We start from the raw sequence: 60,948 nt of genomic DNA on the forward strand, positions 1-60,948 counted from the left end.
GTCTCCAACAAAGGTTTAATAACCAGAATCCACAGAGAACTCAAACGTATTAGCCAGAAAAGAACAAGTGATCCCGTCTCAGGCTGGGCAAGGGACTTGAAAAGAAACCTCTCTGAGGAAGACTGGCGCACGGCCTATAGACATATGAAAAAATGCTCGTCATCCTTAATCATCAGATAAATCCAAATCAAAACTACTTTGAGATATCATCTAACTCCAGTAAGATTAGCCCATATCACAAAATCCCAAAAACAGAGATGTTGGCATGGATGTGGAGAAAAGGAAACACTTCTACACTGCTGGTGGGAATGCAAACTAATATGTTCCTTTTGGAAAGATGTTTGGAGAACACTTAGAAATCTAAAAATAGACCTGCCATTCGATCCTACAATTTCTCTACTAGGTATATACCCAGAAGAGCAAAAATCACATTGTAACAAAGATATTTGTACCAGAATGTTTATTGCAGCCCAATTCATAATTGCTAAGTCATGGAAAAAGCCCAAGTGCCCATCAATCCACGAATGGATTAATAAATTGTGGTATATGTACACCATGGAATATTATGCAGGCTTAAAGAAAGATGGAGACTTTACCTCTTTCATGTTTACATGGATGGAGCTGGAACATATTCTTCTTCGCAAAGTATCTCAAGAATGGAAGAAAAAGTATCCAATGTACTTAGCCCTACTATGAAACTAATTTATAGCTTCCATATGAAAACTATAACCCAATTATATCCTAAGAATATGGGGAAAGGGGAAAGAGGGGGAGGATGGGTGGAGGGAGGGTGATTGGTGAGACCACACCTATGGTGCATCTTACAAGGGTACATGTGAAACTTACTAAATGTAGAATATAAATGTCTTAACACAATAACTAAGAAAATGCCAGAAAGGCTATGTTAACCAGTGCAATGAAAATATGTCAAATTGTATATAAAACCAGTGTTTGGTGCCCCATGATTGCATAAATGTACACAGCTATGATTTAATAATAATAGTAAAAAGATTGAGACCTCATCTCTAAAAATAGCCAGTGTTGTGGCAACACCTGTAGTCCCAGCTACTTGGGAGGCTGAGGCAAGAGGATCACTTGAACCCAGGAGTTTGAGGTTGCTGTCCGCTAGGCTGAGGACATGGCAGTCTAGCCAGGGTGACAGAGTGAGACTCTGCTCAATAAATTAACTAAATAAATAAATAAACAAATAAGAAAGAAAAGAAAATATCAAGTCTTCCAAAATTCATCCAAAACATAGAATAGGAAATAACTCTTCCCAATTCATCCTATAAAGCTACTATCATGAAATAGCAAAACCAAAGACACCACAAGTACCATAAATACACACACTGATATCCCTTATAGACTAAAGAATTCTCAACAAAATATAAGCAAATTTAATTCAGCAACACATAAAAAAATTACATACCCATGGCCAAGTAGAACTTATTATAGTAACATAGGGCCAGTTAATATCCAAAATTTAATCAGCATAATATATCAGATTAACAGAATAAAGCACAAATCCTGGTGATCATCACAATAAATGCAGAAAAAACAGCCAAACAGTGTTTACCTGGATGAAGCTGAAGCACATTCTTCTTAGTCAAGTATCACCAGAATGAAAAAAAAGTACCCAATACTAATATGAAACCAATATATATATATAAACAACTATGTGCCCACATGAAAAACACAAGTATAGTCTATTGAGGGAAAAAAGGGGAGAGAAGGGAGGGTGACTGGCGGGATCTCACCTAATATGTACAATGTAAGGGTATTCAGCACAGCCCCCAGGTGAAGGGCTCAACTACTACTTGAACTTTACCTTAGAATTGAAAACAACGTAACCTAAACATTTGTACCCTCATATCAATCTGAAATGAAAAAACAAACAACAACAAAAAAACAGCCGACAAAATCCAAAACCTTTCATGATAAAAATGCTTAACAAATTAGACACAGGAGGAAACTTCCTCAACTGGATAAAGATCTTCACAAATTAGACACAGGAAGAAACTTCCACAACCTTAAGAAGCAAGTACAACAAACTCAGAACTAACAAGAATAAATGCTTCCTCCTGAGATCAAGACCAAGACAAGAGTATAGAGTCCAGCCACTTCCATTCAACATTGGACTAGATGTTGTAGCCAGGAAAATTCTAAAAGAAAAATAAAATGGCATCTAGGTTGGAAAGGAAGAATTTAAATTATATTTATTCACAGATAACATGATCATATATATTTTTAAAAAAAATAATCCACAAAGAACCTGCAAGAGCTAATATACTGGTTCAGCCTGAGACAGGCTACAAGATCAATACACAAGAATCAATTGTTTCTACACACGAGCAATGAATAATGCAAAAATGAAATTAAGAAAACAATTCCATTTATAACAATAGCATTAAAAAAGAATAAAAAACTAGCATACATGGAACAAAACAAGTACAAGATTCATAGGCTAAAACATACAAAACAAATTAAAAATCCAAATGAATGGAAAGATTCTCTACGCTCGTGGATCAGGAGACTTAAGATAGCAACTATCCACAAACTGGTCCACCCTCACCACATGACTCAGTAGGAATGGGACATCCAGGGTGGTTCAAATCTCTTTCAAGAACTTCAGAGATCATCTTGGGTGTTGAGTTCAGGTTCCACTGTAGAGAGGGCATGGTTGCTTCCTACCTTGTTGCAAAGCATTTCAAAGCAAGCTTTAAACAGCATCTTCTTAAAGGATGAACTAAATCTCAACATTTGGTTGACCTTTAACAGCGTCCCTTTAGAGACAGAAGAATCTATTCACTGTTTTTTTGCCATACGAGTGATAATGCTTTCATTTATGACAGATATTTATTCCTGGGGACCTATTTTTCAGGCAATTATTTTCTGTTGGGAAAAAAATTACACAGAAAACGGATGTTCCAGTACCAGTCATGGGAAAACAGAAAAAAATATTGTGAATTAAAATGTTATGTTGTTCTGGTTTTACAAAAATGTGTTTATGCTACTTAGCAAGAAACCCATGGGCTCTCTTCGAATTCATTTACTCATTCTTGTATTCATTTCTTCCACAAATAGTTACTGAAAACTGACTATGTTTTAGAAACTAGCATAATTTCTAGTTAGATAGGATGATAGACAGAAACGGAAAGCAAAAAAGATCCTTTTTAATTGTCATAAGGACGTCAAAAGGGTATTGTGTGAGTGATGGCTGAGAGCAGGGCCTAATTTAATTAGTGTGGATGAGAAAGAATTCTCTATTGCTGTGGCAGTTAAGCTGAGACCTAAAAAGTTAAGAAAGACAGCAGGCATGGTGGCAGGTGCCTCTAATTCCAGCCCTGCGGAAGGCTGAGGCTCCAGTTCAGGAGTTTGAGATCAGCCTGAGCAAGAGCAAGACTCCATCGCTACTAAAAATAGAAAAAGTACCAGGCACGGCAGCAGGTGCCTGTAGCCCCAGCTACTCAGGAGGCTGAGACAGGAGATCACTTGAGCCCAGGAGTTTGAAGTTGCTGTGAGCTAGGACACCATGGCTCTCTACCCAGGGTGACAGAGTGAGACTCTGTCTAAAGAAAAAAGAGAGAGAGAGAGAGAGAAAGGAAAGAAAGAAAGAAAGAGAGAGAGAAAGAAAGAAAGAAAAAGAAAGAGCTGAGGATGGCATCTTCTACAGAGAAAAAAGTCAGAGCCTCCTGAAGTGAGTGTGTTGGTAGACGTCTTGACCTGTCTGGACTGCTGTGAGAACATACCATGGATTGGATGCTTGAACAAGACACAGTCTGGAGGCTGGGAGTCCCAGATCCAGGCACCAGCAGATGCAGTGTCCTGGTGGATCATTTCCTCACAGATGGAGTCTATTCACTGTGTCCTTGCTTGGTGGAAGGACCAGCTAGGCTAGATCTCTGGGTTCCCTTTCATATGGGGACTAGCCCCATGGGGACATAAGCATCTCCAAAAGGCCTCACCTCCTAACCCATCACCTTGAGGGTTAGGATTTCAATATATGAATGGGAGGCGGGGGCATCTACATTCGGTCCATTGCAATGGAGAATGATGGGTGGGGAGAATGGTGGATGAGGTAGGACTCTGGTTAATGATGAGGGGAGAGAGAGATAAGGGTAGGAAGAGGGGGAAAGAGAGAGAAACAGGGGGAAGGGGGAGAGAGGGGGGAAAAGAGAGGCAGAGAGGGAGAGAGAGATGAGGTTGAAGGAGCCAGGTAACTTAGAACCTCTTGTCTTAGAGTAAGAAGTCTGAATTTAGATAAAAATCAAAGACGTAGGTACGGAGTCCACAATCCCCTCCCTACACTGAGAAGTTTGGTTTCCTTGTGGAAAGTGAATCATAAGAGAGCAAAGAGGCTCAGCAGGGATGCCTGTTTAGAGACCCTCACATCAGTTCACCAGAACAGAAGTGACGGGGCCTCAGCTTTGGCTGCAGCAGCGAAGATGTAAAGAACTAAACAGATGAAGCCTGACAACTAAGTTCGTGAACCCCACCTAGAAACAAGCGCTGGGAGCCAGAGCTGGAGGTTCTGCCCTCAAGGTGACTGCGCCCTCTGGCGGCCGCGGGCGGGAGCGATGACAGCCACCACCCTGCGTCTTCCTCCCCGGACTGCTAGTCGCCAAATATCCAGTTTCTTTTTTCCTCCTAGTTCTAACCCGCTGACCAACCGGTGATGCACTGTCCACGAGTCAGGGCGTGTGCGCACCTCGGGCTGTCCCAGGAAGCGGACAACCATGTACCGGCTGTAGCCCTGTACCTGGGAGGTTGACGATGTCACGGCCTCAAAATAGCACGAGTCAGCCCGCCAGACCCGGCTTGCCCGCGCGGCCCTGCGGTGGAGCGCGAGGAGGCGCAGGGACAGATCTGGGCGGGAGCTCCAGCTGCCCAAGGTGTTTTGGGAGTGTGTGTGGGAGGGTGGGGGGAGGGCTTGCTTTTCTTTTTCTTTTTTAATATCTATCTATCTATCTAGAGACAGAGTCTCACCCTGTCAAGGGATCCTCCCGCCTAGGCCTCCCAGAGTGCAGATGTTACAGGTGTGAGCCACCGCGCCCGGCCCCTCCTCCCTCCCTCCTTCTCTCCCTCTCTCTCTTCCTTCCCTCTTCTTTTCTTTCTTTCTTTCTTTTTATTTTTTATCAGCAAGCCTTAGATATTCAAAGGGTCATGTTTATGTTTTAAAAATACAATGTAATCATAATAATTTGGGTAATGAGGGAGGGAGGGAGGTCTGTTCTTGTGTTCAGCAAGGCGCACGTGGGAGGTGGGGTGTAAACAGGTGTGGGTGCAGGAGGCAAAGTCTCCAGAGTCTGGTTGGGGGAGCACCGGAGCATCTGGTTTCAAGGACAAGCTGCCATCTAGGGGACTAGATATTTACAACAATTACATTTGAAAAGTCAAACATATTTGAATTGAAGCGGTTGATTTGATTTAATGTTCCCACATATTATGTATACACAGGATTTGTTTAAACATACTACAAATTGTGTCCTGCCCATCTGCTGTGATGTTTACAATGGACCAAAGAGCGGGGAAACAGTGCCATCTAGTGGTAAAATGGAGAGGTATGTTGAAAAGATTTACAGGCTGGTTTATCTTTTCTTCCCCCCCACCCCCACCCCCCTCTTTGTAAAAAATAGCATGAGATCAGGGTAACAATCTGTTTCTTTAACACTAAATATCCATTTTATTTTTAGTTAAAAAAATTTTGACACAAAGTCTCACTCTGTCACGCTGGGTAGAGTGCTGTGGTGTCATAGCTCACAGCAACCTCACGCTCCTCCTGCCTCAGCCTTCTGAGTAGCTAAGACCCACACCCACCACCACACCCAGCTAGTTTTTCTATTTTTAGTTGAGACAGGGTCTCACTCTTGCTCAGGCTGGTCTCCGACTCCTGAGCTCACGGGGTCCTCCTGCCTCGGCCTCTCAGAGTGCTAAGACTACAACCTTTGGGGGGACTTTTTTGTTTGTTTTCTCTGTAGCATAGATACAGTTTACATTGGTTTTTTTGTCCAATTCATTTATTATCTCACTCTTTGTAAGGACAGCCACTGCTTGTCTTAGGGAAGTGTTAACCTGCTTCCCTGTCTCCTTCAGCCTCCCCCGCCCCCAAATACTCCAAATAAATACAGAAACTGAGCACAGTTTTCTAGGCAAGGGCATCTTTAAGACTGGCCCTGTAAGGCACCCACTCCCTCCAGGTAAACTGCTGCTTGTCATCCGCTCCACGTGCATTCACTCTAGTCTACCCAAGCTGATCTGTGGCTCACGTCTGTAATCCCAGGCGTGAGACTCATGACGACTGTCCTTATGCCTGTCTTCACCCCCCCTCATCCCCCCCAAACAAATCTTTTCTAGTGGTTTCCTTTAGCAGTGCTCCTGGGTCCTTGGTGCCACTATCTGATTCTTTTCTGGTATATCAGTCTACATGTCAGTCTTCAAAAACATCACCTTACAGTGTTTTTTGGGCTCAGAAAAAGTGTGATCACAAAAGCAAGAGACTGGACGCTGAAAACAAACCATGGTTACCACAGGCTGGAGTTTTGAAAATAAAACTTTGTTTGGGTTTGATGTTTCCTCACACATGTCCAGCCCCTTCAGCCTGTTACTGAGGAAGCACAGTGGCCCAGAACCTCTTTCAGGGGATAATCTGGTCACCCCTCAGGGAGCCCAGTGGCTCCTGGGAAGGCATTCACCTTGCTTGAGTTTTCTCGAAAATCCAGTCCACAAACTCAACCACGTTGGTATAGACACCTGGCCGCTCCCTTTGAGCACAGCCTTCGCCCCAGCTGGTGATGCCCACCAAGTGCCAGACCTCGTTGTGTTTGCAGGACAGGGGTCCCCCTGAGTCTCCCTGTGGCAAGAGGAGAAAAGGCAAGGAGCACAGGTCAGTTCAGACACTTCCATCTGAGATGCATTTTGCTCAGAACGATTTCCACTAAAATGTTACCCTGGCCCTTTGCTGCACTTTGTAGAAGGTGATTGCTTTTTTTCATTTAGTCAAAAATGACTAATTGATTTCAGATTTCAGAAGAAGTAAAATAAGTACACTGTGTCCTTTGCTGGTTGGCAGAAGGCTGCTTTTTAAAGTGCATTAAACCTTTGAATATATTCAGTGGGTTGAAAAGACCCTTACCTTACAAGCATCCTTCCCACCTTCCTTGTAGCCTGCACAGATCATCTTATTGGTTATTTTATGCCTTCTGTACCTCAGCTGACAGTCCTCATTTGTCATTAAGGGTATCTTGGCTTTCTGGAGAGTGTTTTGTATTTGGTCTAAAAAACAGTTTGTTTTTGGTTAGTGATTAACTATATATTATACACGGGGTGGACATAAAGTTCGTGTGCAATTCACTATGTTAAACTATTTTAAATTGCACATGAACTTTATGACCGCCCTGTATGTATTTATGTACATGCTTAAAATCAAATTCATACCTATATAAAAATCCAGAAAGAAAAAAACATTAGGGTAACTAACATCTCAGACCTTTTACAAGTGTAAAGATGACGTTATGCCCACTAGTGCAGGCACCATTTTGTTAATGTTAATTAAGTTCAAAATTAATTATGGCTCCAAGTGGAATTACTTCTCAGAGAAAGTAACTGGATAACAGGCTAGAACATTTACTGAAAAGTTCTGAGTTCCACATTAAACTTCATTAAGCAAAAGTAGTCTTTAAAGAGATTTAGTCATATTTAAAATTCCCAATCATACACAGTCGTTTCATCTTCACTTGAGTAATTTTCTCTTTCCAGCCCCATTAATACCCTCCCTGCAAGTGGATGTTGTGGTTTCACTGCATTTACCACATGACTTGACAGAGCAGAGAAGGTTCTGTTCTTTTTAGGGTGCAGCATATGTAAAAACGTCATTTTTTACCTCTTAATTTTCTGTACCCCCATCCTGTCACCCAGCAATCCATGTATATTACATGTCGATCTCCTTTTGAAGGTAGGCATATGGGTCTCTGAGAATCTAAATTTGAAAAATCATCGTTCAGTTTTCAGAAGCAAAACGTCTTTTCCAGAAGAAACTCTCTTCTTCCACTTTACACTCTTTGTGCTTTTTAAAAATTTATTATAGATGCTTTCTGCCTTATTGCAGTGTATTTTCTTTTTTTTTTCTTCTTTTCTAGATACAGTTTCACTCTGTCACCCTAGGTAGAGTGCTATAGTGTCATAGCTCACAGCAACCTCAAACTCTTGGGCTCAAGCCAGCCTCCTGCCTCAGCCTCCCAAGTAGCTGGCGCTACAGGAACTGGCCACCACACCTGGCTAGTTTTTCCATTTTCAGTAGAGACAGGGGCTTGCTCTTGCTCAGGCTGGTCTTGAACTCCTGAGCTAAAGGAATCCTCCTGCCTCAGCCTCCCTGAGTGCTGGGATCACAGGCATGAACCTCTGTGCCTGGCCCCTGCAGTCCTTTTCGTTCCTCACGTTCAGCATTACATATCACACAGCCCAGGGCAAGCCAACCCTCCCCACAGACTCCTTCATGCCCACTAAGCAGGGCACTCTGTGAAAGTGTCTCAATTGCTGTGACCTTAAGTTCTTCTGTCCCTAAAAGGGAGATATTAGACTAAATTATCTTTCCATTGCAATAGACTATAAAATTATGTCATTCCTATGCAACTGAAGAAGCCTGAGGAAATCTTATCTCTTCACCCACCTTCTCAGCCTTAACAGATGGAACTAGATCCTCCAGCCCAGCCCCCCTTCATGATGACACTGGGAAGAGACTGGTAGGGTCAGGCCATGAATCAGATGGTGATAAACGTTTTTCTCTAGGTCACCATCACAGGTAACTTTCCAATTACAACTCTACATACCTGTGTAATTCATTGTTGTTTCCAGTTTCAACAAGGCGATATCATACCCACTTTCTGCCATTTTATATTGGTCGTGAATTATTATTTCTTGAACCCCAAAGAAAAGTGTGTCCTCTTTTATTTCAGATTGATTTAAAATGCCACTGTACACCCGCAAAAGTTTGGGTGACTCCAGCCTAAGGAACAAACAACAGAGGGAAGGAAATTTCCTTTACCAAGTAATTCCCAAACATTTTGAGCTGAGTGGTTATTTAACTGGCTATTACTAATATTTTCTGCCAATGGTGAACTTTTAGGTGGAAAAAGTGATTTCATTCTAAGACTTTTTCGGTCACACATTTGCCCTATAAAGAAGATGCTAACAATGTAACCTGGCTTATTGTACCCTCAATGAATCCCCAGCAATAAAAAAAAAAAAAAATCAAAAAAAAGAAGATGCTAAGCTATTATTTATAGTGAGCACAAAAAGTGAGTGAATGCACTTTTCACTCTCTCACATACACACACACTCGAAGGGTACTGGGTCTACTCCCAACCCTGCCACCAACCAGCTGTGTCTGAGAACTCCACCTGGACTTCCTGGTACTCTGTTCTCCCAAATGTAAAAGGTAAAGGGAAGTATTGATCTCAAATGTATCCTCGAGTTATGAATATGCTGCATAAGGTTAAAAAACAAACTAAAACACACCAAACTGTATCTGGAAACAACTCAAAGGATACTAAACTGGCAATGAGGAAGTCTGGCCAACTAAAACCCCTGGGGACATGTACATTCCCCCATTGGAGCCTTTACTTTGGGGGTGGAGGGGACAGACTCTCACTCTGTCACCCTGGGTAGAGTGCCACAGCGTCGTCATAGCTCACAGCAACCTCAAACTCCTGGACTCAAGTGCTCCTCCTGCCTCAGCCTCCTGAGTAGCTGAGACTACAGGTGCCCACCACCATGCCTGGGTAGTTTTTCTGTTTTTGGTAGAGATGGTCTTGCTCTTGCTCAGGCTGGTCTTCCTGCCTCGGCCTCCCAGAGTGAACCACCATGCTCAGCCTACAGCCTTTACTTTTGACCAACATTGAAAGTGATCTATGCAGGTAACTCAATTTGAGGGTACATAATGAACTTTTTCTGTATTTACACAGAGAGAGAGAGATAGAGAGGGAGTCCAGGGGATACTGGACTCAGAGAATGGGAAATTCTCTGTGAGTTTACTTCTGGGCCAACATGCAGAACAAGGCACAGAAGGTGGTATGCTTAGCGCACAATAACCAGAAAGCCTCTCAGGGTGGGAACCCACGAGACTGGGCGGTGGAACAGTATGTAATCACCACTGCACTTGCTCTGATGCTGGGAGACCATGAGTGCCTCTTCCTCCCTCCTCCTCCACTAAAGAAATAAATGAACCACATGCACATGGGAGATGGTGGACTGGTACTGACCCGTACAGACAGTGAGCAGCTGTTAATATCCACTGGTTCCCAATGATGGAGCCCCCGCATAGGTGCCTCTGGGTGGGCAACGTGACATGCAGTGCTACCTGCCACGGCCACTCTCCAGGAGCAGACGCGGTTCCCCCAACAATCCTGGGCTTGATTTTGGTTGTACATGCTACAGCAGAAAGAAGGCAGTGAGTAGCTTCCAACGTCTTCCTTTGTCATTGGTGAGTAAGCTCCTTCCGGAGCCAAAGGAAGAAAACCTCCCTTCAGTCCAAGAGTTTACCATGACCCTGAGCTATGGAGATTTTATGGTCACACTGACAAAGCAAAACCTGTGCCTGGAAATGGCAGTGACTAAGTCACCTTATAATTACATGTGCAGAGAACGCTGCCCTCCTTGGATGGTCCTACCAGGCCTCTGATCCTCTGCTAAAATATAACAGTGATGGTTCTTTTAAAGCAGTGGGTGTCAAGAGCGGTCCCCAGACCTACAAGCATCCCCTGAGAACATGGTAGAAATGCAAATTCTTTTTGTTTTTGTTTGTTTGAGACAAAGTCTCACTTCATGGCTCTGGGTAGAGTGATGTGGTATCACAGCTCACAGCAACCTCAAACTCCTAGGCTTGAGTGATCCACCCGCCTCAGCCTCCTGAGTAGCTGGGATTAGGCACTCACCACCGTGCTCTACTAGTTTTTCTATTTTTAGTAGAGAAAGGCTCTCACTCTGTCATGCTGGTCTTGAACTCCTGAGCTCAAGTGATCCACCTGCCAGGTTCTCCCAGAGCAGCCGTTCTCAACCCGTGGGTCACGACCCACAGGAACTGTATTAAAGGGTTGCAGCATTAGGAAGGTCGAGAACCACTGTCCCACAGTTTTGGGATTACAGGCGTGAGGCGCCTGGCCTTGAAATGCAACTTCTCAAGCCCCATGTCAGAGCCAGGGAGTGAGAAAGTCCCAGGGGAGGCTTGCTTAAATGTGGGGACTCTGCTAGGAAGAAAAGGGGGGCTCCCTCCACTCAGGGGCTGTTTTTACCTAATTTTCCCCTCTCCCTCGACTCAGGCCAAGCTTGGCTCTCAGTCACTCCTGTCCTATCCATGTCAAAACCAGGACACACCTTTTGTTTGTGAGCCTCTTCCACCCTTCAGCCTTGCTGACAATTTGAGGGTCTCTTGGCCAGCCTTGTTGCCTTTCAAGGACTTTGGCTCAGAGTCATGCCTCTGGTTCTTTCTCCTTTTGGCTGCCCTGGACAGGACAACAGTCCCCTCTTCTTTTTTTTTTTTTCAGTCCCCTCTCTTTCTACTCCCAGGTTGGAGCCCAGCCACCATCTGCCACAGGACCCAGACAGTATGGGAATGGGAATGCCTTCTCATTCAAGAGTGGACATTAGAAGGTCCTTTTGAAGATTTTAGCCATGTTCTAGAATTTCTGGGAAATTCTTCTAGTTTTCCAACTGAGAAGTTGGCATGAAGGCAATGCTGAAGGAAATTACTAGATAACCGTTAGCTAAAGTATGTTATAAATAATAAAGTCCTCGTGTGGGTACATGTCAAATCTCTTGTAATTCATTCTCTTATGTTTCTCAGTTTAAAGAAGATGCTGAAATTTTCTGTGTTGAGTAAATTAGTCACATCTGAACTCATAATACATCATGCTACTGGACAGTTAGCAGTAAACAGTCTGAGAACTGTGGTTACATGTAGCTTTATGAAAATCAGTAATAATAAAGTTATATGGTAATTCCGGGAGGTGAATTCACAGCTCCTACTATGGGGTCTGTCCCTTAGAACAATTCTCTTTGCCTACAAAACATTTCTTACTACTATGCTCAGAAAGTGGCCACTGGAATGGAAACATTGCTGATCTGATTTTTATTGTAACTCTTATGTCATTATAGGTCTTTTATAATCTAGACTACAGGGTTCCATCATTCTGGGCTGAACAGGAAGCCCCAGGTAAGCTCAGAACCTGTCCTCTGGGCTCTATTGAAGTCACCAATAACAAAGACTTTTTGTTCCTGGTGATGGTTATACTGGTGTCCGCGAAAGTGAGAGAATTTTATTTGTTGGGCTTATATCTGTTTCAGTTGGGCACCTGATCTTTACCTTCCCCCCATTCCCATCTGAAAATCATACTGCTCCCCCAGACTTCGGCTTAGAAAGGGTCTGAGTTCATCGGTACAGCCCTGTCCCCACTTAACATTCTATGCTTACTGTTGTCCATTCATTAGAGTTGGGTGCCAGGGACAAATAGCTTCGGGTGTTGGTTAATACTTCCTATGGAAGCATCAGTGACCCTACTGGTCAGCCTGAGGCATGTTGTTGGGTAGTGATTAGCACAAAGAGGGCATATCTCCCCCTATGCCTAGTCTGGCTAGAGTAACACAAGCGCAAAAACTGGAATTCTTTCATAACCCTGGTTCGTTCCGCTGATGTAATTTTGTTAACTCAAGTGCCCTTTTGTTTCTTTGCTTAGCAGGAAAGAAAGCTCCTCTGCGAGGAGAACGCTAGAAATAATCAACAGCAAATTTTCTCCCTTGCCTATCCAGAAATGTCTTTGAATACACAAGGGGGCGGGGGAAGGTAGCAGAGGGCCTCAGAGCGAGATGCTTTGCATTTGGGGGCGGACCCTCAGGCAACTCATTTTCAGGTGTTAAAGCTTAATCATCCTCTGGAGTCCTGAAGAGAGAGCCCCAGCCCTCAGCAATTCTTAAGCACGCAGTCATTGTCTAATACTCTCCTCACCTGTCCTGTACCCTCTCAATAAATAGCTACTGCGGAGGTTGGGAGGTTGCTTGGGGCTACCCTGCATTTAAGGTTAGCCCGCCTCTTGCAAGCTGGTACTTCTAATCCGTGTCACGCCTGTTTCCTTGGTACGGGATGGCAATGGGGACAGGGCATTAGGGGTTGTCACACGAGACAATTTTTTTATTTCCACCCTGCCACACTTGTTACAAATAAGTTCTGCCTTAACTTTTGCCAAAATCTCTAAGTTTACAGAACTCTTGAAGGGAATCTAAAAGAATGAAGCCCCTTCAGGGTACTCCAATATTTCTGAAATAGATACATCAATTTTCTTTCTTTCTTTCTTTTTTAATTAGAGACAGGGGTCTCATTCTTGCTCAGGCTGGTCTCAAACTCCTGAGCTCAAGGGATCCTCCCACCTCAGCCCTGCCAAATACAGTTTTTCTTTTCTTTTCTTTTTTATAGGAGAAGGGTATTTATTGAGCCATAGATGAATTGAAAGACAGGAGCTCAACTTGAGCAGGACCTCACATGAACTTAAAAGGGAACCAATATTTTTCTCTGATTTGGGGTCTTTCTATGTCTTGGCCTCTCCAACTTTCTTAGTCTCTCAGTCTCTTTCTTTGGCTTGTTAGACTTATCTCTGCCTACACATCTTGCTCCAACCTCTCCTATCTCCCAGCCTGCTTTCTGTGCTTTCTTGTCCTGCTCTTGGTCACCATGGACACACCTCAACCCAGGGTCAACGAGGAAATCTCCTCATCTCTTGGTACATATTTACCCAGACAAAAATATCATGTCCCCAGCCCATCATTTCAAGCCAGGACACAAGCTGGCAACCTATGAATCAACTACTTTTGGATTTGAAGTCAACCTCTGATCCAATCAGCTGTTATGGGGTAGAGACAAGCAAATACATAGTTTTTCAAACATATGATCTTATTTATGTTTTACTTAAAAATCAGCCAATGAGCAGAAAATGGTAATTTGACAAACCAAGTGTTGTGTGATGTTTTGATTATAAGGAACAATAAGATCCTTGTTGATAACAAGAAGCAGATACAAGAGGGTTGGCTCGGTCTGGTTCTCGCCATGAAATGCCAGTTGTATAGATGGGTCAAATTAAAACACATATCCAATTAGTAGTAGGCAATGTAGAGTTTAGTCAAGCCCCAATATTTACCTTTAAAACATGGTCAGCTTGGGTAATAGGAGCACAAATAGAAAATTTAGATGATTGCTAAATTTGTTAATTTCTTGATTTTTCACCCCTCTGTGGCTATTATGGTCACTCTTAGTTACAACCTATCCAGTACAGGATGCTCCTTTAGATGTCTGTTCTACAAGTAACATTCTACTCACCATTATCCATTTTACATAACCTCAGTGTATACCCAGAGATGCCTCCGCTCCCATGAAGTATTTTCGTTGGGGATCCATCAGAAGAAAGCTTTAAGTAACATTTACCCCTGCAGTTGGAAACAAAATGATATAAACATAATGCACCCCACAAGTTAGACAAAGGCACCTATGGAACGTTGACTGTGCCTTACTTCCCTTCGTGGCAAGACCCTTGAGACGGAGAATAGGTAAAAAATTGGCAGCGGATGGCGTTGGTGCACATTTTCTGGCAGGCTTCATGACCTTTCGCATTGAGGATGTCCAGTTCTTCTCCCAAGAAATCAGTGTCGTGGTAAAATGAAGAATGGCAGAAAACTAGACAGCAGGTCACGAGTCAGCGGAGATGTGGGCTTAGCACTCCTCAGGGTCTGCTGGCCTCATGCAGAGTCAACCCTCTCTACTCACCTGGAACGCTGTGTCTGCAGTGCTGCAGACTGAAACCCGAGAGAGCTTTGCTCTTTTTAAAGCGTGCACTTGGTAATCCACTCTCAGATGTTTTAAGGAGGCAAAGATTTCTAACCAAAAAAAGAGGGGGAAATATAAATATATTGCATCAGACATATCAAAGGGAAAAAACCTTTTTACTGCGCCTAGAGAAGGTAAAGCCAGCTCATGTTGGCACTCAGCAGCGACGATCTTCCCATTTTGAAAGGAATTCACTTCTGGAGTCTCTGAGTCACACCATGATCCATGGGTGTAGACCAGTGATTCTCAACCTTCCTGTTGCCTCCTAATGCCGCAACCCTTTAATACAGTTCCTTGTGTGGTGGTGACCCCCAACCAAAAAATTATTTTCATTGCTACTTCATAACTGTAATTTTGCTACTGTTATGAATTGTACTGTAAATATCTGATATACAGGATGGTCTTAGGCGACCCCTGTGAAAGGGTCATTCGACCCCCAAAGGGGTCACGACCCACAGGTTGAGAACCGCTGGTGTAGACATACTTTCAAAAGTAAACCACTTGGCTTGGTAAAAATTTTCTGAGTTTGCTTTACTGCCAATGTTCCTGGTATTTTCCCTTTGTATTTCCTTCCTGTGAACTCGCCCAGCCTATCTATCTCAAGGAGTCAAGCATTTTCATGCTGCCTACAAATCTCCTGTCCAGAGTTATAAGGGGAAAAGTGAGATTCACTGCAACTCCTACCCAGACAGCACCTTCTGGAAGGGAGTGAATTTTCCTAAGTAGCACAAACTCACATCCTAAAGCAAAGCTGCCTGAAAGAACATCCTAGAATGATGAAAATGTTCTATATCTGTGCCATCCACGTGGGACTGCTGAAGCCTTAAAATGCGGCTAAGTCATCCAAGGACATGAATTTTTAGTTTTATTTAGTTTTAATTAATTTTTAATGTAAATAACTGAGTCTTGGCTGGTAGCAGTCAGGTTGCAAGCACGCTCTGTATTAAAGATCAAATGTATCACCCTTCTTATAGGTACTGGTTGGTAATTATAAAAGGGAATAAGAGAAAAAAAGGGCAGAGATTACACAAAATTGCAAATTAAAAAGGCATCTTTCTAATTTATGAATTTATTATTATTATCTTATTTTATTTTATTTTTTGAGACAGTCTTACTCTGCCACCCTGGGTAGAGTGCTATGGCATCATAGCTCACAGCATCCTCAAACTCCTGGGCTCAAGCTATACTCTTGCCTCAGCCTCCCGAGTAGCTGGGACTACAGGCACCTGCCACCACACCTGGCTAGTTTTTCTATTTTAGTAGAGATGGGGTCTTTCTCTTGCTCAGGCTGGTCTCAAACTCCTGAACTCAAGGGATCCTCCTGCCTTGGCCTCCCAGAGTGCTGGGGCTACAGGCATGAGCCACCACCCACTTCTTTAATTCCTAAACTTAAATTTCCAGCTCCTTCTGCTCATGTTTCAATGATCTTAAACAGGGCATTGGATAGAGTTGCCTCCTAAGGGCCATTCTTATTCTCTTCATTCCATTTAGAACTAGACAACTCTCCCCTACAGAAGGCAGAGACCTCCATAAGCTAAAGAAAAACAGGAGGCTTCAGGAACTCCGGATTTATAGTCTGTCTGTGGAGATAAGTGGGGAGAGGAGCTAGGAATCCTTTGCAACTTTTATCCTATGTAGACATTTGGATTGAATTTTTAGTTACTCAGAATCCTCTTTTTTTTGAGACAGAGTCTCACTTTGTTGCCCTCAGTACAATGCCATTGTGCCATTGTAGCTCACAGCAACCTCAAACACTTGGGCTCAAGTGATCCTCCTGTCTCAACCTCCCAAGTAGCTGGGACTACAGGTACTTGCCACCATGCCCAGCTAGTTTTTCTAGTTGTAGGAGAGACTGGGTCTCACATTGCTCATCTCAAATTCTTGAGCTCAAGGAGTCCTCCCACCTCGGCCTCCCAGCATGCTAAGGTTACATGGAGGGAGCCACTGCTCTGGGCCAGAATCTTTAATGATGGATTTTGATCATCTGTTTTGAAAAGACAACAAATTACCCTTGACCATAACTTCTCACCTTTGGGATTCTTCTGGCCATTCTTGGGAAAAGAAGGTAAAGAACAAACAATTGGGATGATGAGTACAAATGCGGCGACACACAAAAGCGTCTGGAGCCAGCACGCTGCCGATGCTGCTGTCTGCAAACGCCGTGCCAGGGAAGATGTCCCTGATGCAGGCTGGGGACAGAGACACAGTGTCAGCGGAATCACGGAAATTCCCGTCACAGCGTTTATAAACCCCATATGAAAAATCAAACTTTATCCCAAGACCTTTTAAATTTTTTTAACTTAGAAAAAAAGAACAGATTATTTTGAACTCAAAATTTAGATACAAGCTCTTCCTATGTAGGATATGATGAAATCCATCACACAAAGCAGGAAAAAGATATCTGGGTGCTTCCCGAGTGACCACAAGCTGCCATCCTACGTTAGATCTACTCTTGGGGTCACTGGCATGGTATGTATTTAGTAGTTAAACTACCACATTAAGGAAATGATAATTACCCAGAATGGAAAGGGCACAGGACTTCAGCGAAAATCCAGACACCACCTTACTGAGCTTGGTTATTCGTGTGGGCGTCCCAGTTGGGGTGTACTTCAGTAGACACACGTTACTGTGCAAGAAAAGGAAAAAGCGTCATTCCTCCAACTGCAGGGAGGAAGAAACCGGAGGTAAGAAAGTGCTGTTTGGAGAGAGATGACGCAGCGTTCTGGGGAAGGAAGAGGCTGAGGGCCGGGCTGGCGGCCCAGCACCCACTGGGCCCCTGGGGCGCCTGTGCCCTTCGTGGACTTTATTTCTTCATCCTTGGGTGGGCAGGCTGGGAAGGGCGGGAGTGTCTGAGTGGAAGGCTTTGCCAGCCCTGTCTTTTTTATTGCTTTAACTATTTTATAAAACCTCCATTTTTTTTTTTTTCTGCCTGTGGTTCATATTGTAAGTTTAAAAGAAATTTCTTTTTACTTTTTTTTTTTTTTTTGAGACAAAGTCTTCTTTCTGTCACCCTGGGTAGAGTGCAGTGGTGTCATCTTAGCTCACTGCAGCCTCAAACTCCTGCCTCAGCCTTCCGAGTAGCTGGGATGACAGGAGCCCATTTGTCATCCCAGCCTGGCTCTTTTTTTAATTTCTAGGAGAGATGGGGTCTTGCTCTTGCTCAGGCTGGTCTTGAACTCCTGCTCAAGCAGTCCTCCCACCTTGGCTCCCAGAGTGCTGGGATTACAGGCATGAGCTACCACACCTGGCCACATTGTGTTGAGTCTTACATATAAAAGATGTCATCTGAGCCAAACTAAAGCCAGCCACAGAAGACTAATGACTAGTGGCGGGGGGAGTGGGGAGGGGAGTTGTGGGATTTTTTATCATTGTTGTTTTTGAAATAAATCTTTGATGCTTTGTTTGATTTCTACTTACTTCCTTACTGTGTATATAGAGAACAGAATATTAAAATCCACAGTTAAAACCCAAATATTATGTCAGGTGCAGTGGCTCACACCTGTAATCCCAGCACTGTGGAAGGCTGAAGCAGGAGGATTTCCCGGACTCAGGAATTTGAGTGAGAATTAGATCCCATCTCTACTAAAAATAGAAAAACGAGCCAGGTGTGATGGTGGGTGCCTATAGTCCCAGCTACTTGAGAGGCTGAGACAGGAGGATCACTTGAGCCTAGGAGTTGGAGGTTGCTGAGAGCTGTGATAATGCCACAGCACTCTACCCTGGGCACAGAGGGAGACTCTGTCTCAAATAAATAAATACATGAATACATACATAAATAAGCAGAGCTTTTACGATTATCTAGGACTCAGGTTAAGGGTGTGTATTTTTTCTGACAGTGTTACTAAAAGATAAGCTCCTTACCATTAATGAAATGCATCCAAATTGGTGTACTCTTTTTTTTTTTTTTTTTTGGCCAGGGCTGGGTTTGAACCCGCCACCTCTGGCATATGGGACCTGCGCTCTACTCCTTGAGCCACAGGCGCCACCCTGAATTGGGGTACTCTTAAATGTACTCTTTCATAAAGAAAACTGCCAGTTTTATTATAGAAATGCCTTTTAGGAGTTAAAAGAAATTCTGGCGTCATGTTAATGCAAAATAATGTTACCAAGTCACCCCTTTGCTTTTTGTCAGCTACTCTGATGTCACGGGGTTCAACTCACCGATGCTCCTCGCTAGGAAACTGCCTTGTCGCATACGTAAAAAAGTGACAGTGGATGTCATTTGTGCACCTCTCTTGGCATTCCTGAGCGTTCCGGGCAATAGAGCTGTTGTAATTCATGCCCTTCATGTCCAGGCCCACGTAAATGTCTTTGTTGCATGCTGGGAATAAAAGCAGAGATCACAGGCACAACGGCCTCTAGATTCCAGGGACAACGGCCGTGTTTCTGCCTCAGCCACCATCCTCCTTCCTCCCTTTTTTTACCCACTTCTCTCTGTTTTTATTTTAATCTGTGAAATTCCTATTCTCACAGTGAAAGAATGCCAGCGTCCTTCTTCTATGGCAGCAGATTTGAACCTTCGCATTTAGATTTTCTGACCTAGCTGCTCCTCTCCTAACTTCACCGATCACTACACTACTTAAGTGTCTATTTTGCTACTGAGACAAGTGTCACCTCAGCCTTGATATGTGCTACTTTTGCTTTGAATTGATATGTTTAATATAGACTTTCATGTAAAATTTTAGGCTGGGAAGGAGGAAGAAAATATACGAATGGTGAGAACAGAAGTAGTAAGATACGTCCTTCTGCGAGGTGAAGACGCTTTAATGCACGCTGTGCACCTGCGGTGGATGGACACGTGTGTATGCTAGTTTTCACTCTACACTAAAAGAACTTTGTTAGGGGAGACGATTTCCATATAGCAGTGTTTTATTTTGTAGCCACAAAAAGCATATTTGATGCAACTCTCTGTGTACATCACAACCACTAGTACTCATTAATGCTAACGAGACATCTTACCACTTATTTGGTGTGAGCATTGCTTGAAAGAATACCCAGAAATTGCTCCTGTCCTATTCACCCTTGGCAGTTTTTCTGTAACACTATCTTTCAGGACACAAGTAAACCTGTTTAAAAAAAAAAAAATTATTGGGTGGAAATTTATGTTTTAAAATAATGAGTCTTAAAAGCCAGTGCAGAAAGAGAAAAATAAAGAGGCAAACCATCTCATGCCAAAACAATTATTATTATTATTATTATTTTAGAGACAGAGTCTCACTCTGTCGCCCTTGGTAGAGTGAGGTGGTGTCACAACTCACAGCAACCTCCAACTCCTGGGCTTAGGCGATTCTCTTGCCTCAGCCTCCCGAGTAGCTAGGACTACAGAAGCCCACCACAACGTCCAGCTATTTTTTTGTTGCAGTTTGGCCGGGGCCGAGTTTGAACCCACCACCCTTGGTATATGGGACCAGCGCCCTACCCACGGAGCCACAGGCACCGCCCCCAAAACAGTTATTTTCTTAGCAAGATTGTGAGTTTGTTTTTCTTTTCAGCATCCCTACAGTTTCCAAAGACCACACATACTCCTTCCTAACAGGAAATAAACACAAGTGGGCAAACTGTGACCTATTGTTAAAATACATTAAAAAAAAATATGCCTGTTATTATATAGCCCAGTGATTTTCAACTGGTGTGCTGCAGAGAACCTTAGGTGTGCCGCAAAAAAAATTTTAAAGATCATTAAATTATTTTCGAAAGAAATTCAAAGCATTGTAAGTATATTCTTTTTCTTAACTCTCTTTTTTTGATCAATGTAATTTAAGTGTGCTTTGGAAATTTAACTATAGGTTCAAGTGTGCCATGAGATAAAAAAGGTGAAAAAAACCTGGTATAGCCCATGAGCTAGGAATGATGTTTTTATTTTAAAATGGCTACATTTTAAATGATGATATAAGCACTTATCCTTAATTTTGCCTTGGGACAAATGAAACTATAATTCATTTAAATTAGGAATTCCTGTCAATTTTCTGCTGTCTTTTGTGTAGGATAATGCATGTCAAAGTATTTAGGGGTGAAGTGTCAGAACATTTTAAAATTACTTCAAATGGTTAAACATGTCTACATACATAGGTAAGAAAAGTGAAAATCACAGAGTCTTGGTGGTACCAGATCATGGTTGAACTATTTTTTTTTAATTATTTTTATGAATGTTTCATTGTTTCCTAATAAAATAGTTGAGGGAAGTTCCAGTTTAAATCATATCAAACATCAATGATGACTGATAAAAAACAAAAGAGCAAAATGGTTAAGACACATAAAAGTACAGAAAAAGAGAAAATGTACCATGAATATTGAGACTACAGAGAGGCTGGAATATTGAGATGCCCTGAGAGGCAAATTTATTCCCCCTAGTCTGCCTAAAAATAATACTATTGTTTCCTGTAATATTTAATTTTCATTTGGAGGACAATTTATTTTCTAATTGTTACTATTCAATTTTACAAAATGGGAGGTGGAATGTATAATAGTAATCCTCCAATAAAATCTGTTTTGTCTGGGTAGACGTGGATGCGTTTACCACTCAGCAGGATCTTCAGATGACGACTCCGCCATAAACGTGAAAAGCAGGCATCTTGGGTGGTGGGTGCAGACTACTTGGCAGTACTTGGCGCTTGGTGTGGAAACTGTAGTGATGTCTCCTCCTTCAAAGTAGGTGTCTCTCAGCAGTTCAGTCAGACATTCTGTGACACAAGATGTGGCACAGGTTATGTTGGTTTTAGCGGGCACATATCTAATTAGATGATAATTTCATAAAAGCAAAGCAAGGAGGTCTACTTAACAGGATAGAGGCCTGACTTTGGAAATCAAGGCAGTCAATGCTTTTATCTTAGTTTACTGGATGAACAATCTCAAATGGAAAAGACAATCGTAAAACAGTCCATTGGCTTCAGTGGAATTGTGCTGACAGGTGATTTTCCTGGAGACAAGGAGTGTTTTGTGGGTAACTGAATCATTATTCAGCTCTTTATTAGTAACATCTTTATTAGTAACATAGGATCCACACAGATGTCTAGAACGGGTCTGCTGGTCCTCTCCTTCCTAACTGCTTCTTTGTGTTCAAACTCAGTGTTCATATGAAACGAAGACCCCAGAGTGATCATTTTTCATAGCATCTGATGGCCCTGGGTGTGATGACATCCTCCCCCAAGCTTGCTGTTGCTTCCAAACAATCTGTATAGCCACCTCCCATTCATGAGAGCCTATTGTCACTTCAAAACATTCCCATCCACCATGGAAATCCTACCTTTGGGGCAAAGCAATTATACTATATTAAAATATTACTTTGTCTGGGCATGGTGGCTGACACCTATAATTCCAGCATTCGGGGAAGCCAAGGCGAGTAGATTGCTTGAGCTCAGAAGTTCGAGACCAGCCTGAGCAAGAGCAAGACGTTATCTCTACTAAAATAGAAAAACTAGTCAGGCATAGTACACACCCATAGTCCCAGCTACTCAGGAGGCTGAGGCAAGAGGATCACCGAGCCCAAGAGTTTGAGGTTGCTGTGAGCTATGATGCCATAGCACTTTACCCAGGGCAACATAGTGAGACTCTGTCTCAAAAAAGAAAAGAACAATTACTTTTAAGAATATTATTTGGCAAATCAAATAGATTTTCTATATTTAATATGTGGGCTATTTTCTTAGAACATACTACATATCCCTACTAATTGGATTGTTTAATTTTACATGGCACATTGATTTTCAAAATGTAAATATAGCTTCTAGTGCCAGTAAAGACTGGTTAATCTGTTTGGTTTTGTGAAGTAGCAAAGTGCTTTTTGTATGTTGACGTTGTATCCAGATGTCTTGCTAATTTTATGTATTGGCTCAAGTAATTTTTGTGGTAGTTATTTTGAATTGTTCTAAGTCACAATCATATCATCTGTGAACAATGAAAATTTCTTTCCTTCTAATCTTTTACCTTTTCTTTCTCTTTCTTTTCTTTACTATGTTGCCTATGACCTCTGGTACAATATTTAATGGAAATAATGGTGGGTATTCTTGGTCTTAAAGCTTTCAATAGTTCCCTAGGATGTATTGGATCATTTGTTTGTTTGTTTAAAATATGCTTTAACAGATGAAGAAAATTCCCCTCTATTTCCAATTTACTAAGAATTTGTATCATCAATAGAACTTTATAAATCTTTATTCTGTGTATATCGATTTTCTAAAACTATTTTTACTTTTTATTGTGATAATATATAACAAAACATGCATCATTTCAACCATTTTTAATTTACCTTCTGTGCAACCATCGACACCATCCATCTCTAGATCGATGAACTGTACAATTTAATGTATTGAGTGGAATTTGTTTTTTTTAAATCTCTACTGAGATTTGTCAGTTCTCATATATGCCAGAAAAAAAAAAAAAAGAATTTACTGTGTTTAAAATGCTACCCATAGTAGTAGAAATTAAATGTAATATATGTTATTTTTGTTTCAAAAAAGGCTTAAGTTTTTATTTTAAATAAAGAATGAACCCAAGAGCTAAATAATACTTGCACTATATAACCTACTGAATACTGGGTAAGTGTTTATAAACAACTTTAGTAGTTTTAGGAGAATTAATAGCAGTCTTAAATTATTGGATTGTATAAAGTAAGTATGAATATTTACATAAAAATTGCCACTGTGTGTGTATATGTTGCATTGAGTTGACTCCTTTATGGAAAAACTGACAATTAATGAGGCAAACTGAGATACCTGCTTTTTAATATTGCTGCTACATATCATTTAAATGAGTTATACAGGTAGAAGACATAGGCATAGATTCCTACTATTATGAGCAATTCATTCACCTCAGTTTCCTTCCCTGCTTTGAAAACCACTGGAGCCTTGAGCAGAAAATAAATAAAAACCATTTTACTCTTCTCCCTGGAGTGGATGGCATGGGATTCCTTAGAGGTGTGGTGTAGGTTTCCTCTCTGAGCCTATGGCCCCTTATTTTTCAATCTAAAGGTCAGGAAACCAAGCTCTTCCCTGTCCACATTTAAGATGAAGCTCAACTTACCACCAGAAACCGAGGCAAATAAAAGGAAAGGTACCATCTGATATAATAAAATCATCCTGCAAAGAAAAAAAAAGTGCATGTTTATAGAACATAAAATGTTTACTCACACTGAGATTTGTAAGAAACAGGGAAGGAAAGAACAGTTCAATCAATAATGTTTCCAGAGCTCCTGGAATAACTGAATTTTCTGTTTCCCAAATCCTAGGATGTTCCATGGTGCAGCTGTGTGTACAGTGTTCAACACTTCCATGGTTCCACAGAAGGAGTGCTCTCCCTCTCCTCTTCTCCCCCCTCCCACCTACACATCATGATTTTTTTTTTTTTAAGACAGAGTTTCATAGTATCACCCTGGGGTAGAGTGCCCTGGTATCATTGTAGCTCACAGCAACCTCAAACTCTTGGGCTTGAGCAATCCTCTTGCCTCAGCCTCCTGAGTAGCCGGGACTACAAGGCACCCACCTCTAAACCTGGCTATTTTTTCTATTTTTAGTAGAGATGGGCTCTCACTCTTGCTCAGGTTGATCTTGAACTCCTGAACTAAAGCAATCCACTCTCCTTGACCTCCCAGAGTGCTGGGATGAGGCGTGAGCCACTGCACCTGGCCGCCGATGGTGATTAATAGGCTCCTTCTCTGCCCCACCATCTGGCCACTCTCCCTGGCCCATTTTCCATCTGTGTTTCCTTTCCCAAGTTATTACTTTTCTATTATTGAGGCCTCTCTTGTGATATCCACATCTATCAAAGAACTTGGAATGATTTTCTACTTAAGAGATTTTCTGTTTTTAAAAATCTGCTGCAAATCTGTCAATGGACTATCTCAATTACTTACAAAAACACTTATTCCCTGTGATCAGACTGTGAAACACTGACCTGTCCTCGAGACAAGACCTCTGATTTTCAATATTGTTCTTGAACATCTTCTTAATTTAAGAATAATTCTTCTTTCATTCTGCCTCTCCTCTCAGACTGGTTATGGACATTACATATCACTAAACTTTTAAATCAGACCTTTAGTAATCAATCATTTTCTATTGTAAAATCTTTTTAAATAGCCATGGTAGAAAAAGGCATTTCAAGGCATAGTTACTTCCGAGAAATGCTAACTATTTTTTGAAGCCATACCTGAACACACCTTGTTTATTTGCTGCAGTTCTTAATAGGCATATTTCTTGTCTTCTAAAATGATCTTCATCTTCCTCTAAGCAAGCTTGTGTAGGTAACGTTCACTTAACTTTAATATTTACTTTTACTGGTTTCCAATGTTGTGTAACGTTGTCTCTTTGTAAAACATTATCTGTGAAAGTCCTTAAAATCTCTGCATATCAGAAATGCATCTGAAACTTGCTTGCTTTTTCAATACGTTAGCCTTATTTTTTTCTTTTTATCACATATTCAAACAAGTGACGCACACAGGGATAGCTGGAGAACTTGAATTTGCCCATGTGCCTTAGCAGTCAGGCAATATACCTGCTGGCCAAAAGCCATGCTTAATCACACTGTGGAACATGGTGTGGTTAACTCAGCTGTTAACCATTAATTTTAGACTAAATTGAACCCCAGAGTCTCTAAAAGGAAAACACAAGAAGTGCGATGGACTTGAGTTGAAGCATAATAAAATCATCCTGCAAAGAAAAAAAAATGTGCATGCTTGTAGAATATAAAATATAAATTCATATACTTAGAAGCCTTCAGTTCTGGGGCTGGGGGATAGAAAGAAGCAGTGGGGACTGACTACACGGGCTCTCTGGGGTTGGTTTTATATAATGTCATCCCCTCATGGGCCTCTGCAGCTGTGATTGATTCTAAGGAACCAAGTTTTTTTATTCTACTTGTGAACGCTGAAAGTCTAAATGTTTTCTTGAAACAGAAAAATATAGAATTTTTATTTCTTAATTTTATTTTGAACTTGGGACACTAAGGCATACATGGAGAGCTACGAAGTAACATGACGAGCAATTAAAAAAATGCTGATTCCCAGAAGGATAATTATCTTTGCCTTGGGGGAGCCTTCTAGTGGTAGGACTTGTAGTTTATAGATGAAAGATTTTGGGGTGTTTCACATACTTATATTTCTGCTAAGAACTTTTCCATTGACCTTGAAGAGGATCTAACGGGCTATACAAGGAATGATAATCCAGGTTCTCTGCTACCGAGACCTATTGATTAGTTTAATAGTTGTGTAACTTGAGCAGAAACCAGCCTGTGCCCTGGAGCCAGCTGCCTGCAGGTCCTGGCCCAAGTCACTGCATCTCTCTGGGCCTCAGATTCCTCATTTGTAACATCAGGCACTAATCAGCCCCAAGGATGTCTCTGCAGTCCTCTGAAAACTGACAAGAAAAGGGCTTTGAATATGTCTGATTTAATTGTCTTTCAGAGAAAGACAATTTTTGATGAGTCACAGAAAGTTCCCAGTTTCCCCAGAAAAACAAGATGAGACCTTGTGTCTACAGATGGAATCATGAGTTTAAAACATATTTGGAAGACCAGGGGAGAAATAAAATGCCAAATATGTCCCATTAGAGATAGTGTGTACAAAGGAAACACTGTACTTTGTTCAGGGGTGTGTGCTCGTGTGAATGTGATCTTTGGAACCCAGAAAATGTCACAGTTTTACTTTGAGCATTTGCAGTATTTGGGGACATTGAGAGGCTGTCCCCTTTCCTACCGCAGTAATGTTGCTTTGGACTTTACCTGAATACTTTCTGAAGCTGTAGGACATTCAGTCCCTGGTGGCCAATTCCCTAAGTGGAAAGATGACCCAAGATGTGGAACACTGGACCGTCCTTTCCAAAATTCCTACAGAAAGGGAAATATTAGGGCGAAAGAGAGAACTTATTGAAGAAGAGAATGAGGGACTCATTAGCAAAGTCAAGGTAAATTTGAAACTCTGCCCCGACTGGAGTTTGTGTGAAGAGAGAAGTCAGCATTTTGTTCTTTCGATCAGAGCTGTAAGGGGATTTGCACTGAGGTCTTCAGGTAAAATGCCAAAGAATTACGGTGATATTCTCTGCGGAAGGTAGACACTCACATCATTTTACTGATTTATTGTGACCTATTTTGGTGTACAGAGTCCTTAGTGAGTGCTATCTCGAGTTTCCTATTTGAAGTTAACTACATTCCAGTTACACACAAGCATATATTTGTTGCATTGCCTTTTAGGAGGCTCAAACATAGAATGGCAAATTCATACCCAGAAAGATTTTCATAGAAAACAGATATGTGAGATTACAAAAGGTCCTTACATTCTAGTATTGTTTTCTCCACAAAACTCCATCTCATTTCCTAAGCCCCAATAAAAAGAAGACAATGACAACTCTCCAACCCTATCAAGGGAAAGAGAAAGATTCTAAGTGTTCCCTTGGAAAGCCAAATAATATTTTCTGAAACTTGACTTAGCTAGTGAAATCCTTTAAGTCCTGGAAATAGTATCAGGATTTTAAAATAGTTTTGTCTATTCAAATAAAATAATAAGAGTCTTAACTCAATGAAACTAAACCAATATTTCTTTGTTGTTGTTGTTGGTTGGTTGGTTTTTTTGCAGTTTCTGGCCAGGGCTGGGCTTGAACCCCATCTCTGGCGTATGGGGCCGGCACCCCACTCCTTTGAGCCACAAGTGCCACCCTAAACCAATATTTCTTTCAAATTAACCAAAGGTATTCTTGTATTGAAAATTCTTTTCATGGTGGTGCCTGTGGCTCAAGCAGCTAAGGCGCCAGCCACATACACCTGAGCTGGCGGGTTCAAATCCAGCCCAGGCCCGCCAAACAACAATGATGGCTGCAACCAAAAAAAAAGAAAATTCTTTTCAATGAATGCATTGCAGTTTAAAATTCTGATAGTACTTTTATCTTAAAGTTGTATTTTCCAGAGAAATGAGAGGTTTTTGAACATTTGAAACCCAAAGAACATCAGGAAATTATAAGGCAAAATCTCTGCAAGAATCTGGAATTTAGTTTACAGACACCAAGTGGAAGCCAGAGTAAGGATCATTGGGCATATTGGAACCTAAAACCACCTTTTTGGGACAGGGAAGAACACAAAGGTATCTGTGCCTGACACCCCCATCCTTCACGGCCATGATCAACAAAAACTCTTAGAGCTCCTCCCTCTTACCAAGATCCCCTTTGAAAAAAGACATAACATAAACCACAAAAAGGAGCAAACAATCCCATCTATCTCTGGGCAAGAAACGTCAACAGAACCTTTTCTGAAGAAGACAAATGGCTAGGAAAATAGGAAAAAATGCTCATCACCCCTAATCATCAGAGAAATGCAAATCAAAACCACCCTGAGATATCATTAACCCCAGCGAGAATAGCCCACATCACAAAGTCCCAAAGTTGGCTTGGTGCCTATAGCTCAGCGGCTAGGGCTGGCGGGTTCGAAGCCGGGCAGGGCCCACCAAATGACAACTACAAAAAATAAAATAAAATAAAGCCGGGTGTTGTGGTGGGTGCCTGTAGTCCCAGCTACTCAGGAGGCTGAGGCAAGAGAATTGCTTAAGCCCAAGAGTTTGAGGTTGCTGTGAGCTGTGACGCCACGGCACTCTACCCAGGGCAACATAGTGAGACTCTGTCTCAAAAAATAAAACAAAACAAAAAAGTCCCAAAGTTGCAGATGCTGGAGAGAGGGGAACACTTTTACACTGTTGGTGGGACTGCAAACTAATATAACCTCTTTGGAAGGAAGTATGGAGAATCCTCAAAGAACTCAAATTAGACCTCCCATTTGATCCTGCAGTCCCACTACTGGGCATCTACCCAGAAGGAAAAAAAAATCATTTTATCACAAGGACATTTGCATTAGAATGTTTATCACAGCTCAATTTACAATCACGAAGATGTGGAAACAACCTAAATGCCCACCAACCCAGGAATGGATTAACAAACTGTGGTATATTATACCACGAAGTACTATTCAGCCATAAAAAGATGGAGACTTTATATCTTGTATTAACCTGTATGGAGTTGAAACATGTTCTTTTTAGTAAAGTATCTCAAGAATAGAGATGTATGAATCCAATGTACTCAACACTTCTGTGAAGCCAGTAGTATCTAATACAGACTCACATAAGAGAAAAACTCAATTCAGTTCAAGGTGGGGAACAGGGGAATGACGGAGGGGGAAATGGAAGTAGGAGGGGAATTGGTGAGCTCCTACTTAATGGGCATGATGTCAGGGCATATGGCACAGCTCTTGGAAGTGAGTGGTGAGACACAGTTATAACAGGAACTCTACCTAACAGTTGCAAACATTGTAACTAATTCTTTGTATGCTCAAAATAAGGTGGAGCAGTAAAAAAATGTAAATTGATTAAAGTTTTCAATCAAAAAATACAATGGACACTACAAAAAATAATGAGTTCATTCATTTACAGCCACATGAATGGAACTGGAGGTCATTACGTTATCAATCGTAGGTGGGAACAAAAAAAAAAAGAGGATTTCATGGAGATCGAGAGTAAAATGCTGGTTACAGAGGCCGGGAAGGATAGAGGGGAGGAGGATGAAAAGAGGTTGGTTAGTGGGAACGAACATATAATTAGACAGAAGGAATACCTTTGACAGAAGAGTGGGGAGACTATTGTTAATGGCGATGTATTTTTCAAAATAGAAGAGGCCGGGCACCATGGCTCATGCCTGAAACCTCAGCACTCTGGGGATGCCAAGACAGGAGGATCCCTTGAGCTCAGAAGTTGGAGACCAGCCTGGCCAAGAGCAAGACCCTATCTTTATAAAAATAGAAAAACTAGCCAGGCGTTGTGGCAGGCACCTGAAGTCCCAGCTACTCGGGAGGCTGAGGCAGGAGGATTGCTTGAGCCCAAGAGTTTAAGGTTGCTGTGAGCTATGATGCCATGGATCTCAACCATAGGGTGACCAGAATGTCTCAAAAACAAAAATAGCTGGATTCAAAACATCCCCAATACATAGAATGAGAAATACTTGGATGATGGATACTCTGAATCCTGACTTGATCATTACACATGCTATGCATATAACAAAATTTCACATGTATCCCATAAGGATGTACAAATGTTATCAAAAAATTTTTTAACAGAAGAAGGGTGTAGCTTGCCATGTCCTGGCTTGTTCTTCTATTTTTAGTAGAGATCAAGGTCTTGCTCTTGCTTAGGCTGGTCTCCAACTCCTGAGCTCAAACAATCCTGCCTCGGCATCTCAGAGTGCTGGGATTACAGGCGTGAGCCACCGAGCCTGACAAACAGTAATTTCTGAAACACATTTGCTTTTTTTTTTTGAGACAGAGCCTCATGCTGTCGCCCCGGGTAGAGTGCTGTGGCATCACAGCTCACAGCAACCTTCAACTCCTGGGCTTAAGCAATTCTCTTGCCTCAGTCTCCCAAGTAGCTGGGACTACAGGCGGCCACCACAACACCTGGCTATTTTTTTTGGTTGTAGTTGTCATTGTTGTTTGGCAGGCCCAGGCTGGATGCAAACCCACCAGCTCTGGTGTATGTGGCTGGTGCCTTAGCTGCTTGAGCTACAGAAACACATTTTTTTAAAGCTTCTTTTTCAATAAACAATAACTGAAAGTTTTAAGTTTACATTACAGGGCTCTCACACTGTGTGAGGAATGAGACAGACGCTGAGCCTTGGATCCAGATGGCGAGCAGACAGGCCGGGTGTCCCACACGCACACAGTAACCACAAGTCAAGAGTGGACACAGTTCCCAGGGGGGACACTGCCACCAGCCCATCTTGGATGGAACTGCCAAAGAAGCCCGCTCCGCCCCTCACTCTTCCCAAGGTTAAAGTCATTCTAACATCTCACTTGTTTAGTCCTACGAGGCTCTGTCTGAAGGGCCCCCCTGTTCGGGAACACAGGGCAAGCAATCAGTATTCCAGCCAGTCCAGCTGCTCTCAGATTGGCGACTTTCAATTGATACCTTAGGAAAGGTCCACAGTCCAAACTCTCCTCACTGTTTTGCCCAAACTAGGTTGTTCTCTGCCTACCAGAGGCCAAAGGTTGCCGCTGCAATCACTTCAAAGTTCTGCTCAAACACCCTTGGGAATGATCAATATCAAAACCTAAGATGAAACTTTCTCATTGTTGTTCATCATTGTCCTGCTAAACATAAAACCACATCCACGGGCAGTGCCCGTGGCTCAAAGGAGTAGGGTGCCGGCCTCAGCCAAAAACTGTAAAAAAAAAATAATAATAATGATAAAAATAAATAAAAACACATCCACACAGAGTAAAAACCAGTGTCTTTATTTCAAGTAAAGATAAAAACCCAACTGTGTTTTTTAAAGTCATTTAATGGAATCTAACTACATTTTACAAAAGCTGCTTAGTTCTGAAGTCAATGCTTAACTCCTCAGTCTCCCACGGTCTGGTTTGTTCGTAACCCAGACCTCCTGGCTCTGGTCCTGTGGGCCCCTCAGGCTTTACCCCTCTCTCCCACACAGCGTGTCTTTGAGGAAGGAAGGGGAAACTCGATCTCTTTTAGAAAACTTCACTTTTCTATGTTCTGCTTAGATTGTGCAATCTTGTGTAAATAAATGGCTCGTTCTGTGTCTATGTTGACAAAACTGGACTGACTCAGGCGACCTGGTTTCTGTGTGGTGATCACAGACATGTTGGGAAGCTGCATTACAAAAGGATTTCTATCATTCATTCCAAGGCTGCATACTACTGCCCTGAGTTTGTAAGCCTGAAATTTGTGGAATACTTTATACCTAACATACCTAATGATGCTTCTTGAATCACTCTTACAGCAACCAACACCCACTGACCTCCCCCAGGGTGAGCGCCCTTTGCAAACCAGATTCCTTGCCCATCCTGCAGTGCAGTGAAGCGCGACCCCAGGAGGTGCAGGTGGAACAGCGGCACCCTTCCTGCCTCCCCAGACCCTCAGGGCCATGCCCGGGTGGCAAAAGTAGGAGGCCGAAAGAAGAGGTGCAGGTAACCCATCTCTTTCTTATAATAGTGAGTACCAACATGTCCCCCTTCCTCTTGGCAGTGACACACGCTTGCTAGCTCTTCCCCTCAAGTACAGCGGATGGTGGGCCTTAGTGACCAGGCAGGTGACACCTGGGAAAGAAGTGACATCCCTGAGACTGCTGAGCTCCAGAGGAAGCAGTAAGCACAGAATGAGTCCCCGCATGGTGCTGGAGTCCTCATCACTTCCTTCTGGTTCTGTCTGTTTCATAGCCTGAGAAAAACACTTGTTAATCATGCTCTTTTGCCATTTTATTTCACAAGAACCATGGAGATCTTCAGTGGGGATCTCCCATGCTTAGCACCCCATTCCCGGATGTGGGAGCATGCCTCAGTGGACACGTCCTCAGCAGCCTTGTACACACTTTTTTATCCCCATGACAGGTGGACACCATTGTCCACATGCTGCAGACATCTGAACACAGTGGCAACAACAGAGCCACAGACCTGGCTCCTCCTTACAGAGTGTCTCCACCACCGCCCTGTGTTTTCTCTAAAATCCAGTCCACGTACTCAGCAACTTTGGTATAGACACCGGGTTGTTCCCTGCGGCCACAGCCTTCACCCCAGCTGGTAATGCCGACCAAACGCCATATTCCGCTGTGTTTACAGACCAGGGGACCGCCCGAATCTCCCTGTGTCACAGTGGAAAAATGAAAACAATACCAAGTTATGACAGCTGCGATTCAAATTCGAGAGTGCCCGTGAGATTCTGTAGTCCAACCGCATGAACACACACACACACACACACACACACACACACACACACACTTTCTTAAAGCGCTTCAGGTATCTCACGGGCCTCATTAGCTGTTGGGTGCAGTGGCAATCATTTAATTCAATTAGCCGCATGTTCTGTTTATTCCCTCTTCAATTCTGAGGTAAACCCCCAAATTCTGACATCATTAGCCCATGCCAAAGCAAGCGAATGTTGTGACATTTTAGAACAATGACTGTATGCACATTCATCCCCCTTCAGGACATACACGTGTAGACTGCAACATGGACATCATAAATCGTATAAATATGATTACGATATGTATTCACGTTGTTAATGGTTACTTATAAAGTTAGCAGATGATTTTTCTCTGAATTTTTTAAAAGCTATAACAAAATAATGCTACTGGGAAATAAAAGTGGAAGCTCCACAGCTGACCACCTCCCTACACTGACCAAGTTGACCTAATTCTCCTGGACCTGACGTGCACCACATGTGTGTATCAGAAGTTCCTTCTGGTGACCACCTCTGTGTATGGACCAGCTTGTTACAGGCCCCAGAGGGTTGTATTTGGGAAGTGGCCTACTGTGTGTTTTTCTCAGTCCAGTGCATTACCTTACAAGCATCTTTTCCCCCTTCTTTATGGCCGGCACACAGCATCTGTTTGGTTATTTCATAATCTCTGTATCTTTTCTGGCATTCTTCATTCATTACCAAAGGAATATTTGCCTTTTGTAGAGTATTTTGGATCTCACCTATGAAGTAACCAAGGTGTAACTTCAGTGGGAAGACATACAAAAATGCATGGCGACAAGTCTTAAGTTTTAAAGTTAATCAAAATGGTAAACTTTTCATAAGGGTCCTATCTGTGAATAAAAATAGCAAAGATTGGGCAGGTATGGTGGCTCACGCCTATAATCCTAGCACTCTGCAAGATCAAGTTAGGTGGATTGCCAGTGAGCCAGAGCAAGACCTTGTCTCCAAAAATAGCCCAGCCTTGTTGTGGCGGGCACCTGTAATCCCATTTACTGGGGAGGCTGAGGCAAGAGAATAGCTTGGGCCCAAGAGTTTGAGGTTGCTGTGAGCTGTGATGCCATGGCACTCTACCATGGGCAACAAAGTGAGACTGTGTCTCCAAAAAAAGCAAAGATTGAGAATGCAGAGTTAGAGAGAGAGAGACTATGTGTACTAGAGCGGCTGGTATTATCCTCTTACCTCTTCTGTGTCAGGACAACCCAGCACCCAGGGCTGATCAGAGACCTTGCTTTCATATTTTCTTGTCTCATCTCTTGTCTCAGAAATCTTTTCTTATGTTTATTACCTATAGTCCAAAGCCTGGAAGTTCTTACCTTTCATTCCTTTTGTTTTATATATTCAAGATTTTAATTTACAAAAATAACATTTCTGGAAAAAAAAAAAAAATCTCAAACCTCCGGCAACTGAAGGGTATTTTGTTTTCTGAGTAAATGCAAGGGAGCATTTTCCATGAGGAGCAATTTATTTATGGGTCATTTACATTCCATTCGTGCCTAGGTTCCCCCTGGGCATACGCTGGGAGCTTTCTTTGCTTAGTTAAACTGACTATTGATTTCCTCCTATCTCAAGTCACTAGTAAAAAATTTACAAATTTGAATTAGCTGAATAAAGGACTGAATCAGGAAAGATGGAGAGAGCCTGGCAAGCCATCTCCTCTGGTAAAGAGCAACACGAATAGGATTCTCTCTAGTGTCTATCAAGGACATCACTTTTGTTTTTTGTTTGTTTGTTTGTTTGAGACAGAGTCTCACTCTGTCCCCTGGGTAGAGTGTTATGGCATCATAGCTCACGGCAACCTCAAAATCCTGGGCTCAAAAGGTCCTCTTGCCTCAGCCTCCCAAGTAGCTAGGACTAGAGGCACCCACCACAACATACCTGGCTAGTTTTTCTATTTTTAGTAGAAATGGGGTCTTGATCTTGCTCTGGCTGGTCTTGAACCCCTGAGCTCCTCCTGCGTCGGCCTCCTAGAGTACTGGGATAACAGGTGTGAGCCACCATGCCCCACAAGGGACATACTTTTATCAAGGAAGACATTTGTAAAGGTTTGTTTACTGAAAAGTTTAAGGGGAATTGAGACACTCCAAGGCCCAAATAAGAAGGGATGATGAACACAAGGTTTTGTAGAAAGAATTCACGTGGCCTGTAACTTGGAAATGGCCACACAGAGAGATGGTACACCTGCCTCTGCTCCTTTGGTGAGCGTCATGAGAACATGGCACTGGGGACACAGATGGCACTGTAAGTTCTAAGGACTGTGGGCTTGAGAGGGCTCGTGGGCCTTCCATGGGTCCAGCCCTTTATGGGAAGCCGAGCAAATGATCTTTATAATGAAGGAAGATACTTAAGAGATTCCCTTATACATTTTTTTCGGGCCAAGCAAAAACTATATCTTCTGAAGAACCAATGAATAAACACCTGAGAACAGACAGGAACAATCATGAATTTGCATATAATTTTAGACAGAAGCTGCTTCCACTGAACCACTTCCTGTATTTTAACATGTAAGACTCGCTCTAGGAAACACATTTACAATGTCACGTGGTACCTTTTTCCTTCGAGAAGCCCCAGCCAGTCACCCAGCAGTTGGTATAAATCGTATGCATGTCACCTTGGGAAGGTAGGCATATTGGCTTTTGGAATTCTGAAAGGGAATTTTTAAATTAGATTTGGGTTATAAAGACTTTACCAATGCATCCTTTCTGCTCAACTGCTAAGGTCAATGATTTAAGAACATCTTTCTCTCTCAGAGTCACTGTAACATGACATTTTTGATCTTGAAATTTTCTTCATTAAATCAAAAAAAGTAAGAATTCAAATCTACTATGAAAACCTTCAGAAGTTCTTGTGTCTTCTTCATCTTAGGCTATCTATAATAGTGATAGCAAAGTGTCCGCACCGTTCCAGGCATTCTTTGAAGGGCTTCAGTGTATTCATTACAGTAACAAGCCTAAGAGGAAATTATTATCTTCATTCTTACAGATGAGAAAATTAGAGGTGCAAAGAGGTAAAGTAACTTGCCCGAGGTCACATCATCATTAGTGGACAGAGGTCAGCTCCTCTAGGACATGGCACCTCCACAGTCTGCACCCCCAACTGTATGCTCCTGTTTTCCCAGAGCTTTTTCTCTGTGTCAGTCTTTTTTCTACCCAAATTACATCTGGAAATTACTATCAGGTCCCCCTCACCCTTAGATGTCCCTAATATCCCCAAAGCCAACGTAGGGACAATACTATTGTTCAAAGTCCAGGGCTTCCAGGTGGCACAAACATCTCCTATGCCTGTCATTTCAGTAATGCTCACGGAGTTGTTTCATTCCCTAAAATAACTAATTAAAATTTCTTGCCCCTTAAGTAGAAGAGATTTTATGCCAAGTTATGTGATCTCCACTCCTCTTGCAACCCTCAAGGATTCTTTACCTCCACTAACCAGGAGATAGTGACAATGTCTCCAGATGTGTGCTCTAGAGACGATTCAACTGACATGACAATTCAAACCAACACAACTCAGCATGGCACATCTCCTTAAACACACTACATACCAGTGTAATTCAAAGGAGCCCGAAGTTTTAGTAAGGCAATATCATGACCACCTTCCGAGATTTTGTAGTTTGGGTGAATAATAATTTCTTTTATTAGTGTGAAAGGCGTTTCTGCTGTGATGTCTGACAGATTTAAAATGCCGCTGTAAAGGCGCCAAATATCTGGTAAGGGAAGTCTAGGAGAGAAAAAGAAATGCCTACTTCAAAATGGGAAGGAAATGTGGCATGTGACATATTTTCCCTAATTCCTCCTCCTGGCAATTTGTCATCATCAACAGAGCAGCACTGAATCTCTGAACATTTAGTTTAAAACACTGAAAGAACGTATTTATGTGATTATATCGTGTTTCCTAAGAGTAAAAGTGCAAGAGTGTCACCGGCCCATTCTGGGGGCAACTGTGGTGGGGAGATGCTGGCAATTCACCACAGGAAAACCAAGCTTGTGGCCCCTAACCTGAGCAAAGATATACTCACCCAGCTCAGAGCTGTCAAGGTGAGGCTGGTCACATATAAGCCCCTCTCATAGGACAAACTACGGGGACTTCAGTGTGGTTTAAAATTAATCTACATTGTAGGCAGCATGAAAAGTTAAATCAACTCTTTAAAAGATGATTACATACAAAGTAAATCCAAAATTATGATCTAAATCAGAGTCTTATTTTGCTTTAGAAATAAAGTGTTAAAAAAAAATCAGGTAAATTTTACCAGGCGAGTCTTGCAAGACAAACTTGCACAAAGTTCTGAGGGGATGGTAGAGGTGTCAGGCAGAGAGGGGCTTCCTCTCAACTAAATCTCAGGGTTTCTCTAGTATCTCTTCCAAACTCACAATTCTGAGCCTTGAAGAATGAAAATTCTTGGTCCCAAACTGGGTGCATTTACTAAAAATGGGACGAATTTTCCAGCTTGATACCTTTCCTTCCAGCCCAACAGCCTGTCCTTAGCAGGGCCACCTGCAACAGAGCTGTCCCTGTGTCAGTGGCAAAGCTGTCACTCAAGCCCTGGTCCAGCTACAAAACCTAAATATTTTAAGACTTAAAAACGCTACTGTGTGTACTTATTGGCCAACACAACAGAAATATTATGTCAGATTACATACACTAAAATATAAGGAGTAAAAAATGATCATATTTTCATTTTATTATTATAACTTAGCACATCTGTGAATCAAAGAGCAATAAGTACAATTTCTATGGGCCTGAACAGTAAGTCTTTGAAGGATACATTAGGGATTGATGGGTAGAGGTGAGGATCTAGGCATTGTTTTAGATTCTTTTTTGGCAGAAGTGATATCCACCCAGGGGCACTGATGGCTCAAGATGGTTCAGCATTCAGACCCTAGTTCTAAAAAATATTTTGACTACCATTACCACCTTTAAATAACTACTATTAAAAGAGAATAACTCACCATTCATTAAGTCATATGATGAGGGAGAAACTGATTACAGATTCTTCAAAAAAAATCAAAATCAGACTGTGAAAAATCAGATAAGAGACACCCACACTCACCCATCAAAGCAATGGGCTGCAGTTAGGACCCACTGGTGTCCAATGATGGACCCTCCGCACAGATGCCTCCGGGCCGCCAGCTGCACTTGCAGGCTTACTTGCCAGGGCCACTCTCCCCACACAGAGTTCGTTCCTCCAACAATGCGTGTGTTTGTTTTTGTTGTGCAGACTAAAGAGAGAGTATTGAAGCAAAGAGTTAGAACTGAAGTGAATCAGAGTGCCCTTCAGCCAAGGTAAACAAGACACATAATTCCACTGTATAAGACCAAGCAAGTTAGTCATCACAATGACACAGAAAGCCTTTTACAGCTCTGTGAAAATGTGAGGCGCACTCACCAGAGCTGTCCCCAGCTTTACACAATCTCAAAGAATAACCAGATCTCGCTTGTGTCCCATATGTAATGCTTGTTGGAGAACCATCCAGAGATAATTTTAAGGAACATTTGCACCTAGACAAAACCAACAGTATAAAGGATAAACCTTCACAGAGGAGGAAAGTATATGAAATGACCTGGCCAACCCTTTGGAAAACAAAAATTCCCCTACTTTTTTTCCCTGCAGTCTTTGGGGAGTAGAGAATAAGTGAAAAACTGACAGTGAACCGTCTTCGTGCAAGTCTCCTGGCAAACACTGGCTCCATCCACAAAGGTCACATTCAAGTCTTCCCCTCCAAAGTCAACTCCAGGGTAAATTTTGGAATGGCAGGGTTCTGTGCCAATTATAGGCATAAAAAGATATAAAATAGGAAAAGCAATAAACCACATTTGCACAAATTTTTGACCCCCCGAGGACTGTTTCATCACTATTGTTAGAAATCATGAAATCTGACACATTTTATGTGCTATTAGTATTGATTCACATTACCAGGCAAAGTTCTTTTGCAGGTTAAAAGACTATATCCAGATATGGTGTTTTCTTGAGTAGTAGAATTTGGTGTTCCACTTTGAGAAGTCTTAAGGAAACAAACATTTCTACTTTGTATAAAAAAAGCCAAAGAGATAAAAAAAAACAACATTAAAGGCATTAGGCAGATACAAAAGCTCCCCACATCAAAAAGCAACTCTGCAAACTATTCTTCTGAGAAACTATCTTTAAAGTAAATCAGACTACAGGACTGTTGGAAATTGCAGAGATTAAATGTAAATCGAGCCTTATCTCCCTTTGGAGAAAATTAATAAACACAAGATAATCTCAAGAAAGGACAATGGTTCTACCTTCTAACTGGAAAAAAATTTCACCCTCTAACTGGACAAAAGTTCCACCTTCTAACTGGAGAACAAAAGGCATCAAAGAAAAATTCTGAGGATTTATGTGGCTGATCCTATTATATAACTACTTGCCCTTGTCTTAGCTACATGCTATAGGAACAGAAATGGGTGGGTTATCTGAAGTAAAAAGGTCAGCCCAGAACTTTAATCAGGATAAACAAGGCTCTAGTTTCTGAAACAGAGAAATTAGAGCCACTAAATTTAAAGGATATCGTGCCAGTGAGTTGTTTTTACTTCTAGCTAATATAAAACATTAATATCAATAAGAAAGACATCAGATTCCCCCCTTCGCCCCCCAGGGCTACTGTTTCCTTGATTCAATGGTGTGTTTTAACACATTAACTGCCATGTAAATTGCATTTAACTTATACTAGTTTTGATTCCGGGGCCTCATGAAGCATATATAATTTGCACATCTCTTGACACATCTTGACCCAATTAAACACCATGGCCCAAAGGAAAAAAACGTTTTTTTTTCTAGTGTGGCAGTCAATATGTTAATAACTAAGAGAAGGCGGGTAGCCAAATCTGCTAATCTCTTAACTAATCTGCACCTGGCAAAAAGGTACCTATTTAAATTGCCAGCTCCAGTGTTTGGAGGGAAATGAACAAAACTTTTTAAAAACCCAAACCATAAAATAAAAGTGAGGAGAGAATAGCAGTAAACGCCTCACATGGGTACTCGCCTTTGAGACTCTACGTTCCACGCATTGGTATAGAAGGTAAAGAAGAGGCAGGAGGGATGATAGGTGCAAATGAGGCGACACGCAAAGGCATCTGGAGTGAGGACTCTGGCCACGTCAACATCTGAAAATGCCAGATTCTGGAAAAGGTCCATGTGGCAACCTGTGAACCCAGGAAGGGAAGAAGAGCCTCAGTGAAGGATGAGCTGCTAAATTTGCTTGTGCTTTGTCAAAGTAACTAAGGAAATTGTGACTATTATTCATAGCACTAAACATCCTAAGTAAGAAAATACCTGTTGAAGTATCTTCAAAAAACAATTTTTTTTTTTTGAGACAGAATTTCACCCTGTTGCCCAGGCTGGAGTGCCGTGTTGTTATCGTAGCTCGCAGCAACCTCAGTCTCTTGGGCTCCAGCAATCCTCCTGCCTCAGTCTCCTGAGTAGCTGGGACTACAGATGTGCACCACCATGCTCTGCTAGTTTTAATTTTTTTTTTTTAGTAGAGACAGGGTCTTGCTCTTGCTCAGGCTGGTCTCAAACTCCTGAGTTCAAGGGAGTCTCCCACTTCGGCCTCCCAGAGTGCTAGGATGACAGGTGTAAGCCACCACACAAGGCCTAAATATGTTCAAACTTATTGTTTGTCATTTAGAGGAAGGCAAAATTGATCTCAATAAGAGTCAAATTTCTATGTCAGAAAAATAAAATAGCCAGCCTACGTTCTTAGTGCTATTCACCATGAATGCACAATGTTGAATGAAGTTAGTCAGAGTGTGTTCATGCTTCCTATACATTACCTCAACCCCAATTCCCAGCCTTAGGAACATGAGGTTTCATGATATATTTCCTGAATATGATAAAAATGTTTTTAATAAAATGAGATTAACAAAAATACCAGATAGCTAATTAATATTAGAACAAGAGAAAAATCATTTTTATTATAGTTATATAATCTTACTTCTTATTTTTATACTTTTTTTTCTCTCATTCTGTTGCCCTGGGTAGAGTGCCGTGGCATCATAGCTCACAGCAACCTTAAACTCCTGGGCTCAAGAGTTCCTCTTGCCTAAGCCTCCAGAGTAGCTGGGACTACAGGTACCTGCTCCCACAAGACCTGGCTAGTTTTTCTATTTTTAGTAGTGATGAGGTCTTGCTCTTGCTTAGGTTGGTCTCGAACTCCTGAGTTTAAGGCATTCTCCCACCTTGGACTCCCAGAGTACTGCTGGGATTACAGGTGCCCAGCCTTTGGTTCATATTATTTTTTCAGTTTACTCAACTTAATAACACCTAAATTCTATTATTATGAAAGCATAAAGAATAATGCTAAAGGGAAAAAGAAAAATAGACATAATTTAAATGAATAAAGTTGCACCGAGAGAGTGCCTCCTATATCTCTTCTTACAGGCAGTCTAGGAAATAAGACCTCAGCTAATTAAATTAAAAAAAACCCAAAACATACCCTGTTGATGCTGAAAGACAACTTAGGAGTCCTCCCTACTGACCTACAACTGCATTGTCAAAAGGACATCATGACTTGCACCCAGTTACAGTGCCAAGGAGCTCAATGCTTCATGACAAGGGCCATTTGTTTCTGGACCACCCCAGATGGTAGGAATTCTTGTCTTATCTTCTTCACAGATCACTAGATCTACCCTATGAGACCACACAGATTAGTTTAATCCCTTCTCTAATGGTAGCCCTTCAGAAAACTGAATTAAAAAAAATTAAGGCTGGACCTGGTGGCTGTAGTCCCAGCACTGTAGGAGGCTGAGGTGGGTCGACCACTTGAGCTGAGGAGTTCAAGACCAGCCTGAGCAAGAGTGAGACTCTGTCTGTACTAAAATGTGGTGGTGGGCACCCGTAGTCCCAGCTACTCAGGAGGCTGAGGCAGAAAGATCCTTTGAGCCTGGGAGTCTGAGGTTGCTGTAAGCTATGATGCCACAGCACTCTACCCAGAGTGACAAAGTGAGACTCTGCCTCAAAAATAAAAAATAAAAAAAATTAAGGCAGTCATCTTAACTCTTTTTCAAGACACATAGCTTTAACTTCTTCTTTTGTCATGTTTTATTTTCTATTCCTTCTACATATCCAGCCCTCTTTAGAAGTGCTCCGGTTTTCCACCGACCCATAGAAAACATGGAATATGGAACTGAACACGGTGTCTCAGTCACAGCAGGCAGAAGGGCAGGTGCCTCCTGGTTCCAAACACCGTTCTCTTTTTTAAAGTCTGTTTGTTTTTGTTTTGGTTTTCAAAAGCACTACAAGATATTAGTGGGAATGGCACCCCTCTCCTCTATAAAATGACAGCATTGGCAAAATTGTCCAGACAAACAGAACTCGGGAAATTAATCAAAGGCTTATGACAACCCAACCTGGGGAGTTCAACATCAGTAAGTACAGTGAGCCCCACAGACTTTACCTTGAACTACACACGCCTCCTTCTTCTTACCTCCATGGGAACCTTGAAAAACCCATGATCACAGTGAAAACCAGCAGCCTTACAGACACTGGGGAGTCAGGATGGGGGTGGGGCTACTCTAAAGGCTCATTCCCAGAAACTGCCTGGAAGTTCCCCATGAAATCCCACTGACAAGATTTGAATTTATTTGGCCTGACTCACAGAAACCATGACTCTGCACCCTGTAATTGCAATGTTACCAGACCATCTTTCTCAGGAAGAGCTGATAACAATAAAAACTGTTTTCCAGTTTATATGCTTTGATTTTTGGAGCATAGGTTCAGCACCTCACCTGAGAATTAAAAAGTAATATGGTAACAGTTTTCCTTATCAGAACTACTAATAGTTTTGTCCAATTACTTGGGAAAATGTGATTATCTTGAAACCTTTTAAAATCTATGCAGAAAGATTGACAAAAAGAGAAGAAAATCTCTAAACATATAAGTTCATATGTGAGTTGAGAAATAGGATGCTTTCCAATTAAAAAAAAAAAGGAGGCCAGGACTGGTAGCTGGTGCCTGTAATTCTAGCAACTTAGGAGGCCAAGGCAGGAGGATCACTTGAGCCCAGGAGTCTGAAGTTATAGTGAGCTATGATTTCACAGCAGCACTCTAGCCTGAGTGATAGAAGGAAACCCTGTCTCTAAAAATAAATAAATAAGTAAAAAATTTAAAAAATAGAGCAAACATCAAAAAGAGGGAGGAAGTGGGAAGAAGGTGAAATTTATTTCACTCACAATCAAGTTCTGGCTCTGTTCGTCAGCTACGTCAGCAGTCCTCAAACTTTTTGGCACCAGGGACTGGTTTCATGGAAGATGGGGATAGGGAGGGTACGGGGACAGGAGCCAGGGCTCAGGTGGTAATGTGAACAATGGGAAATAGCTACAAACACAGATGAGCTTCGCTCACTTGCCCACCACTCACCCCCAGGTCTGAGGCCCAGTTTCTAACAAGCCACGGACCGGGGGTTGGGGACCACAAAGCTACGTAACCCTGAGCACATCACTTCTAGGAGCTCTAGGAATTTTTGGCTTGTGAGATTAGGAAAAACCTTGGTGAAACTAAGGACAAACGTGTGGTAATAAGGACAAATCTTCCCTGACTTGTGAATTTCATTCAGGCAATTAGGTCAGGAGACTGACTTAGGATAGGTCTAGAAGGCATCTGGCTATTAGATGCTCCCTGAGGAATGTGGGAAAATGTACCCAGTGAAAATTCAGGCCTTTAATAGTTCAAAACAATGTCTGAAGCATCCAAGATCTGTATCATTCTGTAAAGGCCATTTTAACCTGACTGATGTAATGTGTGAACTCACTGCAATTTACCAAGAGAGCCAGCACAGAATTTACTGCAGTACTGTATTGGTTCTTCCTGGTTCTTCCAGTCAGTCACACATTACTGACTGATGTAATGTGTGAACTCACTGCAATTTACCAAGAGAGCCAGACACCTGGGGCTGGGGTGCTCTTTCAGGCCCCAGGCCACGGCATGAGCTAGCCAGTTCCCTGGGTTAAATGTGCCAGATATTTTGAGCAACAGAACGCAACACAAGTGAATAGAGCCCTACCTCCTAGAGTCCCTATCTTCTCGAACTCTCTGGGGAAAGAAAAACGAAAGTAAAATAATCAGTACATTTGACCCAATCAGTCTGGCACACACATGAGCAGTGTGCAAGGGCACAGGGCACAAACAGGAAAGGAAATGCATAGTCGCCAGCCTCCTAATCCATGGAGAAGTCGAGCTGGGCATCCAGAATGGGGCGGGGCACAGAGGCAGCACTCAGTACTGTGCAGAACTGGCTACGAGTAATTTGGTTTCAGTACCATCTGGTCCTTAACATTGTGTGTACTAATGGGTGAGATTTCACGGCAACTGAAATGACCTCTATGTCTGAAATGATCGAGTTGTATTGGTTCTTCCTGGTAGAGTCATTTCACCATATGGAACCACCAAGCAATGACCTTGCAGTGTTCTTTACAATATCACTGTGCTGGTTTTCTACTACTGCTGTTAAGAGATTATTATCACAAACCTGTGCCTTAAAACAACACAAATTCATTGTCTTACAATTCTAGATATCAGAAGTCCAAAATGGGCTAAAATCAAGATATCAGTAGGGCTTTGTACTTTCAGGAAACTTTATAGGAGAACCTATTTCGTGCCTTTTTCAGCTTCTAGAGGCTGCCTGAATGCCTTGGTTCATGGATCCTTCACTTTCTTTTTTTTTTTTTTGGCAGCTTTTGGCCGGGGCTGGGCTCGAACCCACCACCTCTGGCACATGGGGCCAGAGCCCCACCCCTTTGAGCCACAGGCACCACCCAGATCCCTCACTTTCAAAGCCAGCACTGTGACGCCTTCCAATCTCTCTCTCTCAGGCTCTGACCCTCCTGCCTCTTTCTTTCATAAGGTCTCCTTATGAGCACATTGAGACCATCCAGATAATCTAGAACAGTGATTTTCACCTGGTGTACTGCAAAAATATTTTAAGATCATTAATTAAAGGGTGGCGCCTGTGGCTCAAGGAGTAGGGCGCTGGTCCCATATGCCAGAGGTGGCAGGTTCAAACCCAGCCCCAGCCAAAAACCAAAAAAAAAAAAAAGATCATTAATTAAAGTATTTTTGAAAGACGGTCAAAGCATAGTAAGTATATTCTTTTTTTTTACTTTTTTTTTTTTTTTTTGAGACAGTCTCACTGTGTCACCCTGGGTAGGGTAGATGCTGTGGTGTCATAGCTCACAGCACCCTCAAAATCCTAGATTCAAGTGATTCTCCTGCCTCAGCTTCCTGAGTAGCCAGGACTACAGGCACCCACCCTAATACCTGGCTAGTTTGTCTATTTTTAGTAGAGACAGGTCTCACTCTTGCTCAAGCTGCTCTCCAACTCCTCAAGGGATCCACCCTCCTCAGCCTCCCAGAGTGCTGAGATAACAGGTATGAGCCACTGCACTCCACTTTACTTTTTTTTTTTGATCAACTTTAAGTGTGCCTCGAAGTTTACCTATAGTCGGTTCGAGTGTGTCATGAGATGAAAAAGATTGTAAAACATTGATCTAAAATTAATGTCCTCATTCGAAATCCTTAACTTAATCACACCCACAAAGATCCTTGTGCAAAGTAATGTTTCCCAGCTTAGCACGTGGACATCTTTGCAGGCTCTCACTCTGCCTCCTGTAATCACACAGTGAGAGAACAGTCACACGATTACCAATCTCTGAAAGTGCGCAGGGCTTCAGTGAGAATCCAGATACCAGGTTGTCCAGCACCTTTATACTGGTTGGTGTCCCACTTGGACTGCGCTTTAACAGGCAGTTGTTTCTGAATGTAAAGAACAGAGGTTAGTTTTGCTTGCTAAATTTTGAGGAGAAAATAGAGAAAAAAAAAGAAAGAAAGAGAAAAGAAGCAACAGTGCCAAGTAATATTTGGCATTAAAATAGAAAATAAGCAAGACAATAAGAACGATGACCTTGCAGATGAGTGAGTTAGGGAACTGCATTATTAATCGGACAGAGGGAAAGTCAGGGCGAGAATGTGGTGGGAAATACTATTCGATGACACTAAACCATCCCAGGACACTAAACCTTCATCCCACAAACAGCCTTCCTGTGGACCAAATGGAACGTATTCTCTTGGAGAAAAAATGACACTAAAATTGAGTAGGTAAATAATGAAAGTGACTAGGCCTGAAAGCCCTGTTTGGTTTCCAGTTGGGGGGAAAAAGAAAGATTATGAATAATACAATTAAATCCTAGAAGCACCAAAACAAAGATCGAACGCTACGAATTTTACTCACCGGTACTCTGCATTGTCAAATGTTTGCGTGGCGTATGTGAAAAATTGGCAATGGATATTATTGGTGCACCACTTTTGGCATTCTTCAACACTGTTCACCTTCGACACGTTAAAATTGACTCCTCTCATATCCATTCCTTCATAAATTTCTCGGTGGCAAGCTGTGTGCAGACAACACACGGAGCAAATTCAGTTAATTGCTTTCTAGGGATAAGATCATCAAATACCACTGGTGCTGGGTGGCTGTAAAGGATAATATCTAATGTTTGCTCACTGCTCTATTAATTAGAGGCTCAAAAATGTCTATGTCCCTAAATTATCAAACTTGGCTTGACATAAATGCAATCTGATTTTTTCCCCTAAAGCATCATTAGAGTTGAAAAAGGGTTACTTTTCCTCCAGGGTCACAAGGTGCGTGCAGTAATGCAGGTTAATCTCACCCTGAAATTATCAATGGGCAGGAGGAAATCCACAAGGCGTGATGGACCCATTGTCAGTCTTGCTTCAAATGTTGGGCCTTTTTCATTACAACTTATCTTATATGCAAAGACGTAGACAGTTTAACAGTGAACCAAATTAAACTTTGTTTTAATACTCAAATTTGTTAGTTAGACTCTTGATTAAGGAAACACTGTAATCAGCAGTGTGAACTATAATCTAGTATATATAATTTTCCACTCCTAAGTATGGCTGATGTCATAAAACTGAATTTAAGAGTTGGTAGGACATAAAATATACAAACTAGCAGGAGAACAATATATCGAAGTGGGCAAGAGGGTGGATTATTCATAGTGGTTAATAATACAGGAATTTGCAGATGCAGAAATCTCTAATGTTGCAATACATGAGGGAAAAATAGGCTAAGAGTTGAAATGGGACACTTAAACAAAAAATTGTCTGTATGGTTCTCTAAAAGTTACAAACCTATATGTTTTTGACTGAGTTTAGAGACTTTATGCACTTAAAGGAAATTTTTCACTTTAAGATGTTTGGGGACAGAGCAGAATATTAAAATGAAGCCTAGTGGGTAAGACTAAGTTTTGTATTAAAACTTAGACTAAATTAACAATAACTAAAGAGTATTGAGAAAGGCACGGAACTACCTTCTGTTTAAATTTTACTAATTGCAAATAGCACTTAAAGGACAAGTTTGTAGCAAACTGTATTACTATATGAAATTGATCTTAATAAAAAAGAAAATGTAGTCCACCTCGGGTAAATGACACAGACCCATATGTATCACAAAAAGCACTGCCACCTTGGATAACTGGTTAAAATACAAATAACAGACTCAGTGTGTATGTGTGTTGAAGAGGTGGTATTCATGGGGGAGGGAAGGATGAAATATTTTAAAACACCTGAAATTTCAACCTACAAATTAAGCGTACAATGCAAAGATAAAGCAGTGAGGATGCATCGTCACAGCGCGGTTATTTGAGGATCCTGCCCAGGCTTCCCTTGAGAACATCTTTTTGGTACTCTCCAGTTTCCAATCAGGCCTGGTCATGTCAGAGAAATAGTTCGCTTGTCTTGAATTCAGCAGAATGTGTTAGAAGCTGCTTTTCATAACACTGGTAGCAATAGGTGTCAGAATTAAAGTTCTCCAACATCCTAGCCTTCATATTTGTTTTAGCAAGTAGTAAATTTACAGAACTCAGTTCTTTGTTTGTGCTTAATGGTACACAACAGAGTTCCTTGACTTCAGCATCATGGACATTTGGGGCCAGAAAATTCTTTATTGTGGGCATAGTCCAGTGCCTCATGGTGGTTTAATAGCACCTCTGGCCTCTACTCACTGAAGGCTAGTAGTGTTCTGCCAGTGTAACAACCAAATATGTCTCCAGACACTGCCAAATGTCCTCTAGGGGAAAGAACAAAATCACTCCTGGGAGATAGTGATTCTGAGAATCACTGAGAACCACTGTGTACAAATTATCCCCAGGGGAACCTGGGAGAGAGATGTTTTCTGCATTTTCTATAAGATTCTTATGTGGAATCAAGGAGAGACTGCTGTTTGGAGGTGTACTTGCTATCTGCAAGTCTTACACTTTGTGCTAACCTCATAAGAGGCTCATTAAGTTCGTGTTGACTGACAAAAATTGTCCAAATATTCAAATATGGTTCCCTCTTTTATGTTCAGCATACTTCTCTATTATCTTTTTTCTAAGTGCCTCCTTCCCAAAGTCCCCAGCAGTATAGACATTGAACAAAAGTTGTTCTAAGGCAGATCCATCATTAACTCAAACTTATTAAGAAATCTACTTCTTACCAGTTATTTGATGACCACATTGCTTTAAGGAATGTCCAGAAATTGCACTTTTCAGACGCACTCTTGGCAGGACTCCTGTAATGCCATCTTTCAAGAAGCAACCAAACCTGTTTTTAAAAGTAGCTTCACTTAGGAAGGAGAATAGTCAACACACATTGAGGAAATGTCTAGCATTTTCTATACACTAATAAACAAAGCCCAGGATAATGAGGAAAATGACACAGCTTCTCTGATACTTGCCGAAAAGAACATTCTTAGAGGTAATATTATAATACCTAAGGCCTCCATAATAACTAATATCAACATCGTTTATCTTTACACTCGACTTTTTTAAGTATAGGAAGTCAATCATATTAAAGAGTTAATGATTTTTCTTGTGTTCCTAAACTTTGGGGTAAGCTATGTTCCCAACTGGGGACTGTTTTTGCAAATATTTTCATTTACTTAAAAAATTAAATCAGGCATAAACATTGGATGTGTACATTACAATTTTTGTGGTTTTGGATGAAACACATAGAGTTTCATCCAAAAAAAGCTCAATTAATCAAAACCCAGCTCACCAACCAGGGCATCTCTCTTCTCCCTGCTAATGCTCTCTTCCTTTCCCCCCTGCATATACAGGGGTAAGGGAAATGCCATCTTACCCCACCCCACCCCTAAAATGGGTCTTCTATCCTTTGTTAACTTGGCTAACTTCTTCTGTCTGTGGATTCCCATCTTCAGCATTCTAGCTAAGCCACTACATCCTGCATTCACCCTAATGAAACTCTCCTCCCTGAGCCCTCCCTTTATAAAACTCAAGCAGGCCCTACTTCAAGATTCATCCATTTTCCTTCTCAATCCTTCCAAGCCTTTTCCCTCTATGTTGATAGCTGTCAGGGATTTGCCGTTGGCATACTCACTCAAACCAAAAGACCCAACCACCTTCCCATTCATGCTTTTCCAAACAAGTTTCCAACAACTAGATGAAACAGTTAAAGAATGGCCTTCTTGCCTCCACACCTTGGTGGCAACTTCACTTTTAGTCCAGGAAAGCTACAAATTCACTTTCACCCAGCCCTCCACATCTACACCTCCCATTCCCTTCAGGTCTTGCCAACACACCAGGCAATACCAATCATTTCATCCACCGGCCTACAAGCCTTTCATACCACCCTTTTAGAAAGCCCAAATATCTTCCTACATCAGTGCACCTCTTAAAACCCAGCCACACGTCTGCCACTGCCTGACACATCACCAACCACACCATTACACAAGTCACAAGTGTGCAGACATTCTCATCTCTGACATGCCTTCCCTAACCTCCAAGACAACCACTTGGTGCACAGACGGCAGCCCCTCCAGCATTAAAAACGCCACTAAAGCAGAATATGTGATAGCCTCCCTCACATCCATTATTGAATCCAGCCCCTTACTCCTGGGGACCACATCACAACAGGCTGAACTCATTGCCCTTATCTGTGCCTTAACATTGGCACGGGGACAAAACATCAACATAGACACAGATTCCAAATATGCTTTCCATATCCTTCATTCTCATATGGAATGAATGGAAAGAATGTAGATTCCTTCCCACTCAGGGATCCCCTATTATCAACAAAACTCTTAGCCATTACTTCCCCTACCAACATAGCAGCCTTATACCCCATGGGACATCAAAAGCTCACCTTTGACATTTCCAAGGGGAAGCACGAGGCTGATGCTCTCTTCCTTTTCTCAAGCTATCTTGCCCCTTCTACCCACCCTGACACCACAATACTCCCCCCAAGAGAACACCCACTTCAAAGAAAAAGGAGCCACCCTCCACAAAGGCTGGTACACTCTAAATACTATCATGCTTCCTCAATAATCCGCCATTTTCATCCAAGCCCTTGTCAATGAAATAATCCCTCATGTTGGTCTCCCTGTCACTCTGCAGTCAGGTAACACAGGGAGTCTCATCGGGGCTTGGCATATGATGGACATTCCATTCATCCTACTGACCCCAAGCCTTGGGGAAGGCGGAAAAAATGAACGGACTCATTAAAACACACCTCACTCGCCTTCTGATGGAAACACAGCACACCTGGATAGACCTCCTCCCTGTGCCTTAATGCGGCATTAGCCCAAGAAAAGCCCCCTCCCTCACCACCTTTGAACTGATGTAAGGCCATCCATCCTGGGAGACTTTCCTGCAGCCCTGCCCCTCTGGGGAATGACATCCCTGACCTCGCTCTGTCTCCTTGCCTAAACCAGCTTCCCCCTTTAAGAAGGTACTCCTCCAGCCAGGCGATCGGGTGTACCTCAAAACCCTCCAATGTAAACCCCTATCTTCAAGACAGGACGGCCCCTTCTTTGTTCCACTCACTACTCCCACAGCAGCAGGTTCCAGAGAATCAATCCAGGGGATACGTTTTTCCAGACGTAAAAGGCACCAGAAGAGGTGACCAACCAAGAGTTGAAACCTACCCTTCTCGCCTTAATTCACATTCACTTACTCTGGGTCTTACAAAAGGAAGACGTTAACTCGGACAAGCCTCAAGCTGTGAGCCTAAACCAAACTCACAGCCGTGAGTCTGAGTCGTAAACCAACTCCATAGGAGTCGCATTCTCTCTCCAGCACGGCCTTAAGATCTGATCTTACCTATAATGACCTACTCCAACAGTGGAAGAGCTTCTCACATTTCTTTGAGGCCTTTACCTCCAGGCCTAAGAGACTTTGGTTCCATAGGTTTGGGGTGTGGCCCAAGAGTCTGCATTTTTTAAGAACCACTCCAGGGGATTCTGATGCAGGGGGTCCTTGAACCCCCTTCGAGGGACAACCCTGAGATAGGCGATGCCCTTTTTGCACCCAATTGATCTCACCTTGAAAAATGACTGACTTTTTCAATAATGAAATGCCAACTTTTACCTTTTCCCTGGGTCGTTAGTTGAACTTGCTGGTAGAAAACTGAAAAGCAAACACTTGGGGTGGAACGTGCACACCATCCGACAGTGTAGGGCGTCTGGGCTGTATGTGGCAGTCAAATCCCCGCCTCGGAAGAAGGTGTTTTGATACAGTTGAGTCAGACATCCTACGACATAATCATAAAAAATTAATTTGGAATAAATGTATGTAATTTTAATAGAAATATATCTGTGCTCTTAACCATTTTATCTCTTCCACTGATTCCCAAAGATCTTTATAATATGACTTTAATTACAGAAGCAGAATGAAATATATTAAGGGTACGATTTGCACAATGATATTTGAAATCATTTCTGGATACTTTCGTCTAAAAATTTCGACTGATTGTTATTGAATCACACAATAATTTGCACATTTATCATCCATAATAAAATACAGGCATAGCTTAGTTTCTCCCTGTTGTCTAACATGTTATGAAAATGTTATTACTGGGCGATGCCTGTGGCTCAGTCAGTAAGGTGCCGGCCCAATATACTGAGGGTGGCGGGTTCAAACCCGGCCCCGGCTGAACTGCAACCAAAAAAAAAAAAAAAAAGAAAATGTTATTACTTGAAAATAACAATATCTGATCTATTTTTCAAAACACTATCATAACAAACATTTCCACTGTGGTATTCCTAAGGGAAACTAGACACAGGCTTTATTATCTGCAGCTGATGTTTTTTCTTTTAAGAAAAAAGTCTCAGGGCACAAATACTTGCTCAAAATCCATGTAACTAATTAATGTCCTGGGATTTAATTCCAGCCCATCTGACTCCCAACTTTGTCTCTTTTTCTAGCCAGCAATGTTAAATATTGCTCTACATCTTAGTTTAACTCAAGCAAACTGGTGGTTACTAAATGTTTATTTTTCACATGCTCAGCTTTTACATAGTTGAAACAAATGCATGCGTATGCTAAATGGAAAATAACTTTTGAACTATTTGCTGTTTGGAATTAATCACAGCTCTAATTACCCTGCACTCCTGTAGGAGACACCTGTGAGAAATACCTTGGCGATATGGGATTGGGGAAGGGACTTAACATCATTGGTCTCTCGTTAAAGAGCACGAGAGCATGAAGAGCATGAGATGAGAACACCAACATTATTGCACGGCAGTCTCCACACCTGTGGGGTATTACTTCTATAAATAACCTCAGGAGAAGCTGCTGGAGAATATGTACAAGCTAAGACCGACAGATTGCTGCTAAGATGCTCGCTTCTACTAATATTGACCGTGACTTCTAAGGCGCTTTGGCACCCGAGACCTGAATGAGATCTAGCCTGAGAAAGCTGGCGCAGCAGTCCATGTCCAGTTTCATGGGCTGGGGCTGGAGACCTAGTGTCCAGCTCCGACGAGGTCCCGAGGCAGGGTTGGAGACCCGGCATCCCTGGGCTCCAACACGCGACCACGAAGGAACCCAACACACTCCACATGTAATTAGAGAATTAAATGTCTTTACTGGCTTTAAAATATGAATTTGAATCTTGAAAGACCCACTTCAAAGTGTGCTTACTTAGCACATTCATTTCAGTGAGTCTCCTGTCCATTACCCATGTTATAGTCCATTGGTAACCTTGTCTATGTCTTAGGGCAGAAGTGACTCTTCAATTTAAATAGTGTTTATTTATTTATTTATTTATTTCTCACTATAGCATCACAGCTCACAGCAGCCTCAAACTCTTAGCCTTAAGCAATTCTCTTGCCTCAGCCTCCCAAGTAGCTGGGACTACAGGTGCCCGCCACAATACCCGTTGCAGTTGTCATTGTTGTTTGGCAGGCCCAGGTGGGGTCTGAACCCACCAGCCCTGGTGTATGTGGCCAGCACCCTACAGGCACCAAGCCTAAATAGTGTTCATTTTTAGCCAGCTCAGTGGCTCAGGCCTGTAATCCTAGCACTTTGGAAGGCTGAGCCAGGTGGATTTCTTGAGTTCAGGAGTCCAAGACCAGCCTAAACAAGAGCAAGACCTTATCTCTACTAAAAATAGAAACAAAAACCCAGTGGGCATGGTGATGGACACCTGTAGTCCCAGCTACTCAGGAGGCTAAGGCAAGAAGATCACTTGATCCCAGGAGTTTGAAGTTGCTGTAAACTATGACACCATGGTACTCAACCCAGGGTGACAGAGTGAGACTCTCTTTAAAAAAAAAAAAAAAATAGTGTCTATTTTTGTCTTGCCTTCCAGGAAATGGAAAAAGTCAGACAATACGCATTTCATTGAGCACTGAAGATTAACATTTTTCTGCACTTTCCTGCCTCTCTGGGGATTCTGGCTCTGGTCCCAGTTGTGATGATTTAATGATGATGATGATTCTGGCTCTGGTCCCCAGCAAGGTTGCTTCTCTCAGAGGTGTGGCCAGGGTGACTACTCTTGGGTAAGGTTTATATATTTGGAAAGAGCACAGCTCTCTCCAGGTGGAAGCTTCTGGGGAGTACAAGTGTACTGCCTAGATTTCATATACACGTAAAACACCAAGTGTTGGTCCAATAACAATGCCACCTAAAAAAGGTCTACTTTTTAGACAGTATTTTGGGCTGACTCATACTTATCAAGTTATGCTGTCTATGCCTCCATCCCAGTGTACAAGGGTACAAACAATGGCTTGTGCCAGCCTGGGAGTACCCCTCCTGCAGTTGAGCATTTGTGAGCTACCACATGACTCTGCCAATGGAAGAGGGTGACTAGGAATATGCCAACTTCAGAGCTGATGGAAAGGAACTTCTAGCAGTTGTTCTTGCTTATTCTGACAAGTTGGTAATGATGGTGACAATGAGGAGATAGCCTTGTTTGTATTTTATTTATTAATTTTATTTATTTTAGAGACAGAGTCTTATTTTATCACCCTGGGTAGAGTGCTGTGGCATCACAGCTCACAGCAACCTCCAGCTCCTGGGCTTAAGCGATTCTCTTGCCTCAGCCTCCCAAGTAGCTGGGACTACAGGCGCCCGCCACAACGCCCGGCTATTTGTTTGTTGCAGTTTGTCTGGGGCCGGATTCGAACCCGCCACTCTTGGTATATGGGGCCAGCACCCTACCCACTGAGCAACAGGCGCCGCCCCCTATCTTGTATTTTAAAGTGTATGTAAGGCCCTGTTACTCAGTTATCTAGTAACAATCATAACTTTCTCATGGGCTCCCATGTCCCATGTCATAGACAGTAGGTAGGTTATTCTGTCTTGTTAGAAAATTAGATCATCAATAAGGAGAAGAAAAACATTTTCAGTTTTAAAAATCAGGTGACAGACGTGAAAATATAATTTTCAAAAGAAACGCAAGTGACTAGTTAAGCATATGAAAAATTGTAAGAATCACAAACACAAATCTTGTCAAAATAGCACCTGCCTGGCATGGTGGCTCAGGCGTGTAATCCCTGCATTCTGAGAGTCTGAGCTGACAGGATCTCATGAGTCCAAGAGTTCAAGACTAGCCTGTGCAAGAGCAAGGCCCCATCTCTACTAAAAATAGAAAACCTAGCTGGGTCTGGTGGTGGGCACTTGTAGTCCCAGCTACCTGGGAGACTAAGGCAGGCAGATTGCTCAAGCGTAAAAGTTTGCAGTTGCTGTGAGCTATGATGATGCCACAGCACTCTAGCCAGGGCAGCAGAATGAAATACTGTCTCAAAAAAACAACCCTCCAAAAAACAAAACAGCAAGACATCATTTTAGCCACAGGATTAGCAAAACTTAAAAATTACAAGAGCAGGGTGGTGCTTGTGGCTCAAAGGGGTAGGGCACCGGCCCCATATGTCATAGGTGATGGGTTCGAACCCAGCCCCGGCCAAAAACTGGGGGGGGGGGGGAATTACAAGAGCAGTGTTTGTGTACTGATTTAGAAAGCAAGTGATAGGAAACCTAGTTCAAGGGAGGAGGAGTGGTAGGGTAAATTCACAGATAACTTTTGCAATGCACATATTCTGGGTGAACACACTAACAACTTTGACTTAAAATGTACAAAACCAAATTACATAACCAAAATGTGTGTACCCCTGTAATATTCTTAAATTTAAAAAAAAAAGAAAGAAAACCTAGTTCAAAATGACTTGAGGGCAAATGAAATTTACTGGTTCAGAACCTGAGAAGTCCGTGGTGAACCTTACTTCAGGAATACTTGGACATTGTATTCAATTGTTGGCATCAGTAGGCAATTGGTCTCCATCCATTTGCTCTGAGCCATGGTGTTGCCATTGGTCTCAAGTTCCACATAGTGACAAGGTAGTACCTACAGCTCTGGTCTCTGTAATTGCTTTTTATTTCAAATCATGGAGTGGGGGACTGTCCTATTTCTAGAGGTTTAAGCAAAAGCCTTGTTGCAAGATTTTGCCTCTGATGGGGCCACTGCAGTAGCTGAATGTATGTGCTTCCTGGGTCAGGCCTGGCTGGGTCATTTGCCCCAGTCCTGGTGTCCGCAGTAGAAGCAGAGTTCCCAGAACCACATTGACCAAAGCTGGGAAGCAGCAGCTCCCCAGAAATGAGTTAGGATACTGTTTACACCAGGCCGCAGAATTACAGGTGCCTATTCTAGTTGGCCTAAGTGGAGGGAATGAGCACTTTCATAAGCTGATGGAAAAACTCAACCAGGGAGCAAGCTTTATGAAAGATAATTTCATGATGCATGTTATAGAACCTTCAAAATTTTTCACACCTGTGTATCTAGGATTTTTATTTCTGAAAATGTTTTCTACAGAAATAACTGGGTATGTGTGTAAGAACATGCATACAAAGATACCACAAAAAGGAAAGAATCCCAAGCTCCAAAAAACATGGTATGTGTGTAGGGTTTTCCCTTAAAAGATAGCTGTAAATGGGAAATACCCAAGAAAGAGTATCTGTAATTTATAGCATCTTTGAAAATGTGTAAATGGTTTATGTAGAAAAATGTCTGAAAGATTAAACAAAAGAGTTTTAACAATGGCTATTTCTGCATGAGGGGGCTATAAGCCGTATGTAGTTTCTAATTTACTGTTTATTTACACCTCTCGTTTTTCTAGCACAATCATGATTTTCTTTTTTTGCCAAAAAAAATAAAGCTGGTTCATAATATTTCTGCTTAAACTCCTTCCTACGAGTCAGTGGATTTGCACACACTAATGATTGTGTGACCCTGAAGAGCAATTAGGATTGAGGCAATTAGGGTCAGATGAAGGGGACCTGTGATTTGGGGGGAAGAGGGGCAGAAGCTTTTTCTTGAAAATATTACTATGTAAACCTCACCCACAGGTGTTTATCTTTCCCATACATCTGAGAAGTAGGGAAATGCTCACTATGGTATGCCCGTATTTTTTTTTTTTTTTTTTGGTTGCAGTTTTGGCCGGGGCCGGGTTTGAACCCGCCACCCTCGGTATATGGGGCCGGCGCCCCACCGACTGAGCCACAGGCACCGCCCCCGTATTTTTTTTTTTTAACTGATTTTTTTTTTTGTAGAGACAGATTTTCACTCTATCGCCCTCGGTAGAGTGCCGTGGCGTCACACAGCTCACAGCAACCTCCAACTCCTGGGCCTAGGCGATTCTCCTGCCTCAGCCTCCCGAGTAGCTGGGACTACAGACGCCCGCCACAATGCCCGGCTATTTTTTTGTTGTTGTTGCAGTTTGGCCAGGGCCGGGTTTGAACCCGCCACCCTCGGTATATGGGGCTGGCACCCTGCTCACTGAGCCACAGGCACCGCCTTTTTTTTTTTTTTTTTTGAGACAAAGTCTCACTCTGTCATCCTGGGTTGAGTGCTATTGCGTCACAGCTCACAGCAACCTCAAACTCCTGGGCTCAAGAGATGCTCTTACCTCAGCCTCTCACGTAGCTGGGACTACAGGTTGCCTGCCCCCATGCCCGGCTAGTTTTTTTTATTTTTAGTAAGGGGTCTCACATTTGCTCAGGCTGATTTTGAACTTCCTGGCTCAAGACATCCACCTGCCTTGGGCACCCCCTCTCCCACCCAGAGCACTGGGATTACAGGTGTGAGCCACCATGCCCAGCTGTGGTGTGTGCATCTTAAATCACCAAGAATCGGAATTATGACACTAAGAAACTCCGCATTACAATGATTAATGAAAAACAGCGTCCTGCATCATCCTTATTCTGCTTATTCTGTGAAAAGTAATGGAATGGATTATAGAAAGAAATAAAAAGTAATGGAATAGATTATAGAAAGAAATAAGGTCAAAACCTGATGTTATAAACTATTCATCTAGAACTATTACAGGTGGTTTACTAAGTTAAATTTAAGCGAGCTACTTTCCTTTGGGAAACGGTTCCCAAGTGGCCTAGAGTATACGTATCATGTTCCCGTCAGGTATTTGGATTGGACCCAGGCACTATAAAATGTCTAGCATTCCTTTGAATTTTCATGGAAAGTTTATCTTTTTAAATGTTGATAATAAAAATGGAGGCTAATTTTTTTGGTATGAAATCTGCTTTGTTGAGCATCATCACCACATAGAAGTTTTTGTTAACACCTCCCTAAGACACTCTCAATTCTAAGCACCTCCCCTGTCTGCAATGTGTGTCTAGGGCAATATTCTGGAAAGAGAAACTTGCCTCCCAGCATTGAAGGGATACTCGACATCAGTTATTAGGGGCCGTCTGCTTCCCTGAAGCTGTGTGTTCGATGGCATTCTCAGCCGTGGTTTATCTTGCTTACCTCCTCCGCTCTCACACACCCTTATTTTTATGTTTTATAGACAAGTCACTTACCACAGGAAACTGCAGTAAACAAAGCCGCAACATAAGCTGTTTGCCCCAATGAGATCATCCTAAAAAAGAAAACAACACATCAATTCAACATATATTTAATATGAACCTTAATTAGAGATGATAGAAGTATTATCTTGCAAATGTATGAATTGCAAATCATAACAAGCAATTAATAAGTAGAGAGAACAGAGTTTCTGTATATTTTGTGTCTAGGGATTTGGACAATGTATAATGCTTTCCAAGACACAAACGGAGACCTCGAGACTACTCGCGTGTTTATTATTGATTTGCCACCTCTGTTGCTAGTCATTTTGGAAAAGGAATTGGTAGAGAGGAATTCAAGAGTTAAACCACCTCTTGAGTTGAGCCAACAGCAAATTATCATAAATCATGGCAATATACTAGTCCCCAATTCCTAAGTAACAACAAACTCAGAAAATACCAAATCCGATTTTTGAATTTCAAATACCAAATCTGATTTTTGAATTTCAGGTATTAGCTTTGATTTTTAAATATCTTATGTTTAAATATTTCCTCATATAATAACTATTAGTTCCTTCTAAACTCTCTAAGTACTCAGGAAATTGGGATGTAAATTGAGTGTTTCTCCAGAAAGTAAAAATTATAGTTAAAAAGCCCCCACTTTATTCAGAAGCAACCAAAAAGAGAAATTTGCTACCTGGAAGTGAAATTGCTTTTGTGTTTCCGGAGATGAGGGATTCTCTTGTCTCTTAAAAATGAACGGTCTGCAAGCTGCACTGAGGTGGCATTTCAGGCAATATTTACTCTGCTTTCACGTTGACTTTGGGCTTCTGCCAATGGCTTCGGCTTTTTGTCCTGTCAACATATTCCATGAACACCCTATTCCCGTGTTCAGCAATTAAATATATTAACTATTTCAGGGAATGAGGTCAGCAAGGTGGCAGAATAGGACTGTATTCTGTATTCCATCCATTTTAACAACTACCTGTGCACAAAAATAACCTCACAAGAGCCGAGGAATCCACTTGAGAGGTCCCAGGACCTAACGTCAGCACAGAAATAAAAAAACCTGTTTTGAAGAGTATAGAAGGGGCAGTTTCATGTCACCGGTGTCACCATCCCCACGCCTGGGCCGTACAGCAGGGAGAGAGACACACAAAAGAGACAATAAAAGAAATCAGAGCGTATCACGACAAAGGCAGGCAGCAAGGAAGACGAAACAGGCACAGCAGCCGTCAACAAAAGGCAACTTTGAAAGAATTTAAATATTAGATCTCATCTGCTACCATGCTTAAAAGAAAAAAGAAGCAGGTTGTGTGAACTAAAATAAAATCTGAAGGTTCCCCCTCTTAGTGACTGACTGACAGGAACCTCTTGGCTAGAAGGATCCCTAAAACTGAGTGCTGCCCATGAGAAAGGAGACCAGACAGGCCTCATCACGCCCCCTCCCCTTCCTAGAGATGTCCTCTGTGACTCACTAACAGGTCCTCAGTATACACAACAAACCCCTTGAGTCTGTCCAGTCTCTAATTAACAGACCCTCTATCTTAAGCATCCTTTTCACTGACTCCTGGTCTTTTAGACAGAGCCTAACTCTTTCAGCCAATTGTCAGCTAAAGAATCTTTAAACTCACCTATCACCTGTAAACTCCTGCTTCCTGATGTCCTACCTTTTGGGGCCAAACCAAACCTTTTGGGGCCAAAATGTTATGTTTTCCACATATTGAATATAATCTCACCTGTAACCCCTAACTCCCTAAAATGTACAAAGCCACACTGTCACCCCACCATCTCGAGTCCTCATGCTGAAGGCTTCTTGGGTGTGGCTCCTGGTCACGGTCCTCCAATTTGACTCAGACTAAACCACCTTCGATTATTTTACATAGAATGGCTTCTTTTCCATCAGCAGTTGGGAAAAGTGCCCTCCCTTCAAATCACACCAGACACTCTCAAAGGTTGTTTCCCTAAAAGGTGAGATTACAGATTTTAACCTGTGTAAATCTATTTCTATGTTTAGCTTGATTTTTGCTTAACAATGAAGTATCAAATTAGATTCCAGTAATCCAATAAAAATAAAATTTTCTTGGTAGATTCAGGAGGACCAAAAAAGAGGCAGTGAGGGGCAGAATTCTAGCATGCTCTCCCAAATTTCTGTAATCCCAGGGATTATGAATACAATGAGATATCATGTCTGTCCAATTATATTCCATGGCAAAAGCAATTTTGCAGATGCAGTCAAGATGACTAAACAGTTGACTTTGAGCTAGTCAAAATGGAGATGATTTGGATGGCCCTAATCTCATCACATCAGCTCTTTAAGAGCAAGAGTTTTCTTCTGCTGTCAGCATGTGGGGGAATCATAGAGATGCCAGGTGGGAGAGACATAGTTGACAGCCGGGAAGCTCTCCTGGGCTGGCTTTGAGATGGAGGGGCCTCCAGGACAAAGATCTGAAAGTGATGGCCCAGCTAAGAGCCAGAAAGAAAATGAGGACTTCATTCCCACAACCACAAGGAAACAAATATTCCACAATCAGACGCTGTTGTTCTTGGGCTCAAGCCCTCTCCACTTACCCTCTTTTTTTTTTTTTTTTCTTTTTTTTGGAGACAGAGTCTCACTATGTTGCCCTGGGTAGAGTGCCACGGCATCACAGCTCACAGCAACCTAAAACTTTTGGGCTGAAGCCATTCTCTTGCTGGGACTACAGGTGCCTGCCATAACGCCCGGCTATTTTTTGTTGTAGTTGTCATCGTTGTTTGGCAGGCTGGGGCTGGATTCAAACCCGCCAGCTCTGGTGTATGTGGCTGGCGCCCTAGCCGCTGAGCTACAGGTGCTAAGCCCACATACCCTCTTCCTAGAATGCTTTTGTCCCCCAGACTTCAGCTGCAGGAGCAGTACTTAGTTACCCCATCTAGGTAACACCCCAAAGGCATTTCCCATCATTCCCCTTTACCATGGCTTTTCTTTGTAACACCTGTCACTACCTGCCACATGTCACCTTTTGATGCTCACCATCTTTAACAACTTGCTGGTAGAACTCAGTCTGCCTGCTTTCTTTCCTTGGGGCCCTGACTGTCTCTAGCACTCAGCAGACATGTATTTAATGAACCAGTAAAATGATGACTAAATAAGTAAATAATTAAGGAATTAAACATTCTCTCTCTTTTTTTTTTTTTTGTAGAGACAGAGTCTCACTTTACTGCCCATGGTAGAGTGCCGTGGCATCACACAGCTCACAGCAACCTCCAGCTCTTGGGCTTA

The 60,948-nt window shown here is 42.2% G+C and overlaps 2 protein-coding genes across 12 annotated transcripts; both read right to left on the reverse strand.

Annotated features, from left to right (window-relative positions):
* Positions 1 to 6,532: 6,532 nt before the first annotated feature.
* On the reverse strand, positions 6,533 to 30,797 carry F11 (coagulation factor XI). 9 transcript variants are annotated; one of them, XM_053584093.1, is made up of 16 exons: positions 30,662 to 30,797; positions 26,564 to 26,668; positions 23,873 to 23,928; positions 21,378 to 21,540; positions 19,820 to 19,926; positions 19,022 to 19,181; positions 17,377 to 17,486; positions 16,890 to 17,049; positions 14,801 to 14,910; positions 14,548 to 14,710; positions 14,357 to 14,463; positions 10,257 to 10,425; positions 8,826 to 9,001; positions 7,880 to 7,975; positions 7,133 to 7,272; positions 6,533 to 6,850 (listed from the first exon to the last, which is right to left on the reverse strand). In XM_053584093.1, the coding sequence occupies exons 3-16, from the start codon at positions 23,925 to 23,927 to the stop codon at positions 6,689 to 6,691; spliced, it is 1,878 nt and encodes a 625-aa protein (XP_053440068.1). In that variant the 5' UTR covers position 23,928; positions 26,564 to 26,668; positions 30,662 to 30,797; the 3' UTR covers positions 6,533 to 6,688. The 9 variants fall into 9 exon arrangements, with proteins under 9 accessions (XP_053440068.1, XP_053440078.1, XP_053440060.1 ...); XM_053584103.1 differs by lacking the exon at positions 26,564 to 26,668 and having other exon boundaries at positions 30,662 to 30,767; XM_053584085.1 differs by lacking the exons at positions 26,564 to 26,668; positions 30,662 to 30,797 and adding an exon at positions 25,005 to 25,308.
* A 1,261-nt stretch (positions 30,798 to 32,058) lies between these two features.
* On the reverse strand, positions 32,059 to 58,492 carry KLKB1 (kallikrein B1). Of its 3 annotated transcripts, XM_053584158.1 has the most exons (17): positions 58,387 to 58,492; positions 57,708 to 57,766; positions 51,468 to 51,548; positions 50,982 to 51,144; positions 48,092 to 48,198; positions 45,824 to 45,983; positions 45,239 to 45,348; positions 41,996 to 42,037; positions 39,584 to 39,743; positions 38,494 to 38,600; positions 38,176 to 38,338; positions 37,966 to 38,078; positions 37,630 to 37,798; positions 36,124 to 36,299; positions 35,131 to 35,226; positions 33,165 to 33,304; positions 32,059 to 32,466 (listed from the first exon to the last, which is right to left on the reverse strand). In XM_053584158.1, exons 2-17 carry the CDS (start codon positions 57,763 to 57,765, stop codon positions 32,290 to 32,292), a joined length of 2,022 nt encoding a protein of 673 aa, XP_053440133.1. In that variant the 5' UTR covers position 57,766; positions 58,387 to 58,492; the 3' UTR covers positions 32,059 to 32,289. The 3 variants fall into 3 exon arrangements, with proteins under 3 accessions (XP_053440133.1, XP_053440151.1, XP_053440140.1); XM_053584176.1 differs by lacking the exon at positions 51,468 to 51,548; XM_053584165.1 differs by lacking the exon at positions 41,996 to 42,037.
* Between the last annotated feature and the right edge of the window lie 2,456 nt (positions 58,493 to 60,948).

Source organism: Nycticebus coucang, chromosome 1 (assembly GCF_027406575.1).
Source record: "Nycticebus coucang isolate mNycCou1 chromosome 1, mNycCou1.pri, whole genome shotgun sequence".
NCBI classification, from domain to species: domain Eukaryota; kingdom Metazoa; phylum Chordata; class Mammalia; order Primates; family Lorisidae; genus Nycticebus; species Nycticebus coucang.

Coding starts and splice junctions, on each gene's coding strand:
- KLKB1 (XM_053584158.1), bottom strand. CDS start 57,765: ATGATCTCATTGGGGCAAACAGCTTATGTTGCGGCTTTGTTTACTGCA. Junction 48,199..50,981: donor ACTAACGACCCAGGGAAAAG/GTAAAAGTTGGC, acceptor TTTTAAAAACAG/GTTTGGTTGCTTCTTGAAAG. Junction 32,467..33,164: donor GGGGAAAAGATGCTTGTAAG/GTAATGCACTGG, acceptor ACTGTGACACAG/GGAGATTCGGGCGGTCCCCT.
- F11 (XM_053584093.1), bottom strand. CDS start 23,927: ATGATTTTATTATATCAGATGGTACCTTTCCTTTTATTTGCCTCGGTT. Junction 10,426..14,356: donor GTTATGTAAAATGGATAATG/GTGAGTAGAATG, acceptor TTTCTGCTGTAG/CATGTACAACCAAAATCAAG. Junction 7,976..8,825: donor AACAACAATGAATTACACAG/GTATGTAGAGTT, acceptor TTTCAAATTTAG/ATTCTCAGAGACCCATATGC.